Source organism: Phoenix dactylifera, chromosome 15, assembly GCF_051530095.1.
Source record: "Phoenix dactylifera cultivar Ajwa chromosome 15, Ajwa_hap1_PhDact_Kaust_v1.1, whole genome shotgun sequence".
Classification (NCBI taxonomy): domain Eukaryota; kingdom Viridiplantae; phylum Streptophyta; class Magnoliopsida; order Arecales; family Arecaceae; genus Phoenix; species Phoenix dactylifera.
Window position 1 is genome coordinate 17,100,824 of NC_143204.1, and position 71,071 is coordinate 17,171,894.

The window sequence follows — 71,071 nt, forward strand, 5'->3', positions numbered from 1 at the left end:
TGGAAGCTCCACGACCACCTCGCCGTGCCATTACGATCGCTCTGAGATCAGGCCCTTCCTCTAGCGCCAACTGTTGCTGGTGGTCCAAACCGAGAACGATTGACACAGCGGTGTGAACGGGGTTCCGTCTGAGTTGTCTTGGTTGGTGTTGGTTACGCTCCACCTTCCACCGGGAAATCTGCAAGCAAGCCTCGCACCACCACTGGGGTAGTGGGGGCCCTCCGACGATCAAGTCAGAGGAGATTGGAGGAGGAGGAGGAGAAATGATAATCGCAAGCAAGAGAGTGCTCTGGAAGATATTGCTTACCCCCCCTTCTCCCCCCAGCCGCATATATACCTGGCTGGGGGGTCTCTCAGGGGGGTTTGTCATCGTGGGGCGCGATGGAGTGGCCACTGACATGGCCGTTACAGGGCGTCGTGGAGCAGCGCTGGGTACGGCCATGACAGGGCGTAGTGGAGTTCCGCTTTGTACGGCTGATACAGGAGATCGTGGAACAGCATCGGATACAGCCGTTGCAGGGAGTAGTGGAGCAGGAGGCCTCGGCGTGCCTCTGGAAAGCAGCCTGTCGTTATCAAGAGATCTCCGACTCGGGGTCGGAGTGCTGGATCAGGGGGCAGCCGACCCGAGGTCGGGCTGTGGAGCCGAAGATGTCCGACTTGGGGTCGGATTGCTGGATCAAAGGACAGCCGTAGTCTTCATGGGCGCGCGTGCCGGTCACGTGGAGCATGGCGGCTTAGTTCCCCCGTAACAGGCGGTGATCCTAAATCATCTCTATTTCTTAAATTACCATCCAACTCAGTGATGAAATATTTATTTTTGAGATCGAAAATTAAAGATCACTCCAGAACAGTGATCCGGATTGAAAGTTAAAGACAAAAATACCTCTCAATTTAACAAAAAAATTGATATATCAATATACCATCAATATATTTATCAATGTTATATATATATACACATATATACATATATATATATATAATATTATGTTGATATTGTATATTATATTAATGATATATATTATATTATAATATATTACTAATCATATTATTATCTTATTATTATTAAAGGATAATTTTAAATTATAGTAGAAATATATTATTATATTTTATATTTATATAATGAAAATATTTAATATATTACTCCTATATACCTTATTTTCCTAATCAAAATAATTATTAGTATTGAAAAATATATTATAAGTATAAATAAAAATATTAATTCTATAATGAAAAATAACATATTTTATAAGATTAATAATTTATAGGAGTAATAAATATATTTTTACAGAATATATTAATAATTAATATATTAATAAATATATTAATATTTTATTATAATATATTTATATGATTAATAAATATATAATAAGGGCTATTAAAAGTAGAATATGTGACAAAATTATGGAGCTATTATAGGAATTAGCATATTGACTTACATTTTTGATTCATGAGAAGTAAAAATACATAAAAAAATCCATCTAAGATATATCAGAGGTATTTGTGGTATTATGTGGTCGGTGATCTTGGATCTCCGTACCATACCAAAAAAGTTACTCATGCATACTCGAAAATTTTTAATCACTAGACCATAGCTTACCAAACACATTGATCTTAAATCACTGAGGATCAAATTACTCCAGCATTCGAATCACTGAAGATCTTAGATCACCGTGGTGATCCTATTAGGGTTACCAAACGCCCCCAAGGAGTTTTTGACATGCCATGTGTTAGGAAAAATTTAAATGTGCACGCGGCCTGAAATTTGGCCGCATGCGCGTTTGAGAAAAAGGAATGGCCAGCGGGCGTTACACGTTTGAAAACGCGTCCGCAAAGACCATTTTGCCCCCATTAAAAATCCTATATAACTCCCTCTATTTCATCTCTTTTAAAATACGAAAAATTACAGAAAAATAGTAGAAAAACTCTGAAAAAATTCTTCCTCCTCTTAGCCACTTTTGATCTTTATTTTTATATATTTATTTAGTTTATTTTATTCTTTTCATTCTGCTCTTTGCTGGATCTGCAAGTCCGATCGGGTTCGCTTTGACTTCTTCCGAGATGTGCCGAAGAAGAAGTTGTAGGGTCGTCGTATCTCAGAGGAGGATTGTCGGGAGACCCGTATGTGGGGGCAAATACTTCTTTGGGACAGCGTCTACGCGCTTCGACCTGCCTTCAATCAGGCTATTTTCTTCTACCTTTATTTTTAATTTAATATTAGTAGATTTGTAGGATTTAAAATTCTATGATATAAATTTATTAAATGCATAGATTTATATTATGCTAGAATAGATTTATTTTGCATTAAAATAGAATTATTTGGATGCCGAATAATATACATGTACATTATTCCCTTTAAGATTTTCCATTAATTGAATTTATAAATTTATTTGGTTATTTAGATGATATATTGCTAACAATCCAAAGAAGTATTTGATTATTTTTTGTTAGTAATATATAATTCATTAAATTCTTTATTGCAATTGTGGCATATTAGATTTTAATTGCAATAATCATTTTTGCTAGTACATAATTAATAATAAATTATTCTGAAAAGGTAATAATTTGTTTAACCTCCAAGAGGTTTATTATACCTCCATTTGGACTCCTCAAGGAGTAATTTACAGATCCCATTCAAATGGAAAATTCGGAAATTGGTTAATACATAATAATTAATTTATTGAATTGACTTATTAGATCTCAATCAATTATTCTAATAAAGGAATAAATCTTATAATTCATTAAATTGGCTTATTAGATCTCAATCAATTATTCTAATAAAGAAATAAATCTTTTAATTCATTGAATTGATATTTTAGATCTTAATTATAATGATTGATTTGCTACAAAATTAGTGATCAATTATTTTAATAAGAAAATAAATCAATTCTAATATATATATAATTCATTGATTGATAAATTAGATTTCAATTACAATAATTGTTTTGCTAGCATTAAATTTAGTAATCAATTATTACTAATTTGGAAAACTCAAATGGAAAATTTAAAAGTTAGTTAATCCATCATAACAAATTTAATTTTGCACTTAGGTTATTCTAAAAATTGAATTTATGTGATTTCTAGTGACTATATCTACTAACTAATAGTGTCTAAGAAAAGCTTGTCAAAAAGACATACGTGCCTAAGAAAGGCTGGTACTTAAGTAAGCCTAGTGCTCCACCACCGATCTGGAGCTGATCTGGCTATTAGTTTTTTGGATATATAAATTAGACATCCAAAGTTCAATATAAATATTAGTGCAATCTTTTGACATAGATTTTTTTGCCTTAATTTAAGTTTCTGTCTCTATTCTGTAACCCTGATCCTATGGCCTCAAACACTAGTGACCACCTTAGTGCCAAACCTGAAAAATTTGATGGTTATAACTTTAGAAGGTGACAGAACCAAATGCAGTTCTAGCTTATCATATTAGGGTTAATCTCAGCCATAGGTGAAAGCATTACTAAAGTTAATAACGGGTCCAATCCAACTACTTCACGATATGCTCAACCTTCTCCAACACCGAACCTTTTGCCTCCACTAGCACACCCTCTAGAACACCTGATGAGATAGACTATAATTGTATTCATAGAATCTTAGGTGCCATTTCTTAGAGGTTGTATGATATCTATTACATAGCCAAGAGTGTCAAAGAACTCTGGGACATCCTAAAAAGCAAATATGGTCTAAATGATGCTAGGGTGAAGATGTTCGAAGCCTCTGACTTCAACAACTTTAGGATGGTGGACTCAAAGCCCATGAATGACCAAATCCATGATTTTGAAATTCTGATCCACCAGCTTAGGGCTAATGGAACCAATTTGGTTGAATCATTCCAAGTAGAATGTCTGATACATAAAGTACCTAACTTCTGGTCTGATTTTACTAAGACTCTGAGCCATGCCCAAAGAGGTCTGACCTTCATCCAAGTTTTGAACTTCATGCTTGTAAGCTCAGAAGTACCTGAAAATTTATGGGGGGAAACTTTAGTTTCAACCTATTATATCCTCAATAGGATTCCCTCTAAAAATAATGATCTAACCCCATATGAAGATTGGAAATATAGAAAACCTAATCTTAGCTATTTGAAAGTGTGGGGGTGCCTGGCAAAAATAAAAATACCTAAATTTAAGAGAGAAAATAGGGCCTAAAATAGTGGATACTATATTCATAGGATATGCAGCCAATAGAAATGCCAATGTAAAAATGAACAGGCACTTAAAAGTGCACATAAATTATTAAGATATAAATTGAAAAATAATATTATTGCCTTGAATTTTGTAATTAAAAAAAAACAACTTGGCTGATCAGCTTACAAAAGGCTTGTCTAGAACAGTAGTTCTAGAGTCGTCGAGGGGGATGGGGCTTAGCCCATAAAAATAGATCACCACGGTGGGAACCCAATCTGAAAAGGTTCAATGGGTAGAAATAAACCGGAGTGTGACTAAGAAGAGCACTATTTCATGTTTTCCTCATCCCTAGGGCGCTAGTGCTCATAAAAGCAAGCGGTAGGATGAGTTCGTTTGTATTAATGAGTCCGAGACCCAAGAGACATGAGCTTTCTTGCTAGCTTCCTTATTAGGACTCACCTATATGTGCAGTCGTAGGCCGCGATTATATGAAATAGGCGATTCCCTAAAAAGCACATTATAGATACCTGCGCATGGCCATAATAGCGCAACCCGCTCAGAACCCAGATCGGGATATATTATGTGTGATGTTGATTTATTCTGAGCCATGAACCGAGGTTCAAGGTTAAGACCACCTTGGCTCCACAGATGTAATCAACTCTCACTAAGTGAAGATTCAAACCGAAAGATACCTACACCTATTACATAATATAAGATATCTAGTATTTTATTTTGATTTTAAAATTATTTAAATTTTTGTGGAGGATTATTAGGAAAAATTTAAATGCGCACGCGGCCCGAAATTTGGCCGCGTGCGCGTTTGAGAAAAAGGAATGGCCAGCGAGCGTTACGCATTTGAAAACGTACGCGTTTGAAAATGCGTCCGCAAAAGACCATTTTGCCCCCATTAAAAATCCTATATAAATCTCTCTATTTCATCTCTTTTAAAATACGAAAAATTACAGAAAAATAGTAGAAAAACTCTGAAAAAATTCTTCCTCCTCTTAGCCACTTTTGATCTTTGTTTTTTATATATTTATTCAGTTTATTTTATTCTTTTCATTCTGCTCTTTGCTGAATCTGTAAGTCCGATCGAGTTCGCTTTGACTTCTTCCGAGACGTGCCGAAGAAGAAGTTGTAGGGTCGTCGTATCTCAGAGGAGGATTGCCGAGAGACCCGTATGTGGGGGCAAATACTTTTTTGGGACAGCGTCTATGCCCGTCGATCTGCCTTCAATCAGGCTAATTTCTTCTACCTTTATTTTTAATTTAATATTAGTAGATTTGTAGGATTTGAAATTCTATGATATAAATTTATTAAATGCATAGATTTATATTATGCTAGAATAGATTTATTTTGCATTAAAATAGAATTATTTGGATGCCGAATAATATATATGTATATTATTCCCTTTAAGATTTTTTATTAATTGAATTTATAAATTTATTTATTTATTTAGATGATATATTGCTAACATCATGCGCCCTATCTCATACATCCCAAAACATATATAAATTAAGAATTATGTAACGCACTCATTGTTTAGAACCAGACAAAGAGAAATTAATTCTTAAAAAAATAAAAAAAATAAATGAGAAAGAAGGCATGGTGGTCACCATCATTGCCACCACTCGCTCCTTTGCGCACTATCTCCATCTAGATCTCTATAAGACCGTTCTTTTCTTTTGATCGACCTTCTATGCTACTAGAACTATAATGCAGAAGGATCGGACTCAAATGATCCAATTTGATTCAACCTATCTCCGATCTTGCCCGCTAAAAAAAGATATGAAGGAATCTCACTCCTCTTATTTGTATGGACATGTAGGAGGATGAATTGGAAGGAAAGCTTGATGCTTGGGCTTTATTGGAGAAAAAAACTTGACACCAGTATCTTGATGATGACCTAACAATTCTTTGACATATATCCTCTATATTGTCCTCATGTTTTATTAATATGCACCTCAAGTTTAGATAATATATTATTTAAATTATCATTTTTTAAACATATAGTTCCCATCAAGTGGTAGATTTTCCTTTTTTTTGTTTCTTTTTTCGTTGTATTCTGACCTCGCATGAAATTGCATAAGGTAGAATTGCAACTAAGCAATATCTTACCTGCATTGATTTATTATTCCAGCATGCGATGATCAATGTCATCTTTTCTCTCATATTAACAAAAGAAGAATAATTTGTAAAAATATTCCTTTTTCGGTCAGCAAGAATGATTTCGAAGGAATGTCTCATTCCTGGCCTTTCAATATAAAGCATAATATAAAATAAAAATTTACCTTAGATTGGTCGATAATCTGCCTATTCTATGAGGTTGCTTTCTTTTTCGATGGAAAAAAAATTGGACAAGAATTTGTTCAGATGATTTCTACCCGCGCAGAGAAATTTTATGCTGTCGTTCCCAATGTCGCAGCTCCTCCTTCCGTGCCGTATTGCCAACCCTGGTCCACGTAGGATAACACGTCATCGACAGCTTGCATCCAGATTCGGGCCCGCATGCGCCGTGTCCTAAGCCCTGCCGCTCCGTGCCAGGACAAAACACGTGCCGCTTTCACCTAGCATGTGACCCCCACACTCCGCCTCGAGTCGCCGCCGCGCCCCACGTTTCCAAGTGCTCCCCCGCCCTCTCAATTCCCACGATACCCAACCTTCGTTCCCAGACTAACCCCCCAAAACATAAAATAATAGAAAAAAATTCGCCCTTTCCGTAAAATAATAGAACAGCTCGCGATTTAATAGTAAGAGTATTCCATTTTTAACCCTCATATTTTCCCTTCCCAAAATGCACCCCGTTACCGTTTTTTCCTCTATTTAAACCAGCATCTCCTCCCATCCCTTCCCCTGTTCCAAGGACAAACAGAGAATTGGTTCCAAAGGATAACACCGAGAGAGAGAGAGGGAGAGCGCGCTCTTCAATGGCTGAGAAGCAAGAGGTGGAGCAGGAAAGGTGCCCGGTGGAGGAGGTGGCCCTGGTGGTGCCGGAGAACGACGACCCCTCTCTCCCGGTGATGACTTTCCGGGCTTGGTTCCTCGGCATAACCTCATGCACCGTCCTCATCTTTCTCAACACCTTCTTCACCTACCGGACCCAGCCGCTCACCATCTCGGCGATCCTGATGCAGATCTCCGTGCTGCCCCTCGGGCGGCTCATGGCGTCGGCGCTCCCCAACAAGGAGGTGAAGGTCTTCGGGAGGTGGGGTTTCAACCTCAACCCGGGGCCGTTCAATGTAAAGGAGCATACCATCATCACGGTGTTCGCCAACTGCGGCGTGTCGCCCGGCGGAGGGGATGCCTACTCTATCGGGGCGATTACGGTGATGAAGGCTTACTACAGGCAGAGCTTGAGCTTCCTGTGTGGCCTTATCATTGTGATTACCACACAGGTTATGGAAAGAACTCCTTTAGATTTTCCTGTTTTCTATTAATTTAGCTTAACTAATTTTTATTGATGTCAGGAGGAATAGAATATATGCATAATTCTTTGTTGTTTTTCTCCCCATTTTTCTAATTTTAATATGTTGAAGATGTTTGAATTTATCTATTTTTTAGGTGAGGAAGGACGCGTTTATCTTCCTTTTTGATGTGTTAAAAGCCTCTTCCTTGACTATGCTTTTTTCCTAATCTAGTTTTATTTGAATATCTGTTAATTGGTTAGAGTTTAGGATTTAATTCGGATGTAAAATTTGTTTTCATGCATTTGTTTAATATGAAAGATACTACTTAAAAAAGCTATTTTTGCGAACAATTCAGCTTTCTTTTCTTCTTCTTCTTCTTCTTCTTCTTTTTTGATGAGAATTCTAGCTTTTTTCCATTTGAACTTTCCCCCCCTCTTCTCTGATTTCCTATCTATTGTGCAACCTATTTGCCGTTTGTCTGTATATCTGAATTGGTTTTTCAAAGCAAAACAAGTGATCAATAAATGTGGATACAGCCATCATGCCAGATTTTCTTCATGGAATTGATATCTTTGACGTGTCAAATGACTGGAATGTTATAAAATTAATAGCTAGCTAGCTAGCTAGTTAGTTCATGACTATTAACAGTTTGAGGTGGCTCCCTTCTGTTTCTAACCATGGACTTTAATTGAATGGCATGACATGATTACTTAGAACTGACCCTATATAATTTCAGTGACTTTCCATCTAATGTTTATAACTTTTAACATGCAGTTGCTAGGCTATGGATGGGCTGGCATGCTGAGGAAATTTTTGGTAGACCCTGCTGAAATGTGGTGGCCTTCTAGCCTGGCTCAAGTTTCCCTCTTCAGGTTTATACATTTACTTACTCATTGTTTCAGACCAGTATGAGATAAGTGCTTGATTGATTTTTTAGGTAGTAACATAGCTGGATATCAGCATCCTAAGCTACTAGCAGATTTACATGAAGATCTCATGTATAAGTACTTACAATTTAACCCCTTTTCTGTTATGTTTGCGTGATACTGTACTTAATTCTTGCTTCTTAGCTAATGCTGGAATTTATGTTGCAGAGCTCTCCATGAGAAGGATTCACCTTCCAGAGGACCAAGCAGGATGAAGTTCTTCCTAATATTCTTTGTTGGAAGCTTTCTCTACTATGTGCTGCCCGGCTATCTCTTCCCCATCCTAACATTCTTTTCATGGGTATGTTGGGTGTGGCCTCATAGCATCACTGCCCAGCAGATTGGATCAGGATACCATGGCCTTGGCATTGGAGCATTTACACTTGATTGGGCTGGAATCTCAGCTTACCATGGTAGCCCTCTGGTGACCCCATGGTTCTCCATTATCAACACTGCTGTTGGCTTCATCATGTTCATCTACATCATAGTGCCCTTGTGTTATTGGAAATACAACACCTTTGATGCCCGCAAGTTCCCTATATTCTCAAATCAGCTCTTCACCTCTAAAGGGAAAAACTATGACACTACCAAGGTGCTGACCCCTCAATTTGAGCTAAATGAAGCGGCGTACGATGGTTATGGGAAGCTCTACCTGAGTCCTCTCTTTGCACTCTCGATAGGATCAGGGTTTGCCAGATTTACTGCAACCCTCACTCATGTCTTTCTGTTCCATGGCAGGTAGGCCTTGGAGTTCTGCTTGCAAAATTTATACCATGTTGATTTACATGTGCCTCATGATGCTTTCATCATTCTTCATTCCTTTAACTTCTCGATATATGCTACTCATCATCGAACAACCATGGAGATCTAATGGAACTTGAATTCTTTAATGTCGACCGTTTATTCTCTATATGATTTATCCAATCATTTCGATATATAAACTTCGATATTCTTTTCCTTCATCGAAGTAGAGTCATCTGATATTCGAGATCAAGGTAGGCGTTGGTGCATCACAAATACATCTGTTCTTTGTGTAGTGATATCTGGAGAAGGAGCAAGTCAGCAATGAACTCCTTAAAGCTTGATGTCCACGCCAAGCTGATGAAGAACAACTATAAAGAAGTTCCTCAGTGGTGGTTCCTCATCCTACTAGCAGGAAGCACCGTTCTATCGCTGTTGATGTCTTTCGTGTGGAAAGAGCAGGTGCAGCTGCCTTGGTGGGGCATGTTATTTGCTTTTGGATTAGCTTGGCTTGTAACTCTTCCTATTGGAGTAATTCAAGCAACCACGAATCAGGTAATTGAATTTAAAGCTCACCGAACTCAAAGTTTTGATATCACCAAAAAGTTTATGCGATATCAGCTTGCGCAAAGCTAACATGTTATCCTCGGGAAAAAAAAAGAGCTAATATCTTATGTCGTATTATGATTCAGATCCAGATTCATAGAGTTTAATCACAACAATAATGATACTGTCATCGAAGCTATTTCATTCAGATACTAAACATTTTTCTCATTTATGAGTTCTACCAGCAACCTGGCTACGATATCATAGCCCAGTTCTTGATCGGCTACATCCTTCCTGGTAAGCCAATAGCTAATCTCCTCTTCAAAATTTACGGGCGAATCAGCACTATCCATGCCCTCTCCTTCCTCTCTGATCTCAAACTCGGCCATTATATGAAGATTCCACCAAGGTGCATGTACACTGCTCAGGTGAGCCGCTACTATAACCTCTTATCCATGCATCAATGCTCATGGTTCTTGTTATTTCACTAACATCCAGTCCTATTATCCAGCTTGTAGGAACCATCGTCGCTGGCGTCGTCAACCTTGCAGTGGCATGGTGGATGCTCGAAAACATCGAGAACATCTGCGACACCGACGCATTGCCTTCTGATAGCCCATGGACCTGCCCAAAATACCGTGTCACCTTCGATGCATCTGTTATATGGGGTCTGATAGGCCCAAGCCGGCTCTTTGCTCATGGCGGCCTCTACCGGAACTTGGTGTGGCTGTTCTTAATTGGTGCAGTCCTTCCTGTGCCCATTTGGCTACTGAGCAAGATGTACCCCAAGAAGAAGTGGATCCCTCTTATCAACATTCCGGTCATCTCTTATGGGTTTGCCGGAATGCCTCCTGCAACACCAACCAACATCGCTAGTTGGCTCATTACAGGGACGATCTTCAACTTCTTCGTACTCCGATACCGGAAGGAGTGGTGGCAGAAGTATAACTATGTCTTGTCTGCGGCTTTGGATGCGGGAACTGCATTCATGGGTGTGCTGCTGTTCCTTGCTCTCCAAAATCAGCATATTGGCGTGCATTGGTGGGGGACGGAGGTTGATCACTGCCCCTTGGCATCATGCCCGACCGAGCCGGGGATCGTTGTTAAAGGATGCCCTGTGTTCTGACTATGTGATGCTTAGAACTTGCGAAGAAAATTTGTATGGAGAGCGAATGAAACTGAATGGTAGTCTTGCTCCTGGCCTTGATGCAAAGGAATTGTCTGTAGCATCTGTTATAGTCTTCTTATACTTCTACCTCTCTCCTTCGTACATATTCATGATAATTAATAATAGTTGAGTGAAGTCATTCACTTCCTCCATACTCTCTCTCTCTCTCTCTCTCAAAAACAGAAAAGAATGAGACTGAATGGCAGTGGAGAAGGAAGAGTTAGAACTATCAGGTAATTGGGTGTTAAGTTTTAGTTTTTAAAAGTTTCTTCCCCTCCTTTGCACATATTAGTGATAATTAATAATAGTTGAGGGAAGTAATTCACTTCCTCCATGTTCTCTCTCTCTCTCTCAAAAAAAAAAAGAAGAACGAAACTGAATGGTAGCGGAGAAGGAAGAGCTAGAACCATCACGTAATTCGTTGTTCAGGTTTAGTTTTTAGAGTTCCCCTCTTCTTGCTGTGAGAATTTTTTTTAGTAAAATGATATGTGAGTATTCTTTGAAGAGGTACGATATCAAGTCTCAATATGACATTTTTTTTTTTTTGATGCAGCAGTTACTCGCACCAATCATGTGTGAGCGCACTCAATAAAATCAGAAAAAAGTATACGGCGAAGAGAAGAAGGATCCGAGTCCTGATCCTTCCAAAGAAGCTCTCCCGAATGATGCGCAACATAGAAGACGACCCAATCCGTTGCACTATTTGCCTCCCGATAAACATGAGAAGCTCAGAAGTTGCTACACTCTTCTACGAGCCCCAGAATATCTCGAAGAAGTGGGTGCCGATCATCACAGGTATGCTGACCTCGGATCCACTCAATTTTTGTTGTTGAGTATCCCTCCAGATGGATACTATCTGCTCCAAGCACCCGCCTCGCATAAATAATCCTCTCCCAGGATGCCCTCAACTCAACTCTGCATACTAACTCCTCAAAGGTACGTCGCCCTTCGACCGCAATGAGTTTGGCGCCGTGATCCCTGATCACAAAGCCAATACCCCCACTGCCTCCAGCCTGAGAGCTATTGCCATCAAAGTTAACCTTGAGAGTGCTAGAGAAGGGGGCTCCCAGGATACAAAAATCACCCTAGTCGTTGTAGCAGCTGAGTGAGAGCCCCAAATGTCCCTGGCCACCCAAAGTGAAGCCACCGCAGAAGTACTGGTAATCTCTGAAGCATGAAGTAGACCCCTCCAACTTCCGAACCAACTGACTCATCTACCGAATCAACGGCATAATCATCAGAACCGACTGCAGCTTCATCGACTGAATGAACTAGTCTACAACCGTCCTCGGGTGCGCCCTTCTATCCTCAAAGATCCAAGCATTCTCGTCCATCCAAATGTGGTAGGCCACATAAGTGCTCCTGATGGCACACTCTTCCCTATAAGGCCTTTGCTCGGACTCCTTTAGGTGGCCTAAGAAGTCCTCTATCGAGTTTATGGCCTGCAGCATGTTGGGTAGAGCTATTGGGCCACGGAACACCTCCATATTTGAGCTGCCCACGGGCACCCAAAAAGGATATGGTTGATCGTCTCCACCACCTTTGGGCACCACACACAAACCGGGGTGACTCTCACTCTCCTCCTGACCAACATATCTCTAGTCGGCAAACATCCCTATACCACCTTCCATAAGATCAAGGTGACACATGGATGGATGCGTAACCTCCATATCTAGCCCCCCGCAATATGCCGGATCATCCTCCCTCGGTCAAGGTCTCGTAGGTTCCGAGCACTAATCTTCGATCTCCCAATCCCTCTCCATACTCTCATGTCCGCATGTTCTCTTATGGGTATCGGCATAGCCAGCACTTTCTCGGCCAGCTACTCTTTGAAGGCTCGATGAACCAAGTCCATGTCCCATCGCCTCTCCCTCTGAACGAACAAGTCACAAACCTTAGAGCCCGTCAGGCTCCCAATGTCGACCATGGTGGGCCACCAGTCAAGTGGCTGCTATGTCAGCCATCTGTCCTTCAAGACATCAATAGGTCCGCTCATCTCCATTCACCCAACTGGTCAAGAGGGACACCCTCGGAGTCCGGATGTAAATCTCCCTCTAAATGAAGGAACTGTGGCCCCCAGCGCGAAGGCTAGGGTCGGGGTCTCCATACTTGGCCCTCATCAAGATGCACCATAGACTCTCAGGCTCCAGAATAAACCGTACCGCATGCCTGGTTGCCAGAATTTTCCACCTCGCCACCAAGAAGTGAACACCTAGCCCTCCACTCCTAATCGGTTGATAAATGACATCCCACGCCACCAAATGAGTGCTGCTCCTCCCCTCCTGGCTTTCCTAGATGAATCTCCTAAAAAACTGCTCCAATGACTGCGGAGGTGCCAGTGGCACTATGGTATTGGATAGCAAGTAAACCGAGATCGAGCTCAACACTGACCAAACAAAGATAATCCTGCCCATCATGGATAGGGATTTCGCATGCCAGCTCTCCAGCTTGTATCTGATGCTCATCTCAACGGACGTGTAGTTGTCTCTGTGGGGGTGTCGGCTGGTGATGGAAACCCCAAGCTTCCTTTTTCTTCGAGGAAGCCATTATCTTAGCACAAAAACACAAGATTTTTTTTTTTTTGAAAAAAAGAAAGGAGATCCACACCCTATAATTACCTAGAAACTAGAATCTTTAGTTGTCAAACGAAGGGTGTTATCACTGGGCAAGTCTCGGTTCACTTAAAAACATAAATTCTAAGACCCATAGGTTTGGATTAGCTCATATTGGAAATGTCGAGGCTCGTAGTTTGGAAACTACCAAATGATGGCCAAAGGCCATATAACTTGCACTTTCTATACTAACCTGGTAATTAGAGAATCTTGTAGAAATATAGATACTGAACAAATACTCATAGGATAAGACTTGTGAAGATAGCTTTTAATTTATCCGACAGAAATATATCATTACAAAAATTTATTTTCAACAATATCTAAATAATTATTTGCTCGAGCAAATAACATCATTGTTTTGAAACAGTAAATGATGATTTTGGACTTTAGAGGGGGTTCAATTTTTTAAACATTAATTAAAATGAATCCCTCTAATATAATGCGACATCAATCTTTTCTTCCATCTTTATCCTGGGATTGTATTTTTTAAAATAATTTTTTTAAAATTTATCCATCTTAGTTCAACTTTCTTTCACCTTTTGGAGAGAAAGAAGCTTATCAACAAAAAGTTATGAAGTGCATACTATCAGTCTTAACCCAGTTTTTAAACTAGTTGAGCGGACCTGAAGAAGCCTGGATACGTTGTTTGTGCATGCCTCACACATGCCATGAGGAAGAGGACTCTAGATTGGAGTTTGTCTTTATCCCTGACTCTGTCGGGTGAAGGAAGTCTAGGGCACGCTAGATTCAGGCGGAGCCCTAAGTTTTATTTATAAAAAAGACCCTTGCTTCCTCTATAGCACCCCACCACATCCCACATTCGAGTTTCTTTTATTAGGGTCATTGTTTTCAAGCTCTTTTCCATGAAAAATTTCCTTAGGTTTTTATTGATCCACCCTCGAAACCTCACTGAAATGGAGGTAATAGGCCCTAGTCCTTCTTTTGCCCATTTGATAGCCCTAAAGACGTCATCACCGGCCGATCACCGGCCATATTGGAGGTGGCCAATCACTGGATTGCCTTGAATAGCACTCCAATGTTCGGCCTTATCCCCTATTTTTCGTTTGTTCATCCACCATCGACCACCATGGTTGTTGTTGCTGCGCTGCCTTCACCGAAGGCTGAGCCGAGACGGATGCTTGCTATCACCGCTGGCCATCTTGAGGTCTCCATCAGATCAAAAGCAAGACCACTTTTCTGTTTCTGTTTTCTTTTTTCTTTCCGTCCTATCGACCACGCCGCCGCCACTGTTGCCATTAAACACTGCCATGGGCCACCACTATCTTGCCATAGCAATTGCTCGGGTAGCCTCCCTATTCCCTTGATGTGAGGAAGAGAGAGACACCAAGTCTCTCTTATTTTCCTCTTGCTTCTCTCTCTCTCTCTCTCCTCCTTTCTCTCTTCTTTCTTTCTTTCTCTCTCCACTCTCTCTCTATATGGTTTATTAGGCCCAATGGAGGATTCGAAACTTTTACTTTGTGAATCCCAAATTGACCGTAGTAGATGGTCTTGGATCGATATTTCTCCGACCATCCACTCTAGCTTTCGTAGAACACCCATCGTTGATAATGCTGCCTTTGAACTGATTGGATTCTTGCTTCATGATCTACTAGTTGAGTCACCCAGATCCAGCCCACTCGGGCTTTATCTAGGTAGTCATATCCTTTTCTCTTATAAGTTTTCCACTATCGACCATAATCACTTTATGATTTTTCCTGATTTCGATTATATATGGATGCAATCAATTGGACAAAAAGATGTTGAGCAAAAGGTTTTACATTCTAGTTCCTAAACTAAGGTAAAATTCTAATTTCTTATTTTTTTTTGAATTAAGATAGGATAAGAAATTTGGGATTAAGAATAACTCGAATATTAAAACTCAAAAATAAAAAAATTAACATTTTAGTAACTGATCAAGGATAGACTGATTATTTATTGGTGTAAATTAATTAGACATGCTAGACGTGTACTTGAACTGGTATGGTACTATTATAAGGCACGAGAACTGCTGCAAAAAGATGTGATATATCAATCTTGGGGGATTGAGGGAGACCCAGTAACTACCACCAATTGGCTTTCTCTATATTGGAAATTACTAGTTTATCAAGAGGTTGATCAGCTTGCTAATTGGCTCTTGCTCGACCCACCATAGAATTATGGGTAGACAAATTTCTCCCGCTCATCTACGATCTACCTAGGATTGTTGAGATTTTTGACTGTCTTGTTAATGTTAGTGTATTCCAATTTTGCACAGATACCCTCCCAATACTACTATTTATATATGCTCTTTAAAATCTTTTCCATTTACATGTGTGCCCCTACCATCACAATCCAACGTTAGCGTGAACAGAAGTTAATTGAGTTAAAATTTAACCAAAATTGAAAGTTAACTGTTTGGCCCTTTGTTAAAATATTGAGCACCCAACAGTTTAAAAGTCCTTTTGTCTAGTTTCTAATGATGTTGGATGGCAGGCTAATCACAAGATTAGACGTGAAAGAAAAAAAAAAAAAAGGTTTCAAAAGCTATACTTGTAAATAGAATATTTGAAAGGTATGCAAGCAAAATCAGATGTTCGTTAGGATATATATATATATATAACTTATAAAAATATAAATTTGATGATGATCTCAATTGTCTGCCATTCTTCTTCTTCTTCTCATGCATCAAATGCGCTCAGTGCCCATCATCATTTCCTTACATTCAAAACGTGTATAACCCTCTTTTAGGATTATTTCTCGTCTCCTGATTCCAAATTAAAAATATTCTCATGTATACTGAGATTAGAACTGAAATAAGATCAAATATGGATCAAATATTAATATCTCTCTATATATATTTATTTTATTTGATGAATACAGATATAAATACGGATGTTAGTCAAATATAAAAATTCATATCCATATTTATTTTAAATGGATATAAATACAAATTGGATATCACAATTATAGATATAAATATGGATATAAATCGAATAATTAAACTTTATAACCATATAATCAAAAATATTACTAAGTGGATAATAATCAAGTTTATAACTTATTAATATAGTGATTTATTTTTTTAAGAAAATTATAAGTGCTATATAAAATTAAATAGAATTACAAACGATATCAGATATTCGGATATGGACCGTATAGTTGTCTATCAAAATTAATATATATTTTTTTATGGATATTAGTCAAAAACGAATTCGAATAGATATTTTCAATCCACTTTTATCCCTAACTGGGATCGGTTATTGTGATCTCAGCTTCTTTAACCATCAAATTACGTAACGGATTGTGGTGCCGCTTAAGTACATAGTTTTATCATATTCTCTTAGTTTGGAATGGAAGATGTTTGGAAGACCAACCTCATGAAGCAACTACAGAAGGAAGCCCACAGGGACTTCTTGTTTATAGGTATTTTTGCAGTGTCTAATTTTTTCCCAATTATTTTTGTGTCATAACTCCTACAGCCTGCGAATAAAATTTTAGAGTAGGTCATTTCGAATCCTTTTGCTTATTTGTCATTGCGAGGAGTTGGAGGAGCAGCACCCATGGAATTGATATTGAATGTGGAGGCGGGGGCAGCATGGAATTGCAATTGCTGGTGGAATTAATCTTGGCATGGTGATGGTGGAGGTTGTGGTGGAATGATTAATTAGCGATGGTGATATCACGACGGAGAGCAAAGGAGATAGCTAGGATGGAGTCTCAATTGGTGGTGATGACCTTGGTGGAATTAATATTAGTAGGGACGGCAATGGTGAAATGTGTATAGGTGATGCCTGTATTGGTGGTGGTGATCAAGGTGAAATTCACATCGACGCCTTTTCAGCTGATAAATAGAGTACTTTCTAGAATGGGTTCGGAGTACTCCGTGTGTGTATTTGGAGCAAGCCTTTGATGTGATGCGAGAGGCACACCAGGAGTTCCCGGAGGCCATGGGCGGGTGGTGATGGTAGCTTTTAACAATATGTTGGATGTTGGTTTATGGCTAAAGATGAAAATGTTGCCCAAGCAAAGGCCCTGAAAAGGGCTTTCACTTAGTTCACCTGGGAACAACGATACCGTCTATAAGAGTGATCAAACAGGTCAAAAATTCAAACTTGAATCTAATCTTTGTGTTAAACATGTTATCTAGCTCAACCCATATATAAACTATTGAATAAATGGGTAGAATTAGGCTCAATAGATTTTGAATATGTTTAAGAACTTTTAAATAAGTTTGATGTGTTAAATGAGTCTTAAACAACTTTGGTCGCTATTAACTAGGTCAAAATAGGTTAAATGATTCGAAACTCTGATCCATTTAATAAAAGATTACATCAAACTTATTTATATGAAAACTGAATCACTTAAAGCAAGTGGGTAGCAGGTTGAGTTGGTCGGTTGGGTCATAAATTGCCGTCTGAAATGATCCACTAGTTACAAATAATTCTATTTTCTAAATGAGCTGCCAACATATCAACCAACAATGCTCGAAACTTACAAAGCCAGATACCATTCATGGCTTTAAGTATGATATATGCTCGCCCCTACCTACAATTATTGTTCATGTCATCATAAATTCCTGCGACAGGCTACTCACTCTTGGTCAAAGAATGCAAAGCTAACACTTGATAGTGATTAACATACCATCCATTGGGCATAGAACCATATATGCTGATGAAAACATAAGCCTCCCTGGGCTGTCATCTTAATAACCATATCTCAATCCCAAAAGGGCCAGAGGGCAAAAAAAAAAAAAAAAAAAACTCAATAACCATACTTATAAGAAAAATCTGAAATGCCAACCATGGCACTCAACACCTGAGCCACAAGGTAAGCACTACCAACCGTCACAATGATGATGAGGATTGCAGTGATGGGATTCTTCAGTAGCTCCAGTATGGGTTGGAATATGGTGTATATGACCCCAGTGCTGACTGTAAGGAAGTATAGTGCATACCTTCTCATGTTTTCCCAGAACTCCTCCACCGAGGGCCCCTCAGGCCCCAGAGCCAAGGCATCTTGTTGCCCATCAATTCCCAAAAGAAGAAAGGCAAGGCCAATGGAAACACCTCCCAAGAGCATCCATCTAGGAATTCCTTCTGTGGGAGCTTTTATAGGCTCATTCCCAATGGTCCTTGGGGATTTAGGCCTGGCTCCAAGGGTTGGCTTGGGGGAGGACTTAAGGGACGTAGGACTGGTGTTTGTTGCTGCTGGTTTTGGCTTTAGAAATAATGAGTCTATTGGGAGGGTGCGGATGGGATGGGCATGCTTTTGGAGATGGAGAAGGTGAGGTTTGGGGTGGAAGGCAGACACTTTCATGGCTCTCTTTCTTTTTGCAGCTTGGAGTTGTGGGAGAACAAGAAAAGACTAGAGAGACATGATAAGCCCCGTGCATTAGGATAGGCTTGTTGGCCTTCAAGCGAGTGGCTGGGCGAAGAGTTGGTGGGTCACGGTTCTTGCGTCTATCTCCTAATGATACGTTAGGAACTGAAGAAGATATCGGCAGCGGTAGAAAACCTGTGGTATCGGCAGGCTCAGGAGTAGTTTAGAGATAGGTGGATATTACCTGACGGGCAGCAAGTTCGCAAATAACTCCATTTTGTGGCTGAGGGTGAACTATGTTGGGTTATAAATAATCTATTAGTTTATAGTCGTCCAAGTTATTTTTTTAAGGGTTATTTATAATTGCACTGGAGCTGCCAAGGTGATCTGGCTCCTGTGGAGGATTTCTTAAAAATATCGAAAAATTGAGGTCCCATTCTAGAATTGACAGCAATTTGGTGTTTAAACCTGTTGCCTAACCATTTTATTCTTAACTTTTAATTTTGATGGCTATTTTGGTTGTAGCCCCTCTTGCATGGATAAAACCAAAATAACTACGTGCATAATTACATAACCATATGAAGAAACAAATCTAATTGTGTGCAAGAGGCTAAAAATAAAATGCTAGGTCAAGGACTATCCAGGGGTTAAATAGCGAAAGAGGGTCGGGTGTTAAGTTGTCCTCAAAACTAAGCCACCCTCTGTCCATGTAGACTAGCTTCGAAAGGATCCAATGGAAATTGATCGTCAATTGCATGAGAGTGTAGCCTACAAGTTCTTATTTGAGATTTAATCAAGAAATTATCTAGCTATTTTATATAGATGATGGTTAATAGACGAGGAAGAGCTTTTTCTTAGTCATGTATAAGTACCCAAGATCTCCTCGGCGAATAACTGATGTAATACTGAACACACACCAGTATGGGTCTTCACATACTCTTCCTGTTCAAGCCCTGATGTCCTCATCGGGCTAAAAATTCAAATCCATTCAAATATAATCATAACTACCACGATCGTCTTGTAGTCAGCTCCATAAATTCTTGTTATAATTTCCTAGTTTACATAGGCTATGGGCCGAATTCACTTTTATACCATTTGTCACAAATCAGAAACTCACCCAAAAAGGCTAGCTGGAAGTAATATTTTAGGGTTCCTTAGTCCTATATAAGTACCCAAGATCTTTCGGCGAATAATCGATATGGAACTAAACACACACCCATACGGATCTTTACAATAAATTTTCTTAACTCTCCCATGACCTTAATACCTAACCACGAGCAATGTACATTTGTGCCCTTCTACATAACACTTGGCTCTACCATACATCAACAAGAGTAGTATTGCCTAAGATATTTTAAATAGTAGCTATGAATTTGATCCGATCATGGAGATGGAAGAATTTACTCAATCGGCTTAATTTGAATCTCTCAAAGAAAATTAAAAAAATAAAAAAATTGCAAAACAGGGTTTACATCCTCTTTTCATTTATTGATCAATTGATGAATCAAAATTGAGATACATAATCTCTATTTATAATAGTAGTAAGATCATCCCTTGCACAATTCAGATTGAATTCATCTCATAGTTAGAATAGGACTAAGTTTTTGAAAATAAATATGACCAATAAAAATAATCATAAAAAAAACTAAAATTCTACAAAAGAGAGATTCCGACTTTTACATCAATTTTGTCTTTCATCAATCCACCTAATTCTTCACAAATTGAAACATATATTCAGTCAAAATCTTTTTCAATTTTTTTTTTTTATTAGATTGGCCTATTTCAAGATTCAAACAATTGAATTTCAACTCTTTTTAACCCGTTAAATAGTTAATATTATGTTGTAAATCTTGAAAAATTATTTTTTTAAAAAAAAAAATATTTTAATCGAGCTTCGTGATCTAACTTCTTGATATAGTGAATCTTACTTCTAGATCTTATCCATCCCTATTTATAGTAATCAAAGTGGTCCATATCAAATCTATAATCCTCTTGCATCAGAATAGAAGCCTTCTTTCCATAAAGAAAATATGGATTGAAGATTTAAAAGAGGCTCAAACGGCTAATTCTAAAGTAAAAGAAGGTAATTTCAAATTTGCAAGAGATTTCATTATTAAAAACAGCTTTTGCTTCAGCCTTTTAATCCATCCAATGATTTAGTATCATTTATCTCCACTGTCAATTCTAAACACTTCTTGGTACCTTCCTCATGCTCTCATGCCTTCGTTGATGCTAAAGCACTGCTTCTATCGGCGAATGCGATATGCATATCCTTTTTTAATAATTATCGTCATTGTATACCTTGTTTAAGGAAGAGGGGACAAAGTGTAGTAATTAGAAGCGGGAGTATACTCAATTTGTCTCATATAAACACTGCCTTCCTGATTTGCATCACTAATCTCTTGTAGATAAAAGTACAAACACATACATTTTTCTTTGTTAAGCTGAATCATTATACCAATCTATCAAAAATGCATTCATGAGAGTAAATAACAAAATAAATTATACAAAAACAAATGCTTACATTGAATTGCTAGTGAAAGATGGTTTCTCAATATGTTAAGTTAGCCAGTTAATATATGTATGGCGATAAAATTAATTATTTAGGAATAGGTGGTTATTTTTTATGCACAAGTTCTTTTATCCCATGCTACGAGAGGAACGAGGTGACTCATGAAGATTAGTACCATACATGTGATTTGCGAACCAAGCACCATGCGGGCCCTAAAAAATTTTGGTGCCTTCTAAGGTGTGTGGTTGCAATGCATTTTCCACAAATAACTCACTTCTCAACAACATGTCTTCTATCATGCACGCAAGTCACATGATCGTCATACAAAATCACCACAAGTAATTTCTAATTGCAAAAACCCTAATGTCACATGATCATCATACAAATCACCGCAAATAATTTCTAATTGCAAAAGCCTTAACGTCACATGATCATCATAAAAAATCACCACAAATAATTTCTAATTGCAAAATCCCTAACGTCACGTGATCATCATAAAAAATCACCACAAATAATTTCTAATTGCAAAGGCCCTAATGTCACATGATCATCATAAAAAATCACCTCAAATAATTTCTAATTGCAAAGCCCTAAGTAACATTAAAAACCATTTGGAATGGTGCGCAGTGTGCGCACGATAAGGGCCGGGGGGAGATTCCCCGGCCGTATTCCTCACCCACCCCTCATTGGACTTGATTTATTCAACCTCTTAAAGGAAGAGAGAGAGAGAGGGAGAGAGAGGGCGTTCTTCTTCCCTTCTTACCCGCTGTTTGCCGCTCCTCCTCCTTCCCTGCGGCGCGTGAACTCCGTTCTGAGCCTCCACAGCTATTCTTCTTCCCTTCTCCTCTCCTTCTTTTCTATCTCCAAGTTTAGGGAGAAAGCTAGAAGAAGACAAGAGCCGACCTCTTCTCCCTCACCCTCGGGCTCCCAAGCTCTCAACCGCATCCCCCGGTCGGCTCTTTTTTTTTTCCCCCTCCTCCCTCAGAGCTCTCGTTTGAACTCTTTTTTCTTGCTTTTTGGCTCCTCCGCCGCCGTGGACAAGGCTTCCCCTTTGGCTCGCCCTTTTCTGGTTGGTTTTCGCTTCGGATGGAGCCTTGGAGGACCCAGGTTTGATCCTCCTCTTCTTCCCCCCAGCTTTTGGTAAAGATTGGAGGAGACCCCATCTTTTGATCCTTCTCTGGGCTGGATTTCACCGTCATGGAAAAGTTTTTGCTCAACCTAAACCCGTTCCGGTTCAAGCAGACGGTGTTGATGAGAAGCCCAGTTTTGCACGGTCGAGTTCTCTGAAAAAGGTGATGTTTTGGGGGGATTGTTTGTTTATTCGGCGCTTTTGGTTCAAAAGATAGGTGTGCGAGCGAGCCCGGTTCTTAGATTTTTGGGGGGTTTCCCGTTGGAATGAGTTGACTTGTGGAAACCCTAGTTACTGACTCGAGCTCTCTGACATTGTTGCTCGAAATCTCCCAGAGTTGTTGCCCTTTTGTCCCCCCCTTCGTTTCCTGCGCTGGTTCTGAGAATTTTGAACTCGCTAAGCTTGATCTTTTAGGGTCCCATAGGTGGTTTGGAATGCTACTTTGATCTGGTGTTGGTGTTGTCTACTGCCACGATGTCAGGAAACAGTCCTGATTTTGTGAAGTGGAGGGAGGAGTTCGTCTCACAGGAGCGTGGAAGCCGAGTCGTCCACTACTATCTGGAAGACTCCAAGGGAGATTCCCATCTTGCCGTTGTTGGCACCGAAAGGAGCCTGAGGCACATGCTTTATGTGGTTTCGGAGGAGTTCTGTCAGGCCTACGGGCCGGACAAGTCGGGGGTCTCTTGCCTCAAGTGGAGATCGAGAAGAGAAGTCGTAGATTGGCTGACTTCATTTCTTCCAGCAAAGACCTGCACCGAAAATAATTCAAGTACTTATCCTCTCCAAACGCAATTCTGTACTTGAAAGTTCATTTTCACTTTTTACCTGGGCATTTGAATACGCTAATGTTTCTCTACTTCGGCACCTCACATTTAGATTTTATGCCTGGATTAGTGCATTGATATGCATTTGCTGTATTGCCGGAAAGCTCTTTAATATATTTGGTTTGCATTGTCCTATTTTTCCTGTCATTTGCAGACTTGTGCTTCTGCACCTAGTAATTTGATGCTGGTTCATCATCACAAACGTTATTTTGATCAAAATGATTCGACATATATGTGGAAGCTTTTACTTGTCACAAAGGGTTGATTTGGTCTCTTTCTTTTTATGTTTTGCCTGCTTGGTTGGTGAAATGTCCTGCAAGATATGCGTCTTCTGGTGTGTCATTGCATATTAATTCTCCTACTCTAACAAGTTGTCTTGCAAGTAGTGCTTCCTCAGGTGTTGCTGAGATAATATGAAGGATATGAAAATGCCTGATGATGGTTTCATTCCATTCATTTAGTGATGGACTTCTTTAATGCTAATTCTCAAATTTCTATACTTAGACTATTGTCAGGCTTTCAACCATAGTTTTTCAGTATAAGCATGGGAGTTATGCAGTGTTAGTGTTTATGTCTCTTTACACCCTTCCTTCTCATTTCTTTTTTTTTTTTAAAGGTAACTTAGGGTTTGAATGGTGTAAAGTGTTAGCCTGTAAAGCTTGCCAGTTCATTAGTTTGCCTCCCTCATGCAAACACATTTTTCTTATTAAAGTTACATGGTGAATGAGACTTGTTTCTAGCCTCAGATTGCTTTGTATCGTCGAAACCTGACCTGAGAGTTGGAATTTGAAATTGAATATTGCATGTTTCTAACTCCATTCGTCATGAGATGCAAAGTCGCCAATATCCATTCTAGTTTAAATAACCAAAGGAATGAACTCTTATCACAATATACAACAACCTAAAACATTCCATTGGTTGTTTTCATATGAATCTGCCACCTCATCAAAGCCTTTTCATCTGTTACTTATGTTAAATGCCATAACTAAGCCTATGAACCGAAATTCTTCATCTGTATCACCATATGGTAGGCTCAACACCTCAGGTGAACTTCTTGCATGCTGTTAGCAACAACTCTGTTCTTCAAAATCTTATCCAATCATTAACAATAATGCATACTTTTTTCTCTTTTGCTTTAACATTCTGTTTAACCCTAAGTAGCTTAAAGCAATGAATCTTAAATCAACACACCAGTGCCTCATGGTCTTTATGCTTTTTTATTTTTTGGTTATCCCAGTGTGTATGTGGATATATTTTTCCCCAGCCCACATTTATGTGAGGCCAGATGCAATATGCTAGATTGGCTATGCTGAGAGATAACTATCTGAGGGGAAAAAGCAGGCACTTCAAAATAATCATGTTCTTGTTACTGAATTGATAGTGATATTAATCATTAAAATGTGGGATCAGTATAGAGTAATGGATTCCACCCAAATAAAAATCTAAAACTTGATTAATATCTGAAACATAAGTTCAGTTTTCTGGTTTTGTCTTGATATCTGTAGTCTGGGTTGTGTCCATGTCTCCATTACTAATGAGGCAACTCCATTTCCCAATCCTGAAGCATAATCTTCAAAGAGAAGAAAAAAAGATGAGAAATACTTAGTTTGAGTTTATTTTACATGAGAAGAACCACAAATTATAACAGTAAGACTTATTTTAAACAAAGTACCTTCTTTTTTAACTTGGTCTCTTGACACAAGACTGTCTTCCCTAGGTTTTCTCTTGAAGAAAGAATAGAAGAAAAACAAAGGGCTCAAGAAGTCCAGGTGAAGGATTAGGGGTTGATAAGGATTCGGCCAACAAGAGGTTTCTCTATTATGACTGGCCCCAAAATTTAGTTGCCCCTGATATCTCCCACCGCGTGTATTATGTGGGATTTCCAATTAGCTTCCCTCAATTAATTGCTTCTTTTGACAAGAAAATGGGCTCCTTGATGCTAAACCATGGTACTTTAGACTTAAAACTAGAAAAAACAAAGAGTTAAAAGGACTACTGGAGACCTCCAATCTTTTTTTTCTTGATCAACTAAACACCTAAAATCCTTGGAAAATTAATTTTAAACCACTATCGGATTGAAATCTCAAAAACTATTTTTTATGCTGAAAACTCCCTCTTTTCGTCAGTCGTATGGCGATCTTCAAACTAGTCTAAATTCCAATATCAGCTTGAATGCTTGATAGTCTTTATTGGAGGGTGTGTGGGATATTTGCAACTTTACGTTGTGAAATCAATCTTTGCTCACCCAACATTAAATGAAAATCCTAAAAATTTGACAAGTTGACCTTGTTATCTAAAGCTTCTCGATCATATAATGGTGAATTTTTTTCATGTCAAAGAAGTCTTGTTAACATTGCTTTCAGCTATCAACCTTGCTTTAATTTGAGGTATTGTAGTACCAAGGAAGACTTTCTAATGGCCTATGCCACATTGCAAGGACATGCAACTAGCGTCTGCTTGTCTTGTCGAATTTTTATAAGCAACCTTATGAAAAGAGAGAAACAAAAACATTGATCTACCATGTGATGAAAATGCATTGGCAAATGTGCTTTGTGATTATAAATCAGGATTATGAAGGTGAGAATGGGGTCACATGGTCAGCCTACTGGTAGCTACTGCAGGATGTCCAATATAAGTAATTCGTAAAAGTACTGGACACTTTTGGAGATCAGCATATGATGCATTACGGATACTTTACAGACTTTATGAGTGGCTACTGGGAGAATGAAGTCACATGGTTGCTATTATCTTGAGTGGCAAATTAGATATGGCATGAACAAAAAAAAGTTGCCTTCTGATGGAAGATGATATTCTTAAACCACAATGTATGGTCAATTAGCAATTTTGTATAGATAATTTTCTTGATTGTAAACACTCTAGAATATGGCAGAAGTCTCCTTAATGCTTCATACAACCAGGCATGGCAGTTGTTCCATGACCAGCTTAAACATGGGAAGTCCTACGTGACTTCATGGGCCTTTTTCAGCTATTAAGCTAGGTGACAACTGGTCCTGCATGTTAAACATCACAACACAGATTTATATATGCCCGGTGAATCCTTTCTTATATCTCCTTGTCATAGTATCAAAAAATTCTTAATCCTTGGTATTCTTGTGTTGAAGTTTATTTTGGTGAAGCTTTTGTCGCTTCAAATAGTTTTTTTTTCTGTTTTATTGAGCAATGTCATATTTCAAAAAATAACTATGTCACAACACAATTCTTTATTTAAAAATTAGGAGGCTTTTGTTCAAGCAGGTCATTTAATTTTGTTCTTGCTGAATAAAGAGTTCTAGCTGATTCATTTGAGAAATCTTACTAATCCAATTATGCTGTGTTTGTCAATATGAGATAAGTACTTAACTACCCTTTACCATGTTACCTTAGAATCGGAAAAATATGAGTTACCACAATCTTTGATTGCTGATGTGGAGGTGAATGGATTCAATGAGACTGGAGGATATCTATTTAAACATATGGTAATAAATTGTTGGTCAAATTCTCAGTTTACACATAAATTTATAAGTCTATTTGTGTAACTTTCTTAATACTTTGTCTTAGGATAAAGGCCACAATTCAGACATTGTGTGGTCTGGTGTTTCCTGGACTTGTGGCAAACAGCTTCGGCATTACCAAGCATTCTGTCGCAATGGAACCACCATAGCTGTAAGCACCGTCACTTCCATGTAACTTAATTCCCACAGTCATATTTTGGTGCCAAACAAAGATTCTCTATTGTGCAGACCCATTCGTTTGTTCTTGTCATGTCTGAGGTGGTCAATCGCTATCTTGCTTATTTAGAAGATATGTATGAAGACAAAAAAGGGCAGAAGAAGGTTAAAGTACGATGGTTTCATCAAAATCAAGAATTTGCTTGTACAATACCCCCACCTACTCCGCATCCCAGTGAAGTCTTCATCACACCTTACTCTCAAGTCATCAGTGCAGAGTGTGTGGATGATATAGCTACTGTTTTAACTCCTGAACACTATGAAAAATGCTTGGCTTCATTGCCATGTGCTTCTACAGCAGGAATCCGTTTATGCTTTCGGCAGTACAGCAAAAACAAATTCAAACTCTTTGATTTAAGAACTTTGCGTGGATATTTTAATCAGGCAGTTCTTGCACGCTTGGATATAAGCACCGTGTTTGAGAAGGAAGAGGAAGAATCTGGTCATGGAAGAATCACAAAACGTGCTGGTCCCAAGAGAATAAGGTTCATCAAGGGGCACCAGAAATTTTCAGCAGACCGTTTAGCTGCAAAGATGTCAAGCCATATAACAGCCTGCAGACCAGCTTATGAAAACCTAAGGTATGAGTTACCTGGTAGAAGACCACTGTCGGTGAAGTTTGTTGGACCACGCAATTGGCCTACCCCACCTTTTAAGGTTGGCGAGAAGATAGAGCTGCTCTGTCAAGATAGTGGCATCAGAGGCTGCTGGTTCAAATGCACTGTTTTGCAATTATCTCATAAGAGGTTGAAGGTTCGATATGATGATTTGCAGAATGTTGATGGCTGTGGGAATGTGGAGGTAAAGTAGGCCATTTTAAATTGTTGGTGGGCCATAACTTAAAAAAAAAAATAATTTCATTTTTCAGATTTCATATTATAGGCAGATGTCAAGCTGCTTCCTTTGTCTTGTTTCTAGCTGCAACCTGCTGTTGTTCATGTGTTACTTGCATATTTTTATTCATCTGAAAACAAATGCATATATGCAGCTCCCCACCAAGTAAGTTGGGATTAGTTTTAACTATAGCGCATTAAATTTTATATGCGCAGGTTGATTTCTATGACTTATGAACAAAGAAAAAAATTAAGAATATTATTCTAGGTTTGGAAGAATAGGCACTCAGACAGCATTTTTGTATTTTCAGTATGCAACTTGAACTGTGTATTTAAGGAAACAAAATACTGCACAGATTTCATGTCATATAAATGCGGATAGATATTTTGATTGTTCTCTTTATCTTGTTTCTAGCTAAATTTATTGTTATGCATAATTGCATACCTACTCATCAGGATACAGACATACGTCTACTAGTATAGACGGTAAGCTGCAACTACATAAAATATGGTGCCTTAAATTCTTATTTGCACCGATTAACTATTACAATTTACAACAACTATTATTCCTGAAAAATATTATGATATTGTTTCATGAACAAGAATTTCCACGTATGTAGAAATCCTCTCTTAAAAATATATTTGAGATATTTTCAACTCTGCTGATTATCTGAATGCTTCTCTGTACAGTTTTTCAGAGACAACTACCTAGACTTGGATAGTCCCCCAATTGCTCCACAGAGGACCAATTGCCAAGGAATCTGTTTTATGCGGCATGGCCACCTAATAGGTGCCTAAGTAGCTCATCTAGGCCTGGGTCCCGGTTTGGTAGGGTTTGAACTATTACTCTGGGGTGGGTTGGGTATTATGTGGGACAAGATAGGGTATCATGAGTCAGCATATTAAACAATTTGATGAGGTCGAGCTCAGTTTGGGCTTGGCTTGAAATAGGCCAATTCAGCTTCGCTTTGAAGATAAACAAGGTGGGCTTGAGCAACAAGTCAGGACTGAAATTATTTTCGAGCCGAACGAAAAAAAGAGCCGGCTCAATCAAGCTTGGCTCAATAAGGCTCAGTATTACCCTGTATGCATACACACACATATATATATATACATCCATGTATATATATATATATATACACACATGCATATCTATATCTACACACACATACACACACACACACAATATATGTATATGTATATATATGTATATATATATATGTTTGTGTGTGTGTGTGTGTGTATATATATAGACACACACGTATGCATACCTGTTGGATTTATGAGCCAACATTCCACTCTATTAGAGACTTACGGCTCTTACCCTGCATACCTCTTCCGAGTCATGACTCCTAAGTCACTCTGCACTCTCCTACAACTCCCCAAATTCCTTTAGCTCCACACCTCAACCTCCCTTCTTTTCTCCTCGTTTGCCAGCCATCACCGCCACCAAGGCCCTGTTTGGGGGAGCTGTTGGCAGTAGAGCTGTTGGAAGTAGAGCTGTTTAAAGTAGAACTGTTATAAAAAGCTATTTGCTGTTTGGTAACTACATTTCTAAAGTACTGTGGCACTTTAACATATGTTTGGTAAACAAACTGAGAAAGTACATTTGTATGACAAAATTACCATAAAGGACATTGCATAGTATTATACAACAGAGTATAATAAAACATAACATATATTAATACATAATATACGATATAGTATAATATTACTATAATATAAAATAATATTATTATAATATAGTAATATGACATTGCATAGTATAGTATAATAGTAATATAATTACTAGAGTAAATTAATTTTTCATAATATAACATAATATTAAATTATTTAACATAATATACTAATGTATTATGATATAATGTAATATATATTATATTTATAGTATAATACAATAATAAAGGTATAAAATATTATAATTATTAGTATTAATTAATTTTCCATAATATAACATAATATTAAATTATTTAAAATAACATATTAATGTATTATGATATAATGTAATATAATATAAAATGTATAGTATAATACAATAATAAAGGTATAAAATAATATAATTATTAGTATAAATTAATTTCTCATAATATAACATAATATTAAATTATTTAACATAACATATTAATGTATTATGATATAATGTAATATAATATTATATTTATAGTATAATACAACAATAAATATATAAAATTTTATAATTATTAGTGTAAATTAATTTTTTACCCTTCCAATGACAATTTATCTCTTTAACAGATTATCTCTTTACTTAACTATTTGCAATGGTGACAAATTCACTGTATTTATCAATATCATAAAGATCAGATTATTTGCCACTCACTCATTATTTTTTTTATTTATTTATTTATACGTTCATTCGTATATTTATTTATTTATTTATTCATTGAAATATATTTATTTATTATCTTATTTATTTATTCATCCATTCATTGATTTATATAAATATTTATTTATGCATTTATTTATTTATTTATTTTTTCTTTTCTTTTCTTTTCTTCTCTCTTTTTTTCTTTTTCTTCTTTTTTTCCTTTTCTTTTTCTTTTCTTTTTTTCTTCTCTTCTCCTTCCTTCCTCTTCCCCCTTCTCCTTTCTTCTCCTCCCACGCGGTCGGCGGCGCCGGAAGGAGGCCAGCCCACGGCAGCTGCGGGAGGGGGTCGGGCCGTGGCCGGCGGCGCCTGCGGCAGTCTCGGCTGCCCCCTTGGGACGTGTTCTCCTCCCGCGAGGCCGACGGTGCCGGAAAGGGGCCGGGTCGTGGCGGACGCGGGAGGGGGGCGAGTTGTGACCGGCAGCGGCTGCAGGAAGGGGGAGGGCGCCCCCTTCTTCGTCCTCTTCTTCGGCACCTCCCCACCGTGGGGAACTCCTTTGGCAGACGCGGGAGGGGGGCGAGTCCTGACCGGCGGCGGCCGCAGGAAGGGGGAGGGCGCCCCCTTCTTCTTCCTCTTCTTCAGCACCTCCCCACTGTGGGGAACTCCCTCTTCTTCGGCACCTCCCCATCCGTCCGTGACGGAGAAATCGTGGCTGGCGGCGGCCACGGAAAGGGAAAGACCAACCCGTCTTACTTTTCTTCGGCACCTCCCCACCGGGGAAGGGGAGAGGGAGGGGGTGCGGCACTGCGGCGGCGGGGGAGAGGGAGGGGGTGCGGCACTGCAGCGGCGGCGGGGGAGAGGGCGGCCGGGGTAAGGGGGTGGGGAGGAGGGTTGGGTGGGAGAGGAACAGGCGGTGGGAGAGGATTTTTTTTTTTAAAATGGGGGTATTTTGGTCAAAAATAGAACTTTCCGACGAAGCTCAAAATAGCGTTTTCGGAAAGCTCCAAAATGGAGCTTCTGCCAAAGAGCTGTTTTCAGCTTCCCGCAAAAACTGAAATAGCTTTCCAAAATTTTTTCCAAACACCATTTTTTATCTAAAAGTACTTTTGGAGGGCCACAAAGTGCTTTTTGGCCCTCCAAAAGCCCCCCCAAACAGGGCCTAAGTCCTTGGCCACTCTAGCTCCCACGGCCGCCACAAACTCCTCTCTCTAATCTCTTCCTATTGTTCTCTCCATCTTCTCTTGTCACTTTAAAACCTAAATTCTTGACCTTCCACAACCACTATGACACCATGGCTTCCACCACTATTGTAGTCTCCTCTCTGGTGAACTTTCTTACCTGTTTCTCTCTTGTATTTGATTAATTTTTCAAATCTCTGCTTCTGTTCTCTAAAACCTAATTTCCACAAGATTTTCGCAATATTTTGAGCTCTGGCTTTGTCGTCGGTCACCACCACAAGTGACCACCACTACCTCACCACCACCAATGCCACCACCACCTCCAAGGCAGGCAGAGAGGTACCCTCTCTCTCTCTCTTGCTTTCTTCCTTTTTTGAATCAAACTTGAAGTCAAGCTTGAATCAAGCTTTGATTCAAGCTTAACCAAGCTTGGTTCAAGCTTGAATTGATTTCTAGCTCAATTAAGGATTTGCAAGCTGTTCGTTTAGTCTTGCATTTGTTTTGATTCAAAATTGGGCTCGAATTGAGCTTGAAATAATGGTAAACAAACCGAGCTTAAAATAGTGGTAGACGAACGAAGCTCTACAATTTCCAGTTCGAAATTAATTTCAAGCTGAGCTTGATCATTTCCAGGCTCGATCAAGCTCGGCGGATTGAAACTCCTAATTATGAGTTTTAGGTGGATACTGGAACTATTTCTCATTTGGCACTTGGACCAGCTTAGTTATATGTCTAGCAATTCTTGATTGTTTGTTTATTTCTTACTTTGGTTGACTATTCAACATAGATAGACTTTCTAGTTGAATTAATCCTCTTGAATATATGATCATGTATTTATGCATGATAAACTTATACTATTCTATAATTTGTGGGGACAACTTGTAGTTTTACTAATTGACATGCCATGTTATGCTAAAATAAGTACTCCAATAAATATGATAGTGTTTCCTTAACTTACTTTTTTCTTTATCGTTTTTTTCTGATTTATTGATAATTTTAGTTATTTTATACGTGTGATTCTTTATTGATTTTTGGTTTTCTTATAATACAATACTAGGCATCTGCCTTCTACCTAAGGACCATATGGTCTCTGCATCTAGGAATAAATTTACTACCTGTCTTGCCTGTATTTATGTTAGTTTGTGCTGTGTAGGAATGGATCCCTGCCTTCAGACCAGCAGCTCCTGACAAATTGGGCATGAGATTCTCAGGCCGCCCAACAATTCGTCCTTGTCCTTCATGTGATTGTTTACTCGATACTATTGCTTATGTTAATGGAACCCCGGTGGATGCGTGGTGGAATGATGGTTGGTGGGAAGGAGTTGTTGTTGGAACAGACAGCTGTGAAGATGATAGTCTGCAAGTATATTTTCCAGGTTTGTGCTTCCTTATATGTTTTTAGTGCTAAACTGTTAACCCCTTTTTTAAGCCATATTTTTGTTAGTGTTGTTGTTTTGTTCAAACTGCCATCTACTCTATTTTAGTCAAGAATGGTAGTGAGACACATACAACTTGTGCTCTCCATTTTCAGTTTCCCATAGTCTCTCTTCTCACAGGGTGTTTTGGAATTGCCAGTAAAAATAAGAATTTAGAGCAAGGGGTCTTTCAGGAGGAAAAACAGTATTTATGAACCATTGCACATCCATTTATCTAGTTATGTAGCAATCCATTATTTATTTTATCTAGTAAGCTTGTCCGGAGTTGTTAGTACATTTGATGTTTCAATTGCATTTTTAGATAATGGATAGGAAATATTGTGAGGCACCACATATTTCTGAAGGGCAGGTTTTTTGGCCATTTCTATCTTGATGCTCTAGTAGATTAAAAAGAGAATACACAAATGTACTCAATCATAAGCACATTTTTCCTGTAGTTCCAGTAGGAAGAAATGGTAAAGGAAGAGTTGAGCTGATCCCAAATAGTTGGAGAGCTGCTAGTTATGTTATAGTTTATGCAGATTAGGTATATTATAAGACAGAAAATAGCAAAAGTTCAATCCCAGCCCTAAATTTTCTCATTGACCATTGTCTTAAAGAGATCAATAGAAGTACAAAGACTAAGATTGCTTAAATTCCCAGGGGTCTATTTTGCATTTGTGCTGATTGGATGCTCCAGTTTTACTCTCTGAAAAGTCAGATGTCCTTTATGAAATGTTCTTTTTTAAATAAGTAAAACAATTAGTGTCGGATATGGGGAAATAGCATAGACATTTTTGCCTAGGTTAGTAATTAGTAGGGTAAGAATATGACATATATATGTTGTTCTTAAATTGCAAAGCATTCTGTAACCAAATAATTTGGCAATTTGCTGTTTCAAAAGATACTGCATTCATTGTACTCAGATGGACATCTTAGTTTTAAGAAGCTAGCTTTTTCATATACTTGAAGTAGAAGGGAATAACCACCAGGCCTTAATTTAACTATTCAGATCAATTTTGTCAATCCTTCACTACTCATTCCCATTTAAAGGCTATTGATGCAAAGTATTCCATATCTTTCTCCCAACTTTCAGCCCTGTTATCTTGGGTTCTTGTTTCCTCTCTCTTGCCCTTTGACACAAGTCCAGTCAAGACCACCCCCACCCCAATGGCCCAACGAAAAAAAAGAAAGGGAGGGGGGGGGGGGGGGGGGATAAAAGATCCTTCCTAGGTCAAGTTATTCCCAGAAAAGAGGAGAATTTATAGATTTTGGATGGGAAATATCTTTCAGGAGAAGAATGGCACAATCATCTTATTACTTGTCAAACAACACTTCAATGTAACTTGCAATAAAAAAATAATAAACTTTTCGAGTGTACCTCTTTTGTATATTTAACATTGCTTGAAAGATACATTTGGTATTTTTGATGGCTGGATTGAAACCAGATATGTTAACTTTATGTACAACACAGATTTTGACTAAAACTATATACGAAGCCAAAACTATCTGAAATCTTCCTAGACCGGTTGATGTTGGTGGCCTTCCTGGTGGATTCTTTTCAACATCTGGTCAAATGTTTCTGACCCTGTGCTAACTGATACATGCATCAAGATCATACTTTCTACCTTCCAGTTTAATTTTATAGCTCTTATCTTGATATAATAACACTAACTAATGATTGCAGCATTCCTTACCTTCTTGGCCGCACATTCACATTTTTCAAGCATCTCCTAGGCTGTCGTCGCCTAGAAACCATTGGCCTCTCTCCCGCATTTTCATGCTTAGCTAGCCAATTTGGTGAAATAATTATTTTGGCTGCATTTATGTTTTGTTGTCTGGACTTCAGCATTAATTTTAAGTCCACATTCATCTAAGGCTAGTTTAAATGGGAACAATTTATCACATGTCATCAAGGTTCTGGCAGTTGCAATGAGAATTCATAAAGCTGACAGGAAAATAGTGTTGGGACAAGGCTGAATGGTTATGTATCAAGGTTCTGATGATTTGGCTGATGCAGACAAGGTACTAGTGTTATACGTGAACTAGTCAGGCATTTATGACTAAACACCCTATTTGTGTATATGCAAATAGATGAAAGTACATAAACATAAAGAAAAGCCTTCTGTAACCTTTCATTTTTGACAAATATATACAAATCAACCATGATATGCAAGCAAGATTTCAACAGATCAATACTGGAATTTTCTTATTAACCACCTGCAGTCTGCTTGCAACATATGCTTAATTTTGATTAGTTATGTGCATCAAATCCTTGTCTGGTGCCATTCAATTGGGCTCTCAGAGCTGCAATTTCTAGTTCTGTTTTTAAGAGCTACATTGACACATCAGAAGGGGGAGAAATGATTTATGAATTTCATGTGATCCAGGTGAAGATGTCTTCTTAATATGCCAGAGAAAAAATTTAAGAATTTCTAAAGACTGGGTAGGGAATCAGTGGGTCAATATCCAAGCCAAGCCAGATATCTTGTCAGCAATATCTTCAGTTAGCCGTGGTGCAGAGCTAACTGAATGCTTAATCTTCACCAAGAGGGCGGAATCCGGCAGTTCTATAATGTCAGACCAAGAAGTCCTAGCTACACAAGCCAACTCAAATGAAGAAGATAAGCAAGCAGAAGCCAGCTTGAGTGATAGAACTGACCTAAACATGAGGCAAGTTAATTCACGAAAGCGGCCGAAGGATGAAGGTGCTGAGGAAGACTCTGAGGAGAAGGTAGGCATAGGTGGCGATGAGAGTTGAAGGCTGGCAATTGTAGTTGGAACCAGGCTCGCTTTCAAGTTTTTCTCTTTTTTTTTGTACATAGACGTGTGAGTATAAAGTATCATATACAAACACGATGATGTTACTTTCTAGTGCCAAGTTAGCTGCACTATAATTAGGAGAACCATGGAGGTGAACTGACTGAAGACTTGGTGATCTTTGTAGCTTTAGTTTAAGCTTTTGACATTCTGTTTAGCAATTTAATTCCAGATTAAGACCATGAATATCTGGCAGGGAGTGGCTCCTCCAGCTTTGTTCGCTGACCATAACATCCAGTGACAGCTGCGAACGCAAACATACTTCTGGATGAGGGGTTGGCACAGATTGAACAAAGCGATGGGAACCATGTTCTGATGCAGAAATTAATAATTCTAAGCAATTGGAGGGCTGCTTTGCAAAATTTTTGACGAGGAAAGGAGGAAAAAGAGAACATTTTTACAACCTTCTATAGGCAGATGGGGATTGCACTTCAAAAGCCAGCATGAAGCAATGTAAAGAACGGTGAAGTCCAGCAACAAGAAAGGAAAGATAAGAAAAACGCTCGCCAAATCAGAACTCGCTGACCGCATAACCAATAATTCGTTTAGAAACACGATAGTATTTTTAAGTGCTCCTGGATTGAGCACCTAAGTTAATTGAAAGCACCGCTCTTCTTCTTTTTTTATTTTTTTCAAACTGACAAGCGCAAACGATAAGGACCCATGTAAAACATTGCATAATGGCACCCTGGTCTCTTCAAAAGAATGAAAATTCAAGTTTGAGAAAAGGGATACAAGGACTAACGGGCATTACGTAATACCACATGGTTGCATGCAATGTCTGTCGAACTGATATCAATAGACGTACCGATGATCTAGCAGACTGGTTCGGTACTGGTTTGGACCGTAGCGGACCGGTTCGGGCTGTACCGAACTGGTACCATTGGTTCGATTGAATTTCGGCTACCGCACGGGTTTTTTTTTTTTTGTTGGAGGGGGAGAGAGTTCTCTTTCTTTTGGATCTTTTTCTATGAATTTAAGTTTAATTTTATGTTTTTTTTTTTATGTTTCTATGTTTAGGGTTTGAGACAGATGATGCATCTTATTACTTCCAATTTATGATACAAATTATAAAATGAACAATATAAAATATCTTCAAATCAAGATACATCACTTACATACTTTTACAATATTTTCGGATATCTAAAATCAGGATGAGTAGTGATAGCTCTCGTAGATATATGAAATCAGGATGGGTAGTGATAGCTCTCGTAGATATCTAGATCATAAGTGTAGTTCAGAGGAGGCAGATCAACCTACGCCTCTACCCAAGCGACCTTGTAGTCTTGTCTGCTCATCTTAGAAAGAATGCGCGCCGGGTTATAAAAACTTTCGGATTCTTGCTCAAGCTCTGGCTCTATGGACGGGCCCATCTGAATATAGCGGTAGCAAAATCCAACCCATGAGATGCTTCAAGCTGCATAGGGTAGTAGCCAATAGAAGATGCCTCCGACGCACCATATTCATATCCGTATCTGTATAGGTCATGGGCTGCCTCAGGCTGCGGATAATAGGAACTAGTATATGACTCGGAACCTGATACGTCTATGGATCCTACTCCACCTGCGAGATCATCTGCAGCTACATCCTGTCCTTCTGAACGACCTCGAGGAATCCGTCTCCTATATGCAATGATATCCTCGCAGGCTCTATAAAATAGTCGATCATAGTCCATATCCTGTGTAGCATGCATAAACTGGGACTCACCGGTGCATCGAAGACTAGCCTTCGACTGTATCTCATAAGAAGTACCATACTATCTTCACTCCCTCTATGGCTAGCAGATCCATCACCACCAGAACCTTCATCGCTGCTGCTCTATGTCTCCTCCTTGACACTCTCCATTGAGGCCCTTTGTAAATTCAGAAAATGAATATTTCTATCTCAAAAATTACTTTTGAATTATGTAGAATGTACTACTATTTTTCATTTTTTTTATTTTTAATATTTTTTTATTATATTTTAAATTTTAAAAAAATTAAATAATAAAATTTTAAAAAATAAAAATATTTATGTCAACATCCACATCCTCTATAGAGCTACAACATATATAAAAAAACATGTCCAAATCTAAAAATTTGGCATGATTTGCTTTTATTTTGTAATTTTTGAGCTATTTTTTCTGAGCCCCTTAAAAAATATTAAAAAACAAAAGATAGGGAAAAGAAAACCATACCTTTGGGAAAGAGAAGAATGCTCTCGACCATTCGACTTTTATAGCCGAACGTGCGAGGCGTCGAGAGAGACTGTGGCCAAAATCGCCACAGTGTTAAGATGATAGTGCGCATGCATTGTCGCCGAACTGGCGACAGCGCGTGCGTGCTGTGGACGAAAGGGCTAGGCGGTGTAACCACACGCGCTGTCTGCCACTTTGGGCCACAGCGCCGCGTGCTGTGGTCAAAAAGGCTACAACGTGCGGCGCTGTGGTAAACTGAAGGTGTATCGATGCAAACCGGACTGGTTCGCACCGATACATGCCCTGTGGCAAACTGAAGGCATACCGGTGTGAACCGGATTGGTTCACACTAGTATAAGGCAGTACCGGTCTTGTACCATTGCGAACCGGTATGCTTGGGGCCGGAACCATTTTTCACCGCAAGGACTGGACCGGTCTGGTATGTGTCAAGCTGGCCGGTCTGGATCGGTTCAGCATATCATGGTCGCATGGCTTCTTTACGCTCACTTATATACTCCTGGAGAAATAAATATATTCACTCTCTCCCCTTACCATTCGTCCGTGCTCCCTGCGCTACCCTCGAATCCCCATTGCCACCCGTCGAAACCCAGATGACCCGGCCGTAAGCCTTATCGTTAAGATTTGAGTTCCCAGAGTCAATCTCTGCATTCAGGTCATCCCAAGAAATGAAATCGACGTCCTGTATTTGGTTTCGCTGACAACTGAAGACCCTGCCAAAAGCCACGACTAAAAAACTGAAAACAAAGTCGGGTCACTGCTTTAGAGCTTACCGTTCTTCTGGGTCCCAAAAAAAGTGGAAGTTAAAAAGGGAGTGGAAGCGTAGAAGGGGTGGGAGACTGATGATGGTATTAAACGTCGAGGAGAGGATGGTGGGGTGCCTGAAGATGGTGATGATGACCCATTATGGAATGAGGTCTTCGAATTGTTGTTCTCCTCTCCTCCCCCAGTGCACCCACACTTGTTGAGATGATGCTATGTTGAACTAGAATTCGTGTGGGCATATATTTAGTTTCATATCAGCCGTATATTGGATAGATTTTGGATACCTGTATGAGGCTAAGAAATTTAAATAACATCTTTCAGTAAATTTTTTTGGATGAAATTCTGACTTGCTACAAATGTTATCAAAGCAACTCGATCGATGACCTAACAAACTAGAAGGCACTGCAGCACATGCTCATTAGATCGATTACAAACTGATCGTGATGTTTATTATTGGATTTGCAGTACTTAGAGCTTGAACGTGAGGAGCATATGAGGACCCATGTGGGCATGTGTTTAGTTCCATAACAGCTATACACTGAATGGATCTTGAATATTTGTACGAGATCAAGGAATCCAAATAATATATTTTAGCTAACTATCTTTGGATATTTATATAAAGCCAAAAAATCCAAATAACATCTTCTGACTAATTTTTTGGATGAGATTCTAAGTTTTTTTAACCAAACTATTCATATGCTAGGTAGAGTCATGGGTCATGACTGTTTTAGGATGACCATGATGATATTCCATGCCTTGTGTGATATCATTACCTAGCAACTGCTGACACACTCTCTTTTCAGCATGGGGCACGGGATCATGAGTCTGGTTCTTGCGGAGACATTCCAGCATATTGGAGACACAATTGGTCGTCACTTCAACGACTGTGAAGAATAGGAACAAACACATTATCACAACAGGATATGGTGGACATCAAATAATGTGACAACGCCATGTTGATTCCATTATGCATTCATATATGTTGGTCTTGTTCTAGGGCCTAAAGGATGGAAGGTGTTGTGGTTCAAATCTGGCCCGAGGGTGACCACGCTGGAGGAGTCGGAGGAGCTACCGGAGCGCAGAGAAAGACAAGGGGAGCCACCTCCCGCGACGGACCGGGGTACCTGCACAAAGCCTCACTGGTGTTTTCGGTGAGGGCTCTCCGACGATCAAGTTAGAGTGGAGCTTAGTCGATCCAGCCAAAAGTCCCCTCAATATTACCTGTCGGAAGTTTTTATAGTCCCGGTAGGGGTACTCAAGTAGCAGAGGTATGGCCCGTTCCCATCATTAAGGGGAGTGGCATGCAACCAGAGCTTGCTTGTAGCGCGCAGTGGAGTCCGTTCTTGGAAACGGTAAGGCGTTGACGGTCATAACGGGGTATGGCCGGAGTAGTATGATGCTGTCCTTGGACTGCCGTAGGCCAGCTAGCAAAGCACGGTGTAGTGGTGTTGCGATATACGACCACGTAGGAGGGCATGGGCACGCACATGGGTGCGGCCATCAGCAAGGCCGAACTCGTTGAAAAGTCGCATCATGCATTTGGTGAGGTCGGCTTGACGGGTGCTGAGGTGTGTTTGGCAAAGTGCCCCGAGCTCAGAGGTCAGGGCGTGTAATTGGAGAGAGTGCCCCAAGCTTGGCCGGGGCGCATCGGCGAACAAGGAGGGCGCCCCGAGCTTGGCCCGGGCGCGTCGGCGAATATCCGAGGTTGAAGGAGCTTTCGGCGGAGTCCGAGGCTGGGCTGATTTCAGGCCAGACCGAGGACACATCTGGTTAGGGTTGATGCCTATCAGGCCGAAGCTGGGTGGCCTCTTTTGTCCTGGGCTGGACGATCCATTTTACCCCCCATCAGAAGGTTTTTGATGCCCAAACGTAAGCTACTTTCCAATTATCTCCCATATGACTTACTTGAAGGTAAGCCTACTTTTCAGTTATTTCCCATATGCTTACTAGCAATATATCCATCAGTCTTATCAAACTGGACAATCGATGCAGTGACCCTACTTGTAAAAGAGAAACTATATCCTGCACCACATGCACCAATATGGCATGCACCATTTCAATCACCTCGTCTTATTTTTGTGGGCTGTTTATTGAGACAGACGCTTGATGATTGGGACCTATAAAAATGAAACGAGATGATTGGCATAGCGCATAGCCATGTGGTGCATGCAATGCGAAATATTATTTCCCTTGTAAAGGAGCTTTCTAAGAAATCAACTCCTATAGGCCACTATGGTATATCAACCATCCCTCTCGCACTATCCATCTCATGGCCTGCATCCTCCTACTTGGTGCGGCTCTTCTGCTATCCCATGTTCTTGCATGATATTCTTGTTTATGTAGTTTTCGACATGTATCTGGTGACTTGTGGATGTATCTTATATAAGATCAATACTATGTTCTATGCCTGCTAGGTTTCCACCACGGAATCCAGGATGAAGTAACTCTTGTTTATTTTCTTCTTTTGTTATTCGGGTACTTTGTGCTACTAGTATTGCGAACCATTACTTTCCTAGTCTACAATATTTGTATCGAATCATATTCATATGCATTGGCATTTGGTCATATTTATATACATGTGGTAACGCCATGTCATTGTGCGCTAGCGAAGAATTAATTTACGCGAGGCTACTGGCGAATGGGAGGGGGAATCTGAGGAACGAGAATCTCCATATTTGCACCACAACAAAATGCCTCCATATTTGGCCAATTTTAAGTAGATAGGAGAAGGGTAAATATTTTAGAGCATCAATATATATATATATATATACATACATACATATATACATAACATTGGACGAACCCAGGGGCGAGATAAGGAGGGATGGGTAAGTGGTGTGAGAGTTGGGAATCAGAATAATGGACATGAGAAAACCCATCCATCCATAGCCAATTTTTTTTAAACAGAGATTGACGATCAATAGCATCGCTTCAGGCCGAGGGTGGTAGGACGTGGGGAAACGTTACAGGGGAGGTAGAAGGGTGGCTCAAATTTTCCCAAGATAAAGCCTCCATATTTAGCCATTTTCCAATAATTGGTAGATTTTTTCAGTTAAACTTTCAGAACAAATAAAATTTTAGTTAGCCCTTTTGACATGTTCTGCCAAATATATAGCATCACGATAGGACTACCCCTCCCACTTGTTTCTCCAACCAAACACCATAAATTCCTAGAGTGGGGAAAGTCTTCCGTGTTCTCCGGCGAGAGCCCGCGCCAGGCCTGGAGTGTGCTTGGATCTGACGATTCGAACTTCACCCGAAGGTTGCATTATTTTTGTGGAAGATGGTCTGGAAGTGCCTTCTGATGAGATCGATGCTGAGTAGACGAGGATTAAGGATTTCCCCTCAGTGCTTGGAGTATAGTATTGACGAGAGGTGGATCACGTGTTGTTCCGGTGCTCATGAGCGAGAGAGACCTAGAGGCTTACTGGGATCCCACAAGATACTTGGAATCAAAAGGATCTCTTCTTACAGACTATCTGTCAGTGGTCGGGCTTCCCTCAGATGCGTCGGGTGGCTATTGGAGCGACTTGCACAGTTTACCAGATTTGGCTGGCAAGGAATGCTCGGATCTTTGGCGAGCGCAGCCAGTCCTCGAGGTTCGTTGTGGAGCGTGCGCGGGCACAGGCGGCAGAAATCAGTTATGTTACCTCATCATATGGGCCTTTGACAGCTCGAAACGCATAGGACCCCTATTCTACTCAGGCAGTGTCCTATATAATGTTTTTCATCTGAGAGCTCCCACCCTCGAGTTTTCTCAAAGTTAACTTTAGTGGATCTGTTTTGGAAGGAGGTAGGAGGGAAGGTGCTGATTTTGCCATCAGGAACCCGAACTCCAGGGAAGCGGATGCCAGCTCTTTAACATCTCAGCTCCTGGTGCTGAGTTGCGGGCTGTTTGGCCCGCCTTTGTCATGCATGGCGAGTGTTATAGGTCAGCTTGATTATATTAAAGGGTGACTTAGCCACAGTAATCAGTTGGATCCAAGAGGATCCGAGCGGTGGTAGGGTAGGTCACCTTCTGTTTCGAGACATATACGCGATGGTGAGAGATGGGGTAGCCTTTCAGGCTAAGCATGTATTCAGAAAGGTTAACGGAACTGCGGACTGAGTGACTGCTTATGTTGCCAGCCAATCCGGAGACGCCCTATGGGCCGGAGAGGAAAAGTTGCCTTGGGCACTCCATGACCTATTATTTTCTGATTTTATTGAGTATATCCGTACTCGTATTGTATGAAATACCTATTTTATCAAAAAGAAAAACATAAATTCCTTAATCTTGTGAAATAAATCCTATACCCTCTACATTACCGAGATTACAACTCTTTGTCCCCTCAATTTATTCTACAATCAAACCTAAAGAAAAAACCAAACCACCATCTAAAGCTCATGCAAGAATACAAAAGAATTGCAAGTCATCCAACATCTATGGTGTCACAGCCAATTTACCTCGTTTATTACATGAAGTGGTGTGCCCACTGTATTTAGTTGCATGAGACTAAATATAAAGAATGTTTGGTCATTCCCAATGATATAGCAAGACCATGTAACCATAACTTTAATCAGACATGATTCATGCAGTGTCTTATGTATGCGTACAAGGCTTGAAGGCATCCTAGGGATTTTTTTATTAAACCCAGAGATTCCAAATGTCAGTATGATCAAGGAATGCCATAATTAAGTTGCATGTTATTAGGAGTGCAACATTTACTGGAATATGTTATATTCAAAATCTTAAAGGATTTCTTATTCAATCCAACACATTATTTTTCGATCCATCTAAGCACTTCTATATGTGCCCACCAAATTACTGAAAATGATATCCATACTACAACAGTAAATCAAATTGGGAGATAAGTTAGTTGAACAATTACATTTATAAAGGATATTAACTCACAAAGCCAGGACAAGGCTTCCAATTACAACTATGGTTATGCATATATAAATTCACAGCTGCCTTATTTTGTTGAAGCTCATCTTGTTCATGAAACCAAATAAAGCATATGCAGTAATTTTAAAGAGCACTCACATGGCAAACTCTTCCCAGATTCTAATATTAGTGAGAAAAATAAAGTAAGAGTTACAGTAATGATTCATTGGTGTAATTCTTAACTGCGTGGCATCTTGCAAAAGCTTGCCTTGAGCATGCACCCAGAGCTAGAATTTAGAAAGCAGGAAAACAAATTTTCTGCATGCTACTGCTTAATGAGGAAACAATTTGGCAAACTTGAGTACATGAAACTGTTGATAGATCATACTCAAAAAGAGAAATCTCCAGGCCCAGGAACATTTGCCACAGTTTATTGGGCTCCCATCGATGAGAAGGCTGATGGTTTCACCTTAGGCTTGCTGCTGCCATCCCTTTGAAAATCCTGCAGTTCGGCATTCTGCAGAAAGAAATGCAACATACCCATTATACTTCTTTTAATTGATGCAGAGAATTATTCAGAAATGATTTGAGAAGCTAGCACCCCAGAAAGGACGATGCAATGGCCCCAAATTACAAACACTGGGCTATGTGTGTGTGTGTGTGTGTGTGTGTGTGTGTGTGTGTGTGTTACAATCTTTTGTTTTCGGCCTTTTGGAGGATTTGATTCAAAAAATTAAGAACAGAAAGTCCAATTTACTGACATAAAGGTACCAAAGAATGAAATGGCATATTGGTTTTGAACAATGAGGAAGATAATCACATTAAGCTTCAAGGTCTCAGAAAGCAAACAAAAGGTCATTTACAATTAAATCTAAAGCATAAAAATAATTATGCCAACTAGAAGCTAAAAGAGCCGAACAAGCAACCAAATACCAATAACAATCAAAAGAATATTCCATTCTAACTATCATAGCACAAACAGTATGTCATCTGTCTTGTGTTGGCTTCATGTAGTCCATTGCAACATTGTTCCCAGTCTATCACTGAAACGTCTTTAGAACTTTCCCAAATCTTTGACCGGTGCAAAAACCTTCCAACAAACTCAGCCATACAGAAAAATCAAATCTGAAGGAAGCTAAATACATTAGTCTTCCACACCTCTGAAAATGCGCAATATCTTTTATACATGAACCAAAAGTTCGTATATAATTCAGCTCACCCCCAAGTGCTAACCCAGTCCAACAAGAAGTAATCAATACATATACATAACAAATACCAAGAACTATCGACTTCAAATTTCAGCCTTAATCTCATTTCTTTTGTGTTGCTTTCAATGCATTATGCTTCAACATTGATCCCAATTCATCACTAGTAGTCTAGTTCCAATATAAAATTTTACCCAATATTTCACCAACAACACAACCCTCAAAATAAGTGAATTAACAAAAGATCAGATGAAAACACTGGTGATTTCTGATTACTTCAGAGGACCTCAGAAGGCATGAATTTTAACAAGAAATTGAGAACTTAAATTTTGACCTAACTCCTAATTCACATGATCCAACAAGCAATGATCAACACATGGTTTAGAAGCAGTAAAGACTCGAACTTTCAGCTCTAATCTCATCTATCTGGGGTCGATTTCAGGCATTAAACTTCACTATCATTCTCAATTCATCATCGATTTCACTATAAAATCTCCCCCGATATTCTATCTGGACCAACAAAAGATATGAGGGAAGCACTGAGACGAGAGTCTTTATTGCTCCAGAGGATCTTAAACAGCTTAAATTCGAACAAGGACATGAAAATTTAAGTATCCGCCAATGAAACATTTCGAGAAATTAGAGAGAAAACCCCAAGGTGAGGGGTTGGATCTGAACCTTCGGATGGCGAGGCGGGGGCTCCAGATCGACCATCCGCATCGACATTCGGACGATCTCGGAGACGGCGGCGTCCCGGACGGCCGGATCGTCGCTGGCAAGCTCCTCGTAGGCCGCCTCGAAGGCCTGCTGCCAAAATCGCGGCAACCGGATCCGGAGACTGTGCGCGTAGATGTCCCACATGTGCCTCACCACCTTCTCCCTCTCCTCCATCTCCTGCGACGATAATTCCAAACAAGAGTACGAGAGATCGATCAGAGAAATGAGAGAGATTTACAGTAGTGATCGAGATGGAGGGTGGGGGAAGATTGGGGACTTGGAGTCAGACCAGGACGTCCAGATCGGCATCGCGGAGCGGGGGATCGAGGAGGTCGTCGGAGAAGCGGTTGAGGCTGCCGGCGGACCACTTGAGGGTGACGGTGCCGGTGAGCATGGACCAGAAGGCGAGGAGGATGATGGCAGCGAGGGCCCAGAACTTGTAGCGGCCCTTTCCGAAGAGGGCAGCCTCGGCGGCGGCAGAGGGCTTCGCCGACGTCGGGAGCAGATCTCCCTCCTTCATCTCATCAGAGATTGGAGGAAAAGCGACCGCTTGCTTGCTCGCTATGTGTCTTGCTCTCGCTCTTTCGCTTTCTCTGGAAGAAATAAAGGGAAAGGTAGCTGCCTCTTATGACTCATATAGGCGAGTAGCGAGCGGAAAGTGGGTTACGGGAGCATTTGGTTTTCGATTGCATAGAATTGGGAAAGTGGGGGATTTGGACGTACGTTTTGGCTTCCAGAGGGAGTAGAAAGACGATACGGAGTGATTCGTTTCCTATAAATCATAAGGATACGCGGTTAAGATGCAAAATTTTGACCTTTTGTCTTATATGATATGATTCCAAAAGAGTCACACCCTCTCGGTTGCAAACAGCAATTGCCTACCAATATTTTTGAATCCATTCCATCACCGTATCCGAATCTTTTTCAAGATGAATGTAGAAATTTTAATCCTGTAAAAGTGTTTTGTTTTCTCTTTTTTTTTCCGATTATGAAAGGCTGATTCACACCTTCTACCTTATTTTTATCTCGCATTGAACGTCCATTCTTTTATCTAATGGCAAGTGGTTATACCACGGATGGTGATAGATAAAGAACCATGGAAGCCAACCCTACTAAAATCAAATAGCTTGTATTAATCGATACAATCTGCAATGGACCATGCATGTATTATTCAAGCGTCAATAAAGCTTGCAAAAGTTATACTGACATTTGATCAAATGATTTTTAGCAATCCAGCTAGCAAAGTTATATCTTCATTAGTTGATAACCAACTGGCAGAGCCTGCACATGATGCTTACTCCTATCTTTCCAGATGATTATTAATCAAGCCCGCAAAACATACTCTTCTTGTCCATGTTTCATTTGCTTTGCGTAGTCTCACCAATTTAAAATGTTCAATATAAAATAAAATTATTATACTCGCATTAAATAACTTTTTTTAATTCTATATTAGAGAGGAGTAGCTAAGCTTATCCCCTTACTACAATAAAAAGTGAACTTTAAGGACTACGCAGTAAGCACATTCTTTAGACATGCAATCTATAATCAGATTTTCTATTGGATGATTATAATCATTTTCAAGTGCACCAACACTATATATTCCACCAACCTGCAGTTTCCATTCATCGTAGAGAGTAGATAAGCAAACTTCCACCGGGCCGTGAGTTCGTTCGCGGGGGCACCGACAAGCACGAAGCTCGATGGAGTCCTCAGAATAACATCTATGTCCATGGTAAAAAAACACTAGCTTTCGCTGCCAACCAACCCTTCTATCTTGTACCTAAGGGTGTAAATAGGTCGGGTCGGATTGGCCCTGATCTAATCTGATTTTTTGTTTAGGTCCTAATTTTGGATCCGATCCAAAAAATTCGGATCCGGATCGAGTCTGGTCTGGTCCGGATCAGGTCCAGTTCGGATTCGAGTCAAGTCCGATTCGAGTCTGGTTCAGATCAGGTCCGGGTCGAGACCGTCATAAAGCCCACTTCCATGAAATGGATGCTCTCGTGACCGTCGGTCGAGTCCGAAATAGAGAGCCAACTGAGAGACGAGTGCTTCGAGATGCATCATGTATGTTGACTGCTTGAAATGAACCAGTGGGATCGCTGCACATCTCAATGTTGTCTCTTCACCTCCTCGCTGAGCAAACCTACCTATGCTCATGTGTGCATGAGGCCAATGGGGGCCATTGAGTCTGCTGCTGCCGACACCCCCATCTACCGCTGAAATTATTTGCTGCTGCCGACGCCCCCATCTACCGCTGAAATTGTCAAAACAGCTCCCTAGCGTGTATGGAAGGGAAGAACTATTGGAGCTGATCTTTAAACAAAGGACGAAGGAATTATTCTCAATGCAACATATATTACGGTTGGAACCAATGGACATCACAGATGGAGATGTCTCATTTCTCCCATAGAAAAAAATGCATTCACACAGAAAGTCAAGTGGAAAATAGAGCCAAGGCCAGCACTCAGAAGCCAACAAATGACATCGACCAACACCATCTTTTAGCATTCGTGCAGCCCACTTATGCATTTCATCAAACATATTCAGCACAGCATGCATGAAAAACAAAATACCAATCACCACAACATCAAACAATAAACAGTCAAAAACATTAAAAAAAATGCTGAAACCTAAGATTATACAAGGACCCGAAACGGAGTAATATCTTAAGAAGGAAGACCTAGGGTTTCGAAGAACCGAAGAAGGGAGGAATATCTAGAGGAAGAATCGAAGAAGGGAAGATGGAGGATAACAATGTAGGGCAAGTTGCAGATCTGGGTTTCGAAGGAGGGAGATACCTTAGGAGAAGGGACAAAGCGCGCCAAAGTCGTCGGATGCCAAAGAGACTCGCTGAATCGCTGCAGGCTCTAGAGTTTTGCACAAGCACGAAGGGGGAGATTGATCCGGAAAGGAAGGGTTTTCTCCAAATGTTCCTCAGCCTCAGCCCTCAGGGGGAGATTGATCCGGAAAACCGACTGTCGGAGCAATTTTTCCTGCGGGCTACATCTGCAACTTGTGGGCTTGCGAGCCTAAATGGGTAATCGGGTTTGGATCGAATCAGATCAGGTCGTTGGGTAAACGATCCAAAATTGACCTAAAAAAAAAGGATCGGATTGGGTCTAGGTTGGATCGAGATTCAGTCAACTCAGACCCGACTCAAAAAATAAAATGGTTCTAATTTTAGAACCCGACTCGACCCATGGGTTCTCTAAAACAAGTCGGATCGGGTCACGGGTCAACCCAACTCATTTGCAGCCTTACCTATACCCATTATACGATGCACACTTGTAAGTCAGACAACAAAGAAATCTTTTAATTGCTCGTGATGGAATGGAAGTACCTTAAGATACTCTGTACTAGCAAGAACCAAACGAATCGCTGCCATGTTTGTGACTTAGGACCATTATCGATCACCATACAAATAGATGCTATGATTTCTACTCAAATATTACAGGGTGACCCTGTATTTTGTTTTTTTTTTTCTCTTTTTTTTTGTTACAAGGAGTGCAAACAAACACTGCAAAATGAAACACCTGCAGCATTTGCCCGAAAAAGATGAGCCGATCAATAAAGCAATTCATCACTCCAAAATGATTTTGTTACGGGATTTTTTGGGCCCACGCAACAGCATAGCCCCAACCGAGCCGAGCAGAGAAAGAGACTGCGTCTCTCACGAGGTATTGTCCGCTTTGGGCGCTCCAGCCCGCGCGTCCAGTGCTGACGGGAGGATACCCTCACGGTTTTGCCCTTCAAAAGGCGCCTCGTGAGGAAAGGTTTTGGCCTTCCCATTACAAAGCACAGACCTTTCTGCTGAACGGTCGATATGGGACTAAATTCGAGCCCTCCCACAACAGATTTCAATTGACAAGAAGAAGCCAAATTCGCAAGATAGCCTGCTACCAAATTAGCCTCTCCAAGCACAAAATAACTTTGCTCTTTCGGTGTTGCACGGTAGAAAGAATAACACTTGCTACCCAAGTCTAAGGTCCACAAAGCAATGTCCTTTGCACAAGGAGGAAAGAAGAAGACAATATTCATATCGCACAGGAGTTGAACCGTAATACGCTATGGGGGACTAACCACCAAATCAAAAAGGAGACTCTTGAGATATTGACGCATACCAAACCACCATTTTTGGGGGGAGAGAATAGACCAATAAACAAACAGCAGGCCTGCCACTTTGAAGGATCTCTGCAAAGAAGTCAAACTAGTCGGCAGAACCCACAGATGACTTCATTAATTTTGGCACGTTTAATTGCTACCATAAATCATGCAGTCACAGTAGCATGGAATCTGAAGGACTGCCAACTAGTATTCTTCAAAAAACAAAAAACAAAATATAGAATTTTAAAGAAATAGAGAATGGCTGCATGTGACCATATTATTAGGTATAGCTTGAAATTTTTAGCACGTAAACGGATGAAAAAAATATTGGACATCTCGACCTCAAACCAGACCAACCATATTGACCTTGGATATAAACTGAGAAAAACAACATTAGCACCAGCTGAGCAACTAATCAACCAAGGTGAGCGACTTCGGTCCCAATCGAGAAGAAAACATCAGTCGAGGAGAACAATCAATATGTGCCGACAAGAACTGACGGTCCTAACAACCGGCAGCTCTAGCAGCCCACGGTCGTAGCAACTCCAACCAGCACTGCTCACTGCCCACACGGAGTGGCTCCCACGCAGTGGCCGTACTACTGGTGTTACCCGACCATCATTGCACACCACATCACGTCAGGTAACGACAAAGTAAGCTCCTCTATATAAAAGAATAGCCCGGGAGACTTCAGGTACACAATATATGACATTCATCCCTCACAAAGAACCACACTGTGCTGAAATCTCTCCCTTCCATGGTGTTGCTTCTCTATTCTAACTTAGGCATTGGAGGATCTCCTGCCGAAAACTCACCGGCAAGCAGACTTTCTTGTAGGCTATCTCCAGAGGAGCCCAGCACCCGGCACCCCAACCGGCCTACTCAGCTCGTCTCTATCCGACCTCAGGATAGTCCGAGCTGCACTCCCACTTCGGTCCGAATTTAGCGGCAACGTAAACCATATTGCAATATGTATTTACAGTTATTATAGGCTTGTATCAAGAATCAATACTAAACCTATATATTTTTTTACGTTAATTATGGATCAACTTACTGCTGATATTCAAGAAGATATACCATGCTGTATGCTTTTTGTGGACGATATAATATTGACTGATTAAAAACTAAACTGGACATATGGAGGAAAGTATTAGAGGATAAGAGCTTATAGATTAGTAGAACAAAGAGCATATGAAATGTAAATTTCGTGGGAACAGAAATGAAGATGATACCAATCAAGACTGATAACCATGCAATAGCACAAAGTGCTGTTTTTGTTACTTAGAATATATTATACAAAGATATATGTAAGAGAATTAGAGCCAGTTGGATAAAATAGAGAGGTGCCTCCGGAATATTATGTAATAGGCGCATACTTTGAAGACTTAAAAGAAAAAATTTACATGATAACAGTAAGACCTACCATGTTGTATGGCTCAGAGTGCCAGGCAATAAAACACACATATGAAAGTAAGTTGAGCCTAGTAAAATAAGAATGTCAAGATGACTATATAGTAAAAATAGAAAAAAAAAATTATATATATATATATATATATATATATATATATATATATATATATATATATATATATATATATATATGAGGAGATGTAAAAGTTACATAAATTAAGGACAAAGTATGAAAAATTGATTGAGATGATATAGATATACATTACAAAGATGTGAAAAGTCTCCAGTAAGGAAATATACTTAAATTTGTATTGAAGGTAGGAAGAAAAAGAAAGAAAGGCATAAGATGACATGGATGAAGAAATGCAGAATGGAGAATGCATGCGATATCAGGTATAAATTCAAAGGGGGAAAAGAAAGAAAAGAGCAATTTGACAATGGTTGGATCAGAAATCAGTGATGGCATTAAAGCAACTAACTTGGTGGAAAATACCGAGGGAATCATATCTATCAGAACTCAGAAGGCGACCTCGCAGATGACACATTCCAGAACAATTTGTTACATTCTGAACAGAGGATTTTCCAGATAAGCTAGATTACCATTTTCCAATAAATGGACCTTTAAGAACTAGTTTTGTCAAACAGAATGCCAATGGCATTTCTTAGAGCTAGTTTTGTCCAACATAACTAATCAGTTTAGAACAACAAAACAAAAAATACCTGCATTAGAGTGGTCTTTAAGTGGAATCTCTGGGCAAACTTAATTCAGCATGCCTGGATGACCCATAAGGAAGCCAATGCTGTAGTTGAAAGATTGCTTTCAAATTAGTGGAGATCAAGAAACTGGACGAAACATGGTGCTTCTAACATGGCTCGGTTCTTTTTGATGGCTTAAGCTAAACCCTTCTAAGCAGCGGCAAGGGTTTGTCATCATGATTGAGACAAATGAGTTGGGAATGATAATAAGAGAAGACTCCATAGCCACTAATTACAAAATGAGATTTTTTTCCAGAAAATTTTCTTATAAAAAAGTTGAATCCATGTAAAAAAGGAGAGCATTATGACTCATAGGCTATATAGAAAATCCTAGATAACAGTAAGAAGTTGTTTATAGCTTGTCGAAATAGTAACTATATAACTCCACAATTTTGGACCTGTTTGGGTGCCTAAATATGTTATCACTGTATAAATTGCCCATTCAACCAAAGATTTAGAAAGAAGAGGCAATGGGAGAGAAGAATGCAAGGGGAAGCCTTGAGATCAAACAATCCCAAGAAAATAGGGATTCTGCATTCTTCTTAAGAGGTGATTTATAATATTCCCATTTTTTAAGGACTCTAAGATCAAAAGTTGCCTTAAATAAATAAAATTCATTTCTCCAATGGATGATCTGTTCTAGTCCTTAAGCATATATGGTTTATTTGAAGGATTATTAATGTGGACATCCAGACAGCTCCTTCAGGAACACAATGCATCACTTTGCTGGCACTTCCAGCTGTATCTACTAGACAGAAAGCTTAACAAAGAGCCATATAAAAGTGGTTCCACAAAGCTGCTCAAGCAAATGCAGTTGTAGGGAATTAGTGTTTTTGCTTAGAGAATGGTTACCAAAATTTCAAAATCTATGATAAGTATTTACTTAATCACAACCCTAATAGAGGAAGAGAAGTATAATCACACTGAATTTTTGAGCCTTTCATGTTTGGGTTTATCAATATGAGGACTAGGAGAAGGTAAGTCTAGAAACAGGTATGGAAGAAAATGCAAATTTAAAGATTAAAATAGCAGAACAGCTGTCAAACGGTGATATTAAAGTAAATTAACAATGTGAAACTTAAAGTATACTGACATACTTAAAGTCATCCAAACTTCTATTTGGTTATGTAGATATGTGAAGCTCGGACAATCCTAAAGTTACCTTATATTATTTTAAGTGAAAATGATTCATCAAGAGGTTGGATTTGCATACAACAGGCTTTAACTTGGAATTCAATCTGACCTCTAACTGCCAAATAGATCATAGAGGTCATGAATTGAAAGAATTTTTGTCTTCTTCCAACATACAAAAAATTGCGATAAATTATATTTAGACAAATCCCAAGTTCTTAGTGGATTAGTACATTGAACTAAATAGAGTGAGAGGAATGAGCAAAATTAAAAAAGAGGTTAGGTCAAATAAATTAATAATTAAAAAAAAAAAGATTAAAGGGCTTATGAGGACAGAATAGTGTATACCAATATCCATTTTCCTTCAGTCAAGGCTCATATGACTCCTATCATTTTAGACATACCAAAACAGGATGGTGAAAAATCTTGTGCAATGCTCACAGAAAGATGGTGCCACAAATGGTCTCTCCATTTTGAACTACACAAAATCTGTAGCCTCCAACAATAAGCAATAAAGAGGCCATTAATGTCATAAAGAAACAACTAAAATACAGGTCTCTCCATCCCAGGAGAACTATTGTAGACTGGGTCATTAAAGCTATCATAGGTGTACCTAACAGTAAACTAGTGATTGAGTTGATAAGGTTGCTTCTAAGAAAGTTGGACCATTTTCAGTGTTTAACAGAATTGGGACCAATGATTATGGGGATAAACTTCTGCCAAGCTAAAATACTCTCAAAGTCTTCAATGTCATAAATTTATACGAGCATAGGAGACAATTGTTAGCAAAAGAGCAATCTGTTTTAGCATTCAGTATTCTGCCGAGTGGGTTAATAAACTACTTATCAAGGTCACTTCAGTTGTGTGAGAGCTAAAGAAGACTCATCAAAAGATTATTGAGAACTATGGCACAAAAGAAGAGAAACCAAGAAAGAGTTTTTTCAATCGAAAGGGGATCAAGGTTTTTAATTACAGAGATCTTGGCCATTACAGAGGGATCCGGATTCCAAGATGGACCAATATCTTGGTTTATCTTGGCCAAGATAGAAATTTGGAAGAATAGGAACTAAGCAAGATTTCCAAAATCTAGGCTCATAGTATAGGAACCAAGATTTCCGAGATTTTAGTTATTATAGTAAACTTGGCTTAACTTCCATGTTAAGACAGTGACTTGAATGTTGAATAACTAAAACATCAATTTAAGATTCTAACAGGAAGATCAGGAAATTAGACAATATTATGATATTATATTGTCCTATATAATAAGGGCCAAGATATAGGTTATATCATACTGGTGGAAACCTGATACTAACACAAACCAATGTCTCTCTCAGCTGAGATATCAGCTCAGATGAAAACTTTGAAGGGGTCGGTTGCAGAATGCCGGGTTATCAAATTCTGTAACCAAAAGGCCCATGTTCGCAGGTGATCAACAACTGAGACACTCAAAATGCTCTAAGGTTGATGTAGATACATTTTTGTGATCATATGCGAGTTAATGTTCACTGAGGTTGGGAACCAAAAGAAGTCTCATTTACATTTTGCGCAAGCTTAAATAAGTATTTGGGTGTATATAGGTTCATTCGAGTCTTAGTTTCCACTCAATCAGTTGCTTAGATGCTCAAGCTGGCCAAACTGACAGCTGACTAAGAATGTCAGTTGAAGTTAATTATGATCAGCCAACAGAACAAAAATTAATTAAGGCAAGATTTTGATTATTTTGGCAAATGGTCTTAAATTAGGTTGAGCAAAGGAAATCATTTGGAGTACAATTTGTCAGCACAAATATAAGAATAAGGCCTGAGATAAAATCAGAAGGCGAATTACACCCTACACTAAAATTGCAAAATGAAGGAATAGTAAAAAATGCAGCAAAAATAAATAAAAAATCATGAAAATATTCACAACAATTCATGATTTTTTTAAGGTAGCACTGGCCATATAATTTAATTCCAATAGCTCATATAGACTCATAAGAGAACATCTTACAACCCTTCAAGCATAGCTCCAATATATGCCATCAATCCTTCATACACTTACAACTTTACTAAATAGGATCCTTGTTTTACACAATGCTTTCAGTAAATCCCACTCCTTTCGTACATATTCGAATAATTGAAAAGCATCGAAAAGATAACGTCGCCAAGCGATCCTCAAATACTATGTTTATCGACGAAGCAATGCATGTGAAGCTAATTAACGTAATATTGTTAAGTCTTCACATATAAAGGAACAATCTTGAAGTCATACAGCATAACAACAACCATTTCAGAATCAATTAGGACAGCAGAAAAGTAGCCAAGAATTGACGCACCTACGGAGCTCCGTCCTCCGAAAACCGGGCATCGAAGGGGGCGGATGTATGGGGATGGGGAGCGGCGCCAGCGGCGGCTCCGGCACCGTGCTGGAGCTCGATGACGAGCCACCGGACGGCCTTGCTCATCTGCTCGAGGCGGACGGCGCTGATGGGCGGGATCCCGGAGGCGGCGGGGGGGCGAGCGGGGGCGGCGCCGGTGGCCTCGTCGACGAGGCACTCGGACCCGATCCGTTGCTTCATGGACTCGACGAACTCCTCGGCCTGGTCGCAGGAGACGCGGAAGAGCTCCCAGCGCTGCTTGAAGAGCTCAAGGGCGGCGTCGGTGGCGGCCGTCTTCTTGCCGCCGGACTGCTCCTTGGCATCCAGGACACCCGCCGCCGCGGCGACGAACTCCTGGTAGGCAGCGCTCAGCGCCTCCACGGTGCTCTCCATGAGCGAAGTCCGAGCAAGGGATCGGGGAGGAGGGTGAGTTGGGGGACCAGAGGCCTACAAAAGGGTTCGTATCCTGGTACTGTTCGAAAGAGAAGGATTCTTTACCCACGCTTTTTTTTTCGCTCCGGATGATTAGTGGCAGGCTGGCAGCAGATGTAGAATATGATAAACACATTCCTTAAAGGTTTGTGTAAATAAGCATCTGAAAATGGGAGATCGGGGAGCACTTGTTTGACTCTATAGTGGAATTTTCTTAAAGTTCCATCTTATTGCTGATTTTGTTTAGAAAAAAAAAAAAAAAAGCTTTTTGTTGGGGGCTAAATGATACATATTTAAGGATTTATCAATGATTTTGTTCCTGAATGTAAATGTGAGAGATGGACAGATACTTCCAACAAATAGATATCAAATATTTATTATATATATATATATATAATTTTTCACAAAAATGTATCCAATATTCAGTAAAAGTACATCTTATTTTAAATTTATTTATTATCTATTTTTACTCAGGTTCAAGAATAAAATGCTTCAAAATATTAAACATGTATTATTCTTAAAAATATAAATTCAATCTTTTTCTTGCAAAGTCAGTAACTAAATGACTGGAAAGGAGCAGAGACAAATTAGAATAAGGAGAAGCACAGCAACTTGTTCATCATGATTAAGGGTGCTAGGAACAAATCAGAGACATTGTTGAAAGAAGAGTTTGAAAGGTTGTCTTTACAAATGAAAGTTTGCTACAATTGCTACTTCATAATGATCTACTTAGCCCGGCAAATAGTTTCTGATGTATAGAAGGAAAGATAATTTGCCCATGATCTACATTGTTAATCAGTGTTCTTGAGTTATCAAGATTCTTGAAATAAGGAAAATATTTTTTCTTTTGGTAAGACAAATCGATCATGAAGCCCTCGACAACTAGCTTCTAATTCATCCGACACATCACAAGCGTCGCAGCAGCGAGAACAAATGGCTCTTAGGACACAACTGGTTCGAGGACATTTCCAACTAAGAAAGCTAAGACATGCCGAGCACACTCCTCCAAGAATGGAACAAAATTGGCAGAAACTCAATTGCAAATAATAATTTTCTACACCTTAAATTGGCATTATCCATTTAAATTACAAGACAAGTGAGTTAATGATCAGATAATTCCATTTAAACTACAAGTTGTTTGGAATAACCCCGGCCAAGCTTGATCAGCAGGTTTAGATTTGGGTCCCGTGAAGTAAAATTTTTAACAGTCATAGATCTGAGGACAATTATGCATGAGATCATTAAATTGGAGACTGCTGCTGCTTGCTGAGTGAAGGCTTTGATTTTCTGAGCTCAAAAGTCCACCACTGGAGATAAAAGGAGACAAACCAAGCATCAAAATCTGCAAATTGTAGTAAGTCGACGTCCAAGTGCGGAATGCCAGATCCAGGAAACTATCAGACGGAAAACTCTGGTTTCTGACCAATACCCCATCGATAAGTCCAAACTCCAAGGCCTGAAAGGGAAGCAAACAAGAATGTAAGAGCACATCACCAACTTCAAAATATTGGTCAAAGATTTGTTATAACCTGTCTGTAGCTTGACATTTGCCAGGGGTGAAGTACCGAATAAGTATCCCAAAAGAGAAACTTACATGACGAGATTGAACAGCTTCTTTCACCTGCTGCCTCACATCCTCCACATGACCCTGAGACAAGATGTCAATGGTCAAGAGACAACAATAAATCACTCAAAAGGTCAGCAAGAATGACAGGTTTAACACTTATTATAGATTAGCCCTTTCAGTGTGATGCAATGACCTACAGCATGATATTAATTCATACCCCACATCCACTTTGTGGTTGATGTATCATTATGTGAGCATTTGGCATCGCATGGCGCATTCCCTTCTCTCCCCCAGCAAGAAGAACTGCACCTTGGCTTGCAGCCACCCCAAAGCATACAGTTCCAACCCTAGGCTTTATCTGGTTATTCAGTGAGACAAAAAAAAAAAGCATCACTTAGCTTCCAATAGGTAGTAAATATATAATATTCTTCAAATTGACGAATAATCATCAAAATCAAAGAGTGTGCCTGCTAAACATTCAATATTATGAAGAGAATGAGCAGATGAACAACTATCTTGGGGATGGTAAAGCAAGCCCACAAACTTAAATTGCATTCCCGAATGCCTAGATTTGTGCTACCTCTGATAATTATAGAGCAGGAAATGGTACTGATGTTAAAGAATGTCGAGCAAAATAAGGGGCAAATGTTATTGAAAATAATGCAATTATTTTGATATTGTTTGATAAAATGTTATTTAATCAATAGTGTTTCACAAAGAAAAGGAAAGGATTGGGGAGAACATTTGATAGGTACCCAAAATTATAAAAACATTTAGAAGATACCGCAGTACAAGACTCCTTGGTATTCATGATGATATCCTGCTGCCAAGTGTTCTTAAAAGCTTCAACAAAGTATATGTTGGCGTACATTATGAGGAAAATGTTGTGTATTATCCATAGATGAAGAAGTAAGATGAAATTATGTGAAGGTTATCTTTATAGTTGAAGTGGACAGCAAGCAAGAATATCTCACTTCAAAGACTGACAGAACTTACCTTCAAAATTTTCATCTCTCATCATGGAAAAGAGTTGCTAGAGAAGGAAATTAAGAATGTGTTATTTGGGATATCTATCCAAAATATAGTTGACACTGTACTAAACATAATTATAACCATCAAGCATCTGCACAACTATTCGGGGACAGCTTCAACATTGTACTAATCAATATCTTACTGTTTTCTCAACTAATAATAATCACTAATATCAAATAAAATTCTGCAGAACCAAGTTATCTCCTTTGTTAATATCTAGTTATCTCTGCTATGTATTAAGTAGTACTTTTTTTGGAGAATATATATGTGAAATTACATAATAGTATGTTAGATTATGCACATATAATCTATGCTGCCATATATACATGCATGTAAATTATGTCTTATGTAATGGGTACAATGTTTATCCTCCCATATGTGTAAGAAAACTATTTTGTGGATCTCATAGTTATTCATATGCAGCATGTCTGTGTTAGTTTTATATAGAACATGGGTTATGATCAACTCAGCCTATTAGACTTCATTATTTACTACGATCATTTATCCTAAGCCTTGCAACTTGATACGGTGGTAGTGGGGAAGGAGCCAAATGACAAAGGAAGCTATAATTTCTCTCTCTTTACCACCTCAATTTTCGTTAGTTATGAAACACGGGATGATGAATGATTGGGGACTGAGTCATGCTTTATCTTCAGCCAGATGCAACTCTGAATTGGTTTCATGTCAAAAATTTGGATCTACTTTAACCCAGTTAGCTCATGACATCCAGTTGTGTTTTGGGTTAAAAGTCAAAACTGAAACTTACAACTCTAGATATACATTCTTCAACTTTTCTTCATTTTCCCCTAAGTTCTTCTAGTCAAGTCTAGTTTTTTGAGTTTTAAGTATTCTGCATTTCTGCATCCGTGTCTTAAGTAGTAGAATGTGGGTGATATCGAAAATGTGATTGTTCTACAATTCGCATGATTACAACATCTTGAATCGAAACAATTTAAACGAAGTTGCAAGTGCAACAATGATCAACTTCATGAAGAACCAGGAATTGATATTCTTTGACCATCGTTTGGTTGGTAATTTTGGTCGCCACCATCACATATTTAGACAAGCCAACAGCATATAAGCATGACAGAAAAATATATTCTGGTGCATTGTCTATAAGCCCGACATGGACACTTATTGATAGCAACAATGCAAAATTGGTTGAGCTCTAGCCCAACTTGTGTTGTAGCCTAAGACATTTTGATAGTGCCTTTCATGATTGTCACAAGAAACACAAACAAAAACACAAGGACTCAGAACAATGAATTCATACATGCAAAAAAAAAAGGATTGAGAAGGAGACAAGACAGACAGCTTTACAGTAAAAATCTAGAGCATGGTCAATCATATAAAAAATAATCAACAAAACTGACAAAATTTAAGTTCTTACCCATGACATACAGTCATAAATTGCTTAGACAGATTAGGTAGTTCCACCAGGGCAGTTTAGGTAGACCGGGTAAAAAAGGTGTGTGTCTTGCAGTTAACCACAGAAATCGAGAGAGGTTGAAGCAGAAAGAAATATAAGTCTGGGGTCAGCTAAAAGAGTCAGCTCAAAGCTTTTTATCAGTAATTCCAACAACACATGGAAATAAGATAAAGAGGTACTGAAATATTCCTCACCAGAATATCAGCATCCTCATCAATAGAAGCAAGTGTTAGAAGCTGTGAAATAACACGTTGTGCCACTAGCGAGTTAACAGGCTGTCCTATGAAGATAATACGGTTGTGGAACAATGCAGATGAAAGACCTAAGGGTCCTCCTGGAGTCATGACAGCAGGCATTATAGGAGGGTTCCCCCTTTTTGCTTTAATGTCTGCATCATACCTGCATGCATGATGAAACTTTGTGATGCTAGAGAAACCCAATCAGATAATACAAAATCTAGTATGACAAAAACATGGTTTCAAATTGTATTGGGAACATTATAGTTCTTCGAGATGTCAGCATTGTAGCCAACACACAAGGCAACCAGCATATACCAGTTATTAATATGCTCTTTTTCACGTTGTTTCAGAAAGAGGCATGGTTTCATTCGAGGTTTGCTATGTTGGTACCAAGAACCATATCAATACCTTACCAGGTTAGTATGGCACACCCAGTATGGTTCGATACCTCTCCTGTACCGACATAGGGTCAGGAGACCCTTTTTTCACACCCAACCATAGTAACGTCCGAACAGTGCAGTACAGCTTGGTACAACATGAAGCCAGGCTGCACCATTCAGTTTTACCTGGTTGTAGGCTGGTTTGGCCTCTACACCATATCGAAACTTGGTAAGTTGGTATCATACTGGTACGGTAATGGCACCTCCAATACCAAGTGATATGAGTCGGTATGGTGAACCATAGTTTCATCCAAGAGAGGTAATGTTTCAGCTGTTTTCTATAAAGCAAGCAAAAACAATATGTTTCTTCCATAAATCGATGAAAAAGAAGTAACCAACCCATATTTAACATACAAAATCACTTGATATATAAATTTTGTCAGCCAAAACATATCTAGACACACAACATGAAGGGAGACCAGTTGCTTTAAATTACTCATGTTCCCATTGTTGAGGATAACCCACCCAAGACTCAAATTCAGGACCTTTGCTTATTAAGCAATACCACTGCAGCAATATCCAGTTCACACCAGGATCACCAAACTAATAATAATATTGAGAAGTCTGACAAAACTTGCTTTATTGGGCTTTCTAGGCTGGACACATGATTTATATTTATGTTAAAAGATGTCTTATTCCATGCATGTTATTAATTCATATTTTGGTTAATTTACCTTCTTTTCCAGCACAATTCTTTTTCCTTTTTGGTTTTGTCCCAAGCAATTCATTTACATATTGCTCATGTATGGCCTCCAGAACCAACCAAGATTTCAGAGAAAGAAATACAAAAAGAAGTAAACTTTTAAAATAAGGGAATTCTTACTGCCTCCAAAGATACAACTAAATCATGCAACAAGAAGAGAAAGCACTAAAGCAGAGATGCAATTCCATGAAAATATTTACCACCTGCCCCATAAAACTTCATAATTCAGGCTGTGCTAATATATAAAATTACTCAAATTTAACCATCTTGAGTGAAATTGCCATTAATTCCTACCTTTTCTGGTGCTAAAACTGGTGTCTGCCAGAGTTGCACAGCTTTATCGCACATGACAAACTTTATGACTTTTATTCGATGCAGAAAACTACCAACATTTAGGTTGATGCGAAGATTCACATTGCATGAAAGTACATGGTTTCATTTATAGCTATGTCTTCTAAGGAAATAAAGGTGAATATTGGGATTCACCTTTTAAGGAGCGCAAAATGGGTATTTCTGAGAAGTTAGCAAGCAACTTTTTACCTTCCAAACCAATTTACCCCACTTAGCCCCAGAACAAATTACTCCATCATGTAGGATGAAGTTATTTATTCCAAAGTAAAGAGGAGTCTGAGTAAATTAACCCATTTACTCTGGGTTAACTTATTCCGCTTGATTTTCCTCTTTTAGCACCCTTCCTTTATTCCAACAACTCTCTTCTTTCTTTTCTCCTCTTCTAATCATCCCATATCCATTTTAGTCAGAAATTGCCCCTTGTTTATCACTCTTTCATCCATTCCAAAATTTCAGAACCAAAAAAAAAAAAAAAGCTTGATGTCCTATGCTTATAATCGACTTGTCGTGCTGATATGGAATCAAATGTCAGACCTCAAACTATGAAGCAGGAAGCTCGGCCAAATACTAACAGAATTGTTCTAAAACATTCAGATGATAAACTGAAAATCACCAATTACCATTTCATTTTCTCCATTCATTTCAAAACTGATGCCGAACCAATTCTGGAGGAAGGCTTCAGTGGGATTTTAAATCAGAAACAGAAGAAGAGGGAGAAGAGAAAGAGGAGGAGGAGGAGAAAAAGGAGAAGAGAAGAAGAGAGGAGGAGAATACGAGGGGAGAAAATTTCTTAATTCTTCATTAAACCCTAATCAAGAAAATATTTCCCTATATATAGGGTCAAATAAACACAATTTGCATGAAACCCCCCTTACACAAAAATAACTCCTAATAAGCCCACAAATAACACAAATAAGCCCTAAAATGCAAATGAACCCAGAAATAAAATAAACCCTAAAATGCAAATAAACCCAGAAATAAAATAAACAAATATGCAAATAAAATGGGGACCTAGCTGATGTCCCCATCAACTCCTCCTGGGTGGAAAAAACTCGACTCCGTCGAGTGTAGATCTAGCCGACTGTCGTACTGCTCCAAAAGATCAGGGTCAAGGCGCTGCAACTCGGCTCGCGAAATCCACGACCAATCTGATTTGGGTCGATCTTTCCACCGAACAAGATAACGTTGGTAGCTTCCTCTCCTGGTAGATATAACCTGCTCATCTAATATATGTTCTATGTGTTCTCTGCGTGCATAAAACTGTGGAGGTGGAGGCTCAATAGCAGGTGCTGGATTAGGGTGATCAACAACAGTGGATGTATCAACAAAAGGGTCAGAAAGAATGAATGTTGATTTCTTGTATGGGACTAAATCTTCAATATTAAATGTCGCACTAATCCCATAGTCTTCAGGAAGATCTACAACATAAGCATTTGAACTGATTTTCTTTAAGATTTTGAACGGTTCTGCACTACAAGTTTGCAATTTCTTAAACGTATCTGAAGAAAATCGTTCAAGCCTAATTCTTATCATGACGTAATCTTTTTCACTTAACTCTTTATAACGTCTGTGTAAATCAGCAAGAAATTTATATTTTAAGTTATTAAAATGACTACAATTGCTGATTTCTTGATGCAATGAATGTGGATGTGAAGCAATTGATTGTGCAGACTCAAAGACTCTATACTGATGAGACATGAAAAACAGGTCTATGGGTTGCCTAGGTTTATAATCATGCACCACTTCGAATGGATTTATGCCTATGGACTTATGAACCGAACTATTATATGCAAACTCAAACTGTCGGTAAAATTAAATCCCAAGTCCTAGCATATGCATTTGGGATGAGCCTATGATGTGGAAGGTTGGGCAGAAATACTCCGGGAACTAGATCAATTGCGTGTTGGATATCACGCATCGGAGAAAGTGCATCCGGAAGATCATCAGGGACTACATCATTAAGCTCCTCTAGAAGGAAAACTACTATAGGGGAATGTTCAAGATTGGACTCCACATGGGTATCTTTAGCTACAAGTGCCAATTCAGGTGACTGACTCTCAATATCTGTCACTATCTCTTCCACAGTAGTGATGTGAAATGACTTGGTTGTACTTAGATCAATAGTCTCCCTTTGGAAATCATTTTGGACAAAATCTAATTCTATAGGTTCGTCTTCAAAGTCTTCTTCATAGTCTTCTATATTTGGTTCATAGACTTCTTCGACATATTCGACCTCTTGGCTCCTAGCTTCTGGTTCAGTACTCAGGTAGGTCCTAATGGAACATTGGGATGCTATGTGGTCGAATTGTTGACATCTTGAGCATTGGGTTTAGTGCCCAAGAACAAGGGGAAGGATTACAGGTGGTGCAACCAAACCGATTTTAGGTTGGGCTGCAACAGGGATTGGCGGTGTAGGGGTTCTAGAATTTTGCATGAGCTCACGGATCTCTTGTGTGAATTCCTTGTATCCAGCCCGCATGGCAACAATCTGTTCCTTGATAGACCTCAAAATGTCGGAATTCATGGTAGTTACAGGGGTTTTAGGTTGACTGAAATAGTACTCCATAGGTTGACATGCAATGATGACACTAGGTGATGATGTGAAATGCCGTGTCACTAATGAAACCCTAATAACTATGATGTAGGACCAAATTTGATGCAGGACAACCTACTAATGCAATCTATTATGATTTCAGAAATCAGCAAGTATTCACAATAATAACTTAAAATTTAAATGTTGCTGATTTTTACTTCGGTTATTCAGAATTAAGGATTAAGATTATTCAATTTAAGAAATTAGATTGCAATCAAGTAGTACAGTTGTTCTGATCCTAAATCAATCTGATCGAATAATGTTGAGAAACGTCCTGTTACTAGGGTGTGCTAATTTAATGTCAAGATTTAAAGGGTAATAGGACGGGTTCGGAAGTGAAAGGTTCAATGTTCTGAATTATAACAGCAATATAAGTTTTCAAAATGTGGCTATCATGCAAGAGAACTAGAACATAATTAAATGAACAAGCCAGAAAAAGTAGAAACCTATCACCTGTGGCGGATGCAGTCAACCGGAAGCGTCCGTTGTGAAGTCTCGAACACGAAGTTGACGCCGGACAGAGCTAGCTGGAGTTGTAGACCTGGATCTACAGCACAAAGATTCTTGGGCTGTCGAAATGGGCTGAAGAACACTCTGGATCGGGCCTGAAACAGGGCCTGCGGCCTAATGGGCCTGGACCGCGCTCAAGGAAATGTGCACGGGCCTAGACCAAAGAGGAAGTTGGCCGTAGTGGAGAGAAGGGACTCGGGTGCGGAGGGTAGCGTGAGCAGAGGGGGTGAGGCTCGACGGCGGTGGAGACAGGCGGTGGGTTTGATGCCGAAAGGGGAAAGGGGAGCGGCGGAGAGTAGAGGCGAAGCCGGAGGTGGCGGTGGGCTTTGGCGGCAGCCAAAGATGGAGATGGAGAGTTCGGCTGGAAGAGAGGGCGGCGTCTGGGAGCTGGATGGAGCGGGAGGAATGAAGAAGACGAAGAGGGCCGGGGGGGAAGGGGAAAAGGAAACAGGCGGACGGTTCGGGTGGGCGAAGGCGGAAGCGGGCGCGGGACACGGCGGCGGTGGAACTCGTCGGGGTTCGGCGACACGGCGGAGACGGTGGAGGTGACGAAGGCGGAGCGGCTGGAGGCGGCGCTGCAGGCTGAGCTCGGCGACGGCGGCGAAGGAAGCGGCGGAAACCCCTAGAGTTTCCTTCGGCAGAGACAGAGGTTAGTTTTTTTTTTTTTTGGGAACACGTGCAGGTCACGTGATCCTACAGGATTTTTTTTTCTTCTTCTTTTTTTTTTTGAACCTTAACGGGTTCGGGTTATCGGTTTCGGGTTTCGGACGAAACCCGCTCCGATAACTGTGAAGACCAGCACGTGCAGATCACGTGAATTTTTTTTTTTTTATACTTGTTGGATGTGGACCCGAGCTAACGGGTTTTGGGTAACGGGTTTAGACTTACCCGTTACCTAACTTCGTCTTCAACCTCCCGATTGATTCGGGAGAACGGTCCGGTCGCTTCGGTGGTGGTTGCGGAACGGCCGAACGGCGTGGCGACGGAGCTTGCGGCCGCAGCTCCGTGGTCGGAGGCGACAGGCGACGGCCGGTCGTGGCGGCGGCCGGGATCCCCCTGTGCGCGGTGGTCGGCGGGTGCGTCGACAGTGTCGAGGGACAATGCTGAAAATTGATCGGCGACGCTCTTCTTCTTTCCGGCAGCGGGAGTCACTCGTGGCCCTTCGACACGCTCCGGTGTCCGTGGTCGAGGTACGGCGTAGTACTCGTGCGCCCACAGGAATCCGGGGATCCGGCGACGCTCGGCCATACACCGGCTGACGGTGGTTGCAGGTGGTGGGGCAGCGGCGTTGCAGGAAGGGGTCCGGCGGAACTGTTGGAAATAGGTGGTTGCGGCAGGGAGGGGCACGGTGGAACTGCTCGGCCACGGGGAAGATTTCCCTTCTTTTTTTTTTTTTTTAACACTGACAGAGAGAAGAGGAAACCGAGAGAAGCCCGGTGACCCGGGGGTTGTTCCCCTCTGTCCCTCCTTGTGAGAACCGAGAGAGCGAGAGATCTTTTGTTTTTGTTTTTGTTGTTTTTTTTTTTTTTTTTTTTTTTTTTGCTCTCGGTTTGGATGAAATGGCCAGGAGATGGAAGTGCTACACTGCTTTCACCTGACGGCAGCCCACCGGAACTAAGGCCCTGATGGATTGGGCTTTGGCAGCAGGGGCAAAACCTTCCAAGGCTCTGATACCAAGTTGATGCCGAACCAATTCTGGAGGAAGGCTTCAGTGGGATTTTAAATCAGAAACAGAAGAAGAGGGAGAAGAGAAAGAGGAGGAGGAGGAGGAGAAGGAGAAGAGAAGAAGAGAGGAGGAGAATACGAGGGGAGAAAATTTCTTAATTCTTCATTAAACCCTAATCAAGAAAATAGTTCCCTATATATAGGGTCAAATAAACACAATTTGCATGAAACCCCCCTTACACAAAAATAACTCCTAATAAGCCCACAAATAACACAAATAAGCCCTAAAATGCAAATGAACCCAGAAATAAAATAAACCCTAAAATGCAAATAAACCCAGAAATAAAATAAACAAATATACAAATAAAATGGGGACCTAGCTGATGTCCCCATCAAAAACAAATCCACCTGCTGGCATCCAAATGTTTCGCTTTTTCGGAGAAATCCATTCGTGATAATTTTAACGACCTGGACAACGAAATCAATCGTCCATAGTATATAAATTCCTCTCATAGGGGATAATGGAGACAGGGAGATCAGAGATGAACTCACCTCCGTGGTCGAGCGAGGCGGAGGAAGCGAATCTGAGCAAGTTTCTGGGAGGAAAGACAAAACCAAAGAAAGTCGAATTCTCAAACGAGTGAAGGAAAATAGCAACGGAAATCGAAAGAGGAATGAGCGGGCGAGCGAGAGAGCAACCTGGGAGCGGATGGCGAAGGGGAAGCGGAAGCCGGGGGGGGGCGACCGCGAAGCCCAATGGCGTGGAGATGGACATCGACGCCATTAGAGCCGCAGGCGGAGGAGTTCCACCGAGGGAAGAGACCGGGGAAAAGGGATGGCGGAAGGGAGCCGGGCCGGAGACTCGGAGGTTGAAAGCGACGATAGGCCCAAGGAATTGAGCCAGAGCCCGGAATTGATGTCGGAATTCGGAGGCTGAAGGCCCGCAGGTTCGGGTTCGGATTCGCCATAACCATCTCGCACTTGAGGTTGTATTTATCAAAATTATATAATTAATTAGAAATTAATCAGACTGAATGATCATGGTATTTATGGTGTTCCTCACATTCTTACATTAACTATTTTTCATGACAAAAATTGCATGTTATCATCAAAGACAGCTTGAAGTATGTCTAAGCAAAAATTTTCTTCAAGTTATAAAAAATCTTGCCAAGTTGCAAGGGCTAGATGTTGAAAGCCTTTTTTTTCGTTAGAGATTGAAAGAAATCCACCAACCTCACGGTTTGAAAGGATGCCGAGGTTTCTAAGTCGAAAGTAGGATTATCAAATTATATGAATAATAGAAAAGTTTAATTACAATAAAGGATCTGAGCTATTCAATTTTCGTACTGTTTTTTACTTTGGAATGAGGATGGAATTTTTTTCTTCTTCTGCATAATAGAAGTATATTTATGAATATAACATTATTTGATTAAATTTTTCATGGATGGTGCACCCACCAAGATCTCTAGTGCATAATCAAGAATAGTTCCTTCTGCATCGATTATTCAATTTTCAATTCATATTTCATGAGTTGACCATAAAACCGTTTCATGATCACCGGATGAAATATGCAAATTGAAAATTAACAATCAGTAAGAGGTTCCTTAGTTGTTATTTTTGAAGTGGGAGATTTGCATAAATCTTTTTCAAGATCTTAATTCCCCAATAAAAACTATAATGTAATTAAAATTTTATAGAACAAGTTGTTGAGCTTGTAATTTATGAGGCCATTTCTCCCTCAGTCACGTTTAATAATGGATTAGGAAGGTTTTGTTTTCCTTTACCCTCTCTACAAACTTGAATACAGTTTGAGCATGAGCTTTGCGACGTTTTGCAAGCATGAATCATAAGTAGAAGCTGTTTGCTAAAGAAGGAAGAAGAGGGAAGTAGTTTGAGGAACCAATAGAGACATTGCACCTTGGACTTTTCAACAGTATAAATTCATCATATTAATTAACTAGTTGATCCGAAAAGCTTCAATTCATCAGACTTAACAACTCGAAAAGATGACTATTAGTTCTGTTGCTGGAAATTGGACCCGGGGGCAGTCTTCGGTCGAGGAGAGGAAGCGGCGATGAGTTCTCACGGCGGGGCGGCGGTCCGTCGGCGAGCGGCGTCCTCCGTCTGGGGCAGTCGGAGAGAAGGGGCGGCAGGTCCTCGTGGCGAAGCGGCGATCCGTCAGTTGGCGGCGTCCTCCGTCCGGGTGCCTGCACACGAACCGGTGGCCGGGTTTTCCGGCGCCGGCCCTCCGACGCTCAAGTCAGGGAGGGGGCAAATAGTGTAGAAAGGGAGATAAATAATGTCTGTAGAGTGTATCAATCTTCCAACCCCCTCCTGAGAGGCCAAGGCTCCCTTTTATAGGCGGGGGTCGGTTTACCTGCGATGTAACAGGGCGAGGCCGTAGTACGGCTCGGCATGTTGTTCAGGTCGGCGCATGGTCAGGCGAATCATTGCTCTGATGTCGGCGGTGAGGGCGTCGTATAACCCGAACTAGCATGCTGTCAGACGAATTATTGCATTGGTGTCGGAGGTATGGCCGAGATCGGAGACTTATCATAGTTGACTAGACTCTGCTGGGCTGATTTGCCGTGGAGAGCTGAGAGTCCGTAGATGACAGGAGCCATGCGCATTTATGGTGGAGTAAGCCGGAGATCCGCATTTATTATGGAGTAAGCCGGAGATCCGCATTTATTGTGGAGTAAGCCGGAGATCCGCATTTATTGTGGAGTAAGCCGGAGATCCGCATTTATTGTGGAGTAAGCCGGAGGGTTACAGCGACCATGCGCAATAAATGTCAGGGTATGGTCCTCGGCCAGACCTCTGAGGCGCACGGCCGTAGTAGGTGGCTGACAAGAGTAGACCTCGAACATCGGGGTTTTTCTTGGGTCGGAGGTCTCGAGGTCGGGCGTTCCGAAGTCGGACGCCGACTTCGGCCGTCCGGGGTCGGAAGTTGTACGGCTTCTTAGGGGCATTTATGTCATTTTGGGAAAAATCTTATTCCCCCCAACACTACCCCCGACTTCCGAGTTCGAGCGACTTGTGGGCTCGGACGAGGGAAGTAAAGTCTGTCACTGAGGTTGGGGGGCGAGTCTCGTCCGCCCCCTTGCGCTTCTCGGAGCTTTCATGGTGAAACCTGCGCCCTTTGGCGTCTCGAGGCTGCTTTATTCAGTGAGCTTATGATGAAGCTCGTATCATTACGCTTCTTGAAGCGGAGGTGGCGTCTCTTGAATCGCCAGGATCGCCTTACGGCGGATTAATGATGGGGGTCCTCGGGCTCGTCGAGGCGGTGCCTCAATCCCGTAATCGAGGCTTCTCGCTCATTAATGAGTGTGCCGTTACGGGGTTTAAAACGGACACGCGGCGTGACCCAAGGTCGGACGCTTCCGATTTCGTGTTACTGGATCACAATTCCGGAGAGGTGGAGGCCACATCGAGGCTCCACGTGTCCCAGATCTTATTAAATGAGGGGAGCGGGGCGGCGTCCGCTCGTTCCTCAAGACGATTTGATTTTGCAGACCCATGATGAGGCCCCGAGATCCGACGGGACAACGCTTCGATTTCATACCCGATTTATTAATCCGGAGTGAATACGGTGCCTCGGCTTACGAGGTCGACACGTGGCGCAACCCGATCGGGGGATGGGAACCGACCCCATCGATCTGGGCCGTCAGGGGGGTCTATATAAACCCCTCGAGGTTGCCCTAAAGGTCTTATTTGGCTGCTTCTTATTTTCGTTGCCTTTCTCCCTTGCTTCCTTTCTCAACCGAACCTTGCCGTCGGTGCCCGGGGCGATTTCCGGCGATGTCCAGTAGGTTTTCACCCTGTTTTCACTAGGGTTTCCTCTTTTCTTCTCCTCCCCAGCTTCCATTTTCCGCTCTCTTTTTTTTTAACTTTTATTTCGTTCTTCTGTGGAAATGGGTTTGGGTCCTGAGGAGGTGGGATCGAGTCTGTCGGGGGAGGAGTTGGAGCTGATCCGCTCCCGGTTCTTCTTTCAGCCCGGGTTTCGTCTTGAAACTGCGGGGCCGGAGGACAGGGTGACGCAGCCGCCCCCAGGTCGGATCGCGGTCTACCGCGAGACACTTTGGGCTGGCCTGCGTTTTTCCGCCCACGAGTTCGTGAGCCAGCTGCTGGCCGAGTACCAGCTCGTCCCGGCGCAGTTGGCTCCGAACTCGTGGAGGACCATAATCGGGTTCTTGTCCCTGTGCCTCGGGCACGGGATCCCGATCTCGGTAGGTCTCTTCCGCCGGTGTTTTCTGTTAAAGAAGAATCCGGCGGATGCAGGGTGGCTATACTTCGCCTTTCGGGGCGGTATGTCACTCTTCCAGGGTGCCCCTTCCTCGATTCATGAGTGGAAGGGGAAGTTTTTCTTCCTGGTGTCCGAGGCGCCTTGGGGGTTCGACCCGAGGTGGGGGAACCCTCGGTTGAAGACCCTCAATAAGCTCTCCGAGCCCTCGAGGAGGGAGCTGAGGACCCTGGACTCCGTGCGAGCCCTCGGGAGGGGCAACGACCTGACCGAGCTCCTGCGGGAGAATGCCCTGGCGAGCGTAGGTCTGAGCTCGGCGCGCCCCGAGGGTAAGGGTGGTTACGTTATTTTATTTTTTCTTCGTTCTTTGCTTTTACTGTCACTGGTCTGACACTTAACGAAATTTTGATTTCAGATATTCCCCGCCTGCCGACCAGCAACACATCACTTTTCTCTCGCCTGAGGAGGCGAGAGGCCGAGGCCGGGGGAGCTAGGCCCCAGCCCCGGAAGAGGGCGAGGTCGGACGGCGCCTCCAGTTCAGCCGGCACGAGTGGCCCCGAGGCGGGGGCCCCTGCAGCCGACCCGAGGCGGGAGCGGGTCGTTAGTGATGCGGGCCCGTCGGCCCCTCCTTGCCCTGCCCCCCTTGCCCAGCGGGGGGAGTCGTCCATGGCCCCGCAGCAGCCAGAACCCGGGCTTGCTCGAGGCCCCGAAGCGAGCGGCTCCGGGACCTCGGGCCCGGTCGTGCCGAGCTCTTCCCGGGCTTTCCGAGAAG

At 40.6% G+C, this 71,071-nt stretch overlaps 6 protein-coding genes across 10 annotated transcripts; 2 read left to right on the forward strand and 4 right to left on the reverse strand.

Moving 5' to 3' along the window:
• The first annotated feature begins 6,974 nt into the window (after positions 1 to 6,974).
• On the forward strand, positions 6,975 to 11,067 carry LOC103704224 (oligopeptide transporter 3-like). The gene is made up of 6 exons (XM_008787426.5): positions 6,975 to 7,522; positions 8,309 to 8,406; positions 8,629 to 9,198; positions 9,498 to 9,756; positions 9,993 to 10,175; positions 10,259 to 11,067. Exons 1-6 carry the CDS (start codon positions 7,055 to 7,057, stop codon positions 10,871 to 10,873), a joined length of 2,193 nt encoding a protein of 730 aa, XP_008785648.2. The 5' UTR covers positions 6,975 to 7,054; the 3' UTR covers positions 10,874 to 11,067.
• Positions 11,068 to 18,128: 7,061 nt separating this feature from the next.
• LOC103704226 (uncharacterized) lies at positions 18,129 to 18,962 on the reverse strand. Its single transcript, XM_008787427.6, has one exon. It carries the CDS (start codon positions 18,820 to 18,822, stop codon positions 18,268 to 18,270), a length of 555 nt encoding a protein of 184 aa, XP_008785649.3. The 5' UTR covers positions 18,823 to 18,962; the 3' UTR covers positions 18,129 to 18,267.
• Positions 18,963 to 21,946: 2,984 nt separating this feature from the next.
• Positions 21,947 to 35,769, forward strand: LOC103704227 (uncharacterized). The gene is made up of 6 exons (XM_008787428.6): positions 21,947 to 23,235; positions 26,675 to 26,766; positions 26,849 to 26,953; positions 27,031 to 27,819; positions 32,506 to 32,728; positions 35,158 to 35,769. Exons 1-6 carry the CDS (start codon positions 22,941 to 22,943, stop codon positions 35,526 to 35,528), a joined length of 1,875 nt encoding a protein of 624 aa, XP_008785650.3. The 5' UTR covers positions 21,947 to 22,940; the 3' UTR covers positions 35,529 to 35,769.
• Positions 35,770 to 43,573: 7,804 nt separating this feature from the next.
• LOC103704228 (uncharacterized) lies at positions 43,574 to 45,965 on the reverse strand. Its single transcript, XM_008787429.5, has 3 exons — positions 45,625 to 45,965; positions 45,297 to 45,512; positions 43,574 to 43,930 (listed from the first exon to the last, which is right to left on the reverse strand). Exons 1-3 carry the CDS (start codon positions 45,853 to 45,855, stop codon positions 43,844 to 43,846), a joined length of 534 nt encoding a protein of 177 aa, XP_008785651.1. The 5' UTR covers positions 45,856 to 45,965; the 3' UTR covers positions 43,574 to 43,843.
• Positions 45,966 to 54,681: 8,716 nt separating this feature from the next.
• Positions 54,682 to 55,645, reverse strand: LOC103704229 (mediator of RNA polymerase II transcription subunit 32-like). Its single transcript, XM_008787431.5, has one exon. The coding sequence runs from the start codon at positions 55,486 to 55,488 to the stop codon at positions 55,054 to 55,056; it is 435 nt and encodes a 144-aa protein (XP_008785653.1). The 5' UTR covers positions 55,489 to 55,645; the 3' UTR covers positions 54,682 to 55,053.
• An 894-nt stretch (positions 55,646 to 56,539) lies between these two features.
• On the reverse strand, positions 56,540 to 67,024 carry LOC103704230 (ATP-dependent Clp protease proteolytic subunit 6, chloroplastic-like). Of its 5 annotated transcripts, none has more exons than XM_088711338.1 (8): positions 66,756 to 66,997; positions 66,609 to 66,652; positions 66,452 to 66,524; positions 61,909 to 61,932; positions 59,750 to 59,954; positions 57,312 to 57,452; positions 57,122 to 57,175; positions 56,540 to 56,983 (listed from the first exon to the last, which is right to left on the reverse strand). In XM_088711338.1, the coding sequence occupies exons 4-8, from the start codon at positions 61,923 to 61,925 to the stop codon at positions 56,729 to 56,731; spliced, it is 672 nt and encodes a 223-aa protein (XP_088567464.1). In that variant the 5' UTR covers positions 61,926 to 61,932; positions 66,452 to 66,524; positions 66,609 to 66,652; positions 66,756 to 66,997; the 3' UTR covers positions 56,540 to 56,728. The 5 variants fall into 5 exon arrangements, 3 of the variants coding, with proteins under 3 accessions (XP_088567464.1, XP_088567466.1, XP_088567465.1); XM_088711340.1 differs by having other exon boundaries at positions 57,057 to 57,175; XR_015973443.1 differs by lacking the exons at positions 61,909 to 61,932; positions 66,452 to 66,524 and having other exon boundaries at positions 57,312 to 59,655.
• Positions 67,025 to 71,071: the final 4,047 nt, after the last annotated feature.

Bases quoted from the DNA above. Each gene is read 5' to 3' on its own strand.
- LOC103704224 (XM_008787426.5), top strand. From the start codon at position 7,055: ATGGCTGAGAAGCAAGAGGTGGAGCAGGAAAGGTGCCCGGTGGAGGAG. The intron at 7,523-8,308 runs GTTATGGAAAGA...TTTAACATGCAG, and splicing joins TCATTGTGATTACCACACAG to TTGCTAGGCTATGGATGGGC. The intron at 10,176-10,258 runs GTGAGCCGCTAC...CCTATTATCCAG, and splicing joins GGTGCATGTACACTGCTCAG to CTTGTAGGAACCATCGTCGC.
- LOC103704226 (XM_008787427.6), bottom strand. From the start codon at position 18,822: ATGAAAGTGTCTGCCTTCCACCCCAAACCTCACCTTCTCCATCTCCAA.
- LOC103704227 (XM_008787428.6), top strand. From the start codon at position 22,941: ATGTCAGGAAACAGTCCTGATTTTGTGAAGTGGAGGGAGGAGTTCGTC. The intron at 23,236-26,674 runs GTACTTATCCTC...ATGTTACCTTAG, and splicing joins CTGCACCGAAAATAATTCAA to AATCGGAAAAATATGAGTTA. The intron at 26,954-27,030 runs GTAAGCACCGTC...TCTATTGTGCAG, and splicing joins GCAATGGAACCACCATAGCT to ACCCATTCGTTTGTTCTTGT.
- LOC103704228 (XM_008787429.5), bottom strand. From the start codon at position 45,855: ATGAAGGAGGGAGATCTGCTCCCGACGTCGGCGAAGCCCTCTGCCGCC. The intron at 45,513-45,624 runs GTCTGACTCCAA...TTATCGTCGCAG, and splicing joins ATGCCGATCTGGACGTCCTG to GAGATGGAGGAGAGGGAGAA. The intron at 43,931-45,296 runs GTTCAGATCCAA...TTCTTTCTGCAG, and splicing joins CCCCGCCTCGCCATCCGAAG to AATGCCGAACTGCAGGATTT.
- LOC103704229 (XM_008787431.5), bottom strand. From the start codon at position 55,488: ATGGAGAGCACCGTGGAGGCGCTGAGCGCTGCCTACCAGGAGTTCGTC.
- LOC103704230 (XM_088711338.1), bottom strand. The intron at 57,453-59,749 runs GTGAGGAATATT...CTGAATAACCAG, and splicing joins ATGAGGATGCTGATATTCTG to ATAAAGCCTAGGGTTGGAAC. The intron at 57,176-57,311 runs GTATGAATTAAT...ATCTTGTCTCAG, and splicing joins AACCACAAAGTGGATGTGGG to GGTCATGTGGAGGATGTGAG.